This window comes from Silene latifolia, chromosome 11 (assembly GCF_048544455.1).
Source record: "Silene latifolia isolate original U9 population chromosome 11, ASM4854445v1, whole genome shotgun sequence".
Lineage (NCBI taxonomy): Eukaryota > Viridiplantae > Streptophyta > Magnoliopsida > Caryophyllales > Caryophyllaceae > Silene > Silene latifolia.
The window spans coordinates 162,033,374-162,105,462 of record NC_133536.1 but is presented as its reverse complement, the minus strand read 5'-3'; the positions used below and the strand labels follow the sequence as shown (position 1 = coordinate 162,105,462).

The 72,089-nt window shown below is 39.1% G+C and overlaps 6 protein-coding genes and 1 long non-coding RNA gene across 7 annotated transcripts; 1 reads left to right on the top strand and 6 right to left on the bottom strand.

The window, feature by feature from the left end:
• Nucleotides 1–179: 179 nt before the first annotated feature.
• Nucleotides 180–629, bottom strand: LOC141614259 (uncharacterized). Its single transcript, XM_074433021.1, has one exon. It carries the CDS (start codon nucleotides 627–629, stop codon nucleotides 180–182), a length of 450 nt encoding a protein of 149 aa, XP_074289122.1.
• A 15-nt stretch (nucleotides 630–644) lies between these two features.
• On the bottom strand, nucleotides 645–1,543 carry LOC141614258 (uncharacterized). Its single transcript, XM_074433020.1, has 3 exons — nucleotides 1,352–1,543; nucleotides 951–1,268; nucleotides 645–803 (listed from the first exon to the last, which is right to left on the bottom strand). The coding sequence occupies exons 1-3, from the start codon at nucleotides 1,541–1,543 to the stop codon at nucleotides 645–647; spliced, it is 669 nt and encodes a 222-aa protein (XP_074289121.1).
• Nucleotides 1,544–2,542: 999 nt separating this feature from the next.
• Nucleotides 2,543–3,694, bottom strand: LOC141614257 (uncharacterized). The gene has a single exon (XM_074433019.1). The coding sequence runs from the start codon at nucleotides 3,692–3,694 to the stop codon at nucleotides 2,543–2,545; it is 1,152 nt and encodes a 383-aa protein (XP_074289120.1).
• Nucleotides 3,695–44,107: 40,413 nt separating this feature from the next.
• Nucleotides 44,108–44,944, bottom strand: LOC141614256 (protein FAR1-RELATED SEQUENCE 5-like). The gene has a single exon (XM_074433018.1). The coding sequence runs from the start codon at nucleotides 44,942–44,944 to the stop codon at nucleotides 44,108–44,110; it is 837 nt and encodes a 278-aa protein (XP_074289119.1).
• A 170-nt stretch (nucleotides 44,945–45,114) lies between these two features.
• On the bottom strand, nucleotides 45,115–46,197 carry LOC141614255 (protein FAR1-RELATED SEQUENCE 5-like). The gene has a single exon (XM_074433017.1). The coding sequence runs from the start codon at nucleotides 46,195–46,197 to the stop codon at nucleotides 45,115–45,117; it is 1,083 nt and encodes a 360-aa protein (XP_074289118.1).
• Nucleotides 46,198–46,374: 177 nt separating this feature from the next.
• LOC141615171 (uncharacterized) lies at nucleotides 46,375–48,733 on the bottom strand. Its single transcript, XR_012529684.1, has 4 exons — nucleotides 48,521–48,733; nucleotides 48,262–48,326; nucleotides 48,099–48,170; nucleotides 46,375–46,486 (listed from the first exon to the last, which is right to left on the bottom strand). It is a non-coding gene; the product is annotated as an uncharacterized LOC141615171 (long non-coding RNA).
• Nucleotides 48,734–54,175: 5,442 nt separating this feature from the next.
• Nucleotides 54,176–54,817, top strand: LOC141614254 (uncharacterized). Its single transcript, XM_074433016.1, has 2 exons — nucleotides 54,176–54,382; nucleotides 54,446–54,817. Exons 1-2 carry the CDS (start codon nucleotides 54,176–54,178, stop codon nucleotides 54,815–54,817), a joined length of 579 nt encoding a protein of 192 aa, XP_074289117.1.
• Nucleotides 54,818–72,089: the final 17,272 nt, after the last annotated feature.

Here is a 72,089-nt window from a genome sequence, read left to right as displayed (position 1 = left end):
GGGATCCATTGTCGCATATGATTTCAGATGGTATTCCAAACCTGCTTATGATGTTGCGCTTGATGAAAGAGATCACCTGCCGCTCTTTTACCTTTGTCATTGCCTCTGCTTCAATCCACTTTGAGAAGTAATCAGTCATCACTAGCATATACACTCTGTTTCCTGGAGCACTGGGCAGCTTACCGACTATGTCCATGCCCCATCATGAATGGCCATGGAGAGATAATCGGGTGCATTGGTTCCACTGGCTGGTGGAATGCTGGAGCCGCCTTTTGACATGACTCACAGCGTTTGGCATGATTGACGGCATCTGCGTGCATGGTGGGCCAGAAATACCCATGTCTCAAAATTTTGTTTGACAGACTTCGTCCTCCAGCATGGTTCCCGCACTCTTTGCCGTGTACATCCTGCAGTACTGTTTCTGCTTCCTCTTTGCTCAAGCACCAGAGGCATGGTCCTGTTAACGACTTTCTGAAGAGAACGTTATCAATCATGATATACCTGGAGGCTTTTATCCTGAAAATTTGTGCTTCCTTTCTGTCTTCAGGGAATGTCCCATCCCTTAGCCAATTTATGTATGGTACTCTCCAATCTGCATCCTGCTGTCCTACATTGGAAACCAGCGTCATGACTCCCTGCGTATACTACATGTGCACATCCACTTTCACCGGAATGTGATCTGGCTCCTTCTGGATTGCTGGGGTCAACACATGGGTGATAGGTATGTTTGATAGTTCTGTGGGCTGGAAGGTGGCTCCTAGTGTTGCTAGGGCGTCTGCTTCCACGTTCTGATCTCGTGGCACCTGAGTTATCTTGAATGTTCTAAACTTTGACTTTTGCTCTGTGGCTATCTTTAAGTAGGCTATCATTTTTTAATCACGCGCCACGTATTCGTTGTTTACATGATTTATCACAAGTAAGGAGTCACTATACACCCTCAAGTTCCTTACCTTGAGCCCTGACGCCATTTGCATTCCAAGTATAAGGGCTTCATACTCGGCCTCGTTGTTGGTTGCCTTGAATTCACACCTAATAGCTTGTACTATCATATCTCCTTTAGGTGACCGAAGGACCAAACTTACACTAGCCCCCCTTGCATTTGAGGCTCCATCAATGTACAAGGTCCATATCTCGCTATCCTGACTCCCCATTATTATCAGCATTCCTTCTTCTGCCTCCCCACGGGTAGCAGGGCAGAAGTCAGAGACGAAATCTGCTAGGCCTGGGATTTTATCGCTGTTCTGGGCTCGAATTGTAAGTCGTACCCACTAAGATGTACTGACCATTTAGTCATTATGCCCGAAAGTTCAGGCTTCCTCATAATAGTCTTTAGCGGGTAGTTGGTTATTACATGGATGGTGTGAGATTCAAAGTACGGTCGCAGTTTATAGGAAGCAGTAACCAAAGCCAATGCTAATTTTTCAAAGGAAGTGTACCTGGTCTCTGCAGGGAGCAGAGACTTGCTAATGTAATATACGGGGTGTTTCACTCCTTCTTGTTCTTTAACCAAGACTGCACTTACAGCTGCTTCCGTGACTGACATGTACAGGAATAGTGGCTCCCCTTGCTCTGGTTTCGCGAGCAACGGTGGCGTGCTTAGGTAGCTTTTGAGTTCTGCGAATGCTTTTTCATGTTCCTCAGTCTATTCGAATTTCTGACTCTTCCTAAATATATCATAGAACAACTTGCACCTATCCGAGGACCTTGATATGAATCTATTTAGGGCCGTCACCTTCCCTGCCAGCCTTTGCACATCCTTTGGCTTCTGGGGTGATTCTAGCTAGAGTATTGCTTTTATCTGTTCCTTGCTTGCTTCAATTCCCCTCTGGGTCACCATATACCCTAAGAATTTTCCTGAGGATACCCCAAACGAACACTTGGACGGGTTAAGTTTCATTTTAAACTCCCTTAACGTCTGGAAGGTGTCTGCCAAGTGCTCCATGTGCATTTCTGCTTTTTTGGACTTCACCACCATGTCGTCTATGTATACTTCCATGGTCTTTCCTATTTGCTACTTGAACATTTTATTTACCAACCGTTGGTAAGTGGATCCGGCGTTCTTTAGGCCACAGGGCATACCTTGTAACAATATATGCCTCTTTCCGACATGAATGCCGTTTTCTCTTGATCTTACGGGTGCATCTTGATCTGATTGTAACCGCTCCAAGCGTCGAGGAAAGTGAGTACCTCGTGTCCCGCAGTAGCGTCCATCATTGCATCGATATGTGGCAGTGGAAAGGGGTCCTTGGGACAAGCTTTGTTTAAATCTGTGAAGTCTACACGTACCCTTCATTTGCCATTCTTCTTGGACACAACTACCACATTAGAAAGCCACTCAGGGTAGCTAACTTCTCTAATTTTATTTGTTGCCAAGAGACTGTCTACTTCTTTGTTAATGACCTCATTTCGTTCTGCCGCAAATTTTCCTCTTCTGCTGTACCGGGGTACAGCTTGGGTTCACGCTTAACCTATGCGAAATAACGGATGGGTCTATACCTACCATATCCTTGTATTCTGTCGAGGAGCCCCGGTTCTATAATTGTTATGAGGGGAGCTTGGTTGTAGCCTTGAGGGCTTGAGCGTAGCAGTTTCTGGATTCCTCTCGATCTCCTTTTACTGTGACCGTACCCCATGGCGTTGGGAACTTGAGACACTGATGATACGTTGAGGGTACCGCCTTCATCTGATGCAACCATGGTCTTCCTAGTATCACGTTGTAGGTGGTTGGACCCTCAATGACTAGGTATCTTACTAGTTTGTTCACCCCTTCAATATATGTTGGGATGGTTATCTCACCCACTGAATGCGCAGTCTCACCACTGAATCCCACTTGGGGCACAGATTTCTTTATCAGGTTCTCTTTATCAAAACCCATGGTTTTGAGGGTTTCGAGCATGACGAGGTTCACAGAACTCCCTGTATCCACTAATACTTTTCGTACGGTGCAATTGCCAATGGATAACGTTATAGTTAGGGCATCGTCGTGTTGCTCTGCACCGCTTTCTGTGTCAGTCTCATCAAAAGTTACTGGGGGTAAATTGCTCTGGCTTACTCTATATGAAGTTTCTGTATGATCCCCTTTACTTCCGGTGGCGTTCCTCTTAGCGGAGGAATATGTCAAACCTGATAGCTCGGATCCGCCTGTTATCACGTTAATAATTTTCGTGCATATGGGTGGAGCAGAAGGAAGCACTTGATTTGATGCTTCTCTCCTATCCTGCTTGCCCCCACGTGATAACAGGTGGTCCAAGTTCCCCTTGTGTACCTGGAACTTCACCTCATTTCGCAACCTGTAGCAATCCTCTGTCCTGTGACTTATGTCCTGATGCCATTCACACCTCTTGATGCTGTCTCTGTCGTCGTTGGATCGATCCTGAGCAGGGGGCGGCTTTGGCCACCTCACCTGATCACCTAGGATTCTGAGTGCTTTCAGTAACCCCTCCATTCCCGTGTTGAATCCGTATTCTAATAGCTTAGGAGGATGCCGAGAGTCGTCAATTTGCTGAGTTTCTGCTATTCTGCTGATATTGGGCCTGCTGTATGGCTTGGCTCGTTCGTCTTTCTTTTCTGTTATGAATTTCCTGCTGGGTTTGTCGAAGCTTGCTATTCCCTTTCTAGCATGTATGTCTTCTTCCAACCTTAACGCTGCTGTAGCTCTCTGCTGGACTTCGTCGAATCTCTCACAAGGATACATTGTTAACTCTTTGTAGAGGTTTGATTCCTTATCTAGGCCCTGCCTGAAGGCGTTGATGGCAGTGGACGTATCGCAGCCTCGTATTGAGACTTTTTTCTGCATTGAACCTGGTGACATAATCTTTGATTGATTCACCTATTTCCTGAACGATCCTATATAGATCACTTGACTGTTTGGGTGTTCTCCGGCTACTGGAGAACTGTTTGTTGAATGCGTTGACCAGATCGGCGAATGAAGATATGGTCCCGTTAGGCAAGCCGACGAAGCATTGTAACGCCGCTCCGGTTAGGGTCGAACCAAATCCTTTACACATACATGCCTCCTTTGAGGCTCCCGTGGCTGTGGTAACCATCATTTTCTGCTTGAATTGACTAATGTGATCACAGGGGTCTGTGGTTCCATCGAAGAGGGTCATTGCTGGGACGCTAAATCCTTTTGGTAAGGCCACTGTAGCTATATCGTTAGTAAATGATGAGTCAGCGTAGCTTTCTGGTGCAGCCATCTCCATAGGCAGCGACATTCCTGGGACCCTCCGGAGGAGGCTTCGTAGTTCCTGGTACTGTTGTTCTATGTATGTCTCTCTCCCGGTGGGTCGCAGATGCTCCTGTGACAGATGTTCTGCTCCTCGTACAAAGTTTTGCTATTCCAAGACTGCTGGTTGGCGCATCTGCGATGCTGCTGCAGCTGGGCCACTTTCCCACGTATACTCAGCTTGATTTGTAACCGGGGCCCTAATCATTGGGACTGCAGCTGCTGCTCCGCTCTGCTGGTGTCTTTCTGCATCTGACGTGGGTGTCGACTCCTGGTGGATTGGTTCCTCATCTGGTGTTAATGCCCCCAGCCCTGTTGGGACCAGGCCCCCTCTTGGCAGTGGTGTTGCGTCCATGTCCAGCCTAAGTGCTACTTCGCGCGGCAACACCCGCGTCTGCCTCCGATCCCCACTTTCTCCTGGTAACCTCTTGGACCTGTCTTCCGGCATCCAAGGGGCCGATTTAGCGGCATGGCTTCTTAACTCGTTGATCTTTGCTCGGAGGAGATTGTTGTCCTCTTCCATATGGGACCTCATGCTTCTATTCTCGTTCTGCATAGTCCTGATTGTCCTTGTTAATGTGTCCAATCTGCTTATCATGATGCTTGTGGGACTTGGGGGAGCCTGAGCCTGTTGCCTAGATTGTGCTCCTCTCTCAGGCTGTGAGACTCCCTGCCGTCCCTGGACGACTCCTGGATCTCTGGTCTGGACTCTATCCGAAGATGGGCTTGCTGCTACCTGGGAACTTTAACTTTGCTTGACTGCTGGAATCTGGGCAGTACTTGTGACTTGAACCGGGGTTGTGCGTGCTGTTGTTGCCGGGGGAGATGTTACCTGCGTTGTTGCCGAGGGATATGTTACCTGTGTTGTTGCCGAGGGGGGCGGCACTCGCGTTGCCGAGGCACCGCTGGTGCTACCTGGGTTGTTTTCTTGGTGTCCGGACATGTTGTGTTTGCTGTGTAGACTGACTAACGAAGACGACCACTAGGCCCCACGGTGGACGCCAAACTGTTTTGGTAAATTTCTACCAATTTAGGGTTAAAGTGGTCTTAGCGTTAGGTCCGTATTATGATTTGATTGTTCGTTGTGAGTTAACATGTATGTGCGATGTAAATAATGAACACAAACGATTTTGGTGACGCGGAAAACCCAATTTGGGAAACAACCGCAGGGGGAGATGGAATCCCAACAATATTTTTACTATAATTCGAGAGGAAATACAGTTTGTACGTTTGCTAGGGATGCTAGGGTGTATTTCTTGTCTTGTTCGATGATCCTTCTTCTCTGCGCTGAGGCTCTTTATATAGGGGAGCTCGGTTAGCTAGGGTTTCTTGCTTTGCGTCCAAGTTATTTCTAATTTGATACCGAATAGGACTTTCGTTCCCTCAATATGGTAAGTGTTAGGACTCTCATATGCTTCTTCTATGCGGATCAAAGCCCACGTCTTGCGCTGCTTGCTGATGCTGTCACCCTGGCTCCCTGATATCCTGGTCCCACAATGCTTCCAGACCTACTATCCCAAGTCAGCCCATATCCATATTTTGGGCCTAACAAGCATGAAGAATGTGATCATGTTACTTGTTTAATACAATCTTGAGCATGAAGTATGGTAGTGGTACATGTGCATATGAGCATGATGATGTTAATGCTTGATTGTTGGTAGTAGCATATGGTTACGGGCAGGTGTCTATATACATGAACGTCGTGTCTAATTTTCATGTGGGTATGATAATAGTTCACTTGTGTACTGGTTTCTTGAAGTATTGAGTTGTTGTTGTTGCCTTATGCATGTTCAAATTGTTTTGGTTTAGGAAATTTGATTTGTATAAAGAACGATTACGGAAGGGTTGTCTTAAAACTGACATAAGTCGAGTTCTAGAATTGATATTGCTGTAATTCCAAGTTGAGGTGATAGCTTGTCTTCTTACGATTCTAACGATAGGTCACACGCCCAAAACGACCAAGTAACGAGTGAGATATGATTGTTTTACGAAAACTAGACGATGCTGAGAACTGTGTTGGTACTCGACCGAGTAAAGTAATACTCGACCGAGTAAGGGCTACTCGGCCGAGTATTCCCAATACTCGACCGAGTAATCCTCTGTGATAATTGTGTTCGCTTCTGGAGTCGAAAACTGGGCCGAGTAATATAGTTACTCGACCGAGTATCCTGTACTCGACCTAGTATGCTATGTACTCGACCGAGTACCTCTGTGGGCGGCCATTTTGAGTTGGTGGCTATGATTTTACCTTAATTTTAATCGGTGGCTATGTTCTCACATTTGTTGTGAGTCGTGGGCTATGTACACATGTATTATATTTTGGGTCTTAAAGCATTCTTTTATATATGTGACGGTCTTGATACGTAAGTTACCAAATGCTATGATAGGGAGAACGCCGGCTTATGAGGGATAGGTGTTGGATATAAAGGACATGAGTTATATATGGTTGTGAGAGATAGTGGAACAATAAAAGAGTAGATTGATGGGCTAATTGAGGTAAAAAGCATGTTTTGTGAGATATGATGAGTAACAAGCATCTTATAACTCGGAAAAACCATAAACCGATTTGCATGCAAACAACCTAAGGCTCTGATACAACTTGTTAGGTTTCATTAATCTCATAAGTTTACATATTCATATATGAATTAATTTATTTGGTCATAAAATAAATACAAGATCTTATGCATGCAAACTAAAAACAAGATTAGAGAAGAAATCGTCAATCTTACTTTGGGATTTCGGATTTTTGGGCACCAACAAAATCTCCTTCTTGTTAGTTCTTGAGCTTTCCAACAATGGATGAACAAGAGAAATAATCAGGATGAGAGAGAAAGTTTTAGAGAGAGAAATCCTCTAAAAATCAGCTTACTTTTTACGCAAGCAATGGCTCGAAAGAAGAAGCTAACAAAACATCCGGAAAATTCACCTACTAATTCGATTAAAAATACCAATAAATCTACACCAAAATCACAAAAACATGATGATATTCATTTACAACGATCTAATAAAGGTAAATCGCAACTGAATTTTTCATCGCAGGAATTTGAGTCTGATTTGGAGCTTATTGTTGAAGAGGAGGAGGAACACGAGGAACCATCTGAGAAGGAGCAGCAGTTATCATCTACTCAGAGGACACCATTGATTCAGATTACCAAGGATGATGTTGCTGGTGAGATAAATTTTTGGTCGTCTTCTGTAGTTTGTTATATTTTAGGGGCGAATCCACCGAGCTCTGTTCTCTTAGGGTTTGTCAAGCGAATATGGCAAGCGAATGGTGTTGATAAGGTTGCTTTCCTTCCTAATGGGTTGTTCTTAGTACGATTTAAGACTAAAGCTCAACAACAAACTGTCCTTAGTAATGGTCACCTTCTTTTTGATAATAAACCTGTTATTATCAAAGAATGGACACCGGATATGGAACTTGTGAAACATGAAGTCACTAGGGTCCCTATTTGGATGAAAATTTTTGGTCTAGATGTCAAATACTGGGGTGGTGAAAGTCTCAGGAAATTAAGTAGTGGAGTTGGGAAATTCATTAAATGTGATGACCCTACCCTTCATAAACAGTTCCTTGGCTTTGCACGCATCATGGTTGAAGTTGATGTCGATCAACAGTTTCCTTCTGTAGTGGATTTCTTAGATGAGAATGGAAAGAAACAGTCGGTTAAAATTGAATATGATTGGTTGCCTGTGTCCTGTACTGCCTGTAAAGGGGTAGGGCATACAGCTGACAAGTGCAGGAAAGGAATGGTAAAACCACCTGCTACAAAGAAAGTTTGGAAACCTAGGAAGACTGAGCCTAAACAGAAGGAGGCTGCTAAGCAACCACCTGTGAGGAAGCTGGTGCAGGTCCCTGCACAGCAACCTGTGGTGCAACCTCAGACTGTGATGCAGACTCCCAGGAATCTGGTGGTTACTCCAGTTCTGGTGCAAAACACTCCTATTGTTGAGAATTCTTTCCCTAGGAGGATAATAACAAAACTGATGAGGCAGGATAATGGAGACCGAAGGAAGTTTACTCCAGGAGGGCTTTCCTTCATGGACTCATTATCTCATTCTTTGCGTAAAAACTGGAAGGGGATTCTTTGGATAGTAAGTTGTTTGAAAAAGGGGGTCCCAGATCTTTGCTATAGCTGATCATGGGTAGCTGTGGTACATGGAACATTAGGGGGATGAATAATCCGAGCAAGCAAAATGAAATAAAAAGATTCTTAGCTATGAATAAAGTTGGCTTGTTTGGTATTTTAGAAACTAAAATTAAAAGTAGGAATTGGAATAAGGTTACTAATAATTTTGGATCTAATTGGGCCATCTGTACTAATTCTCATCTTCATTCTGGAGGTAGAATTTGGATCATATGGGACCCTGCTCTGTTTGAGGTGAACATTTTGGATGTTACTATCCAGTGTATTCACACTAAAGTGGTTGACAAAGCTAGGAGGAAGAGTTTCTACTTCACTGTGGTTTATGGTTTGAACTCTTTGGGGGAAAGAGAGCCTCTGTGGCAAAGTATTAAATCCTATCACCTGCAACTTACTTCTCCTTGGCTCTTGTGTGGTGATTTCAATGCCATCATGGAGAGAAATGAGAGGATAGGGGGTGCTGAGATCACAAATGCTGAACTTAGACCTATGGCTGATGCTATAAGGGATTGTCAGTTGACTGATATGAAGGCTAGAGGGGCTTTTTACACTTGGAATAACAAGCAAGGGTCTGATTCCTTGATTTACAGCAGAATTGATAGAGTTTTCATCAATGAGGAGTGGCTTGAACAATACCCTGATAGTTATGCTCATTTTCTCCCTGAGGGACTGTTTGACCATTGTCCTGGTCTGGTTCACTTTGAGGAAGAGAGGCAAAGGAGGGGAAATTCTTTCAAGTACTATAATATGTGGTCTATGGCCAATGATTACAAGGAGGTGGTCCTTGCTGGGTGGAATAGGGAAGTGCAAGGCACTCCCATGTTCAAAATTGTTAGTAAACTAAAAGGTTTGAAGAAAGGCTTGTTGGCTCTTAATAGGGATAATTTTGAGGATATTGAAAATCTTACAAAGTTGACTGAATTATCCCTGAAGCACTTTCAATCACTCCTTGTTTCTGACCCCTATAACAAGGAGTGGATTGAGAATGAGAGAGCTTGTGCTCAGGAACTTACTGATATGGTTAAAGCTAGAGATCAGTTCTTAAAACAAAAAGCTAAATGTGATTGGATGAAGTATGGGGATGAGAACACTGCCTTTTTCCATGCTGCCATCAAGAAGAGAAGGGCAAGGAATAGGGTTTTCCAGATTAAGGATATGAGGGGAAGCCTTTGTTCTGAGCCAAAGATGATTCAACAGGCTTTTGAGGAGTACTATATGCACCTGTTGGGGTCCTCTACTCCTGTCAAACCTCTTAATAGAAAGCTTGTTCAGCAGGGTGCCTGTCTCACATCTGAGCATTGTGCTATTTTGAATGCTGAAATTACTGGAGATGAAGTTAGGGATGCTATGTTTGCCATTCCTGGTAACAAAGCTCCTGGGCCTGATGGATACAGTAGTCAATTTTTCAAGGATAATTGGCACATTGTAGGTGGTGATGTGATTACTGCTGTCAAGAATGCTTATGAAACTGGAAAACTTTTAAAGCAAGTTAATAATACTATCATCACTTTGATCCCAAAGATGGAAATGCCTGAAACTGTGCTGCACTTTAGACCAATAGCATGCTGTAACACTATTTATAAGTGTCTTTCTAAAGTGATCTGTGCTAGAATGAGTCGTATTCTTCCTGATATTATCAGTCCTTCTCAGGGGGCTTTTATCAAAGGGAGAGACATTGTTGGCAACATCTTGATCTGCCAGGACCTTGTTAGATTGTACAATAGGAAGAGCTGTTCTCCTAGGGTGTTATTGAAACTTGACCTTCAAAAAGCATATGACTCCATTGAGTGGTCGTTTGTTTCTGCAATGCTTGAGGCTACTGGCTTTCCTAAGAAGTTCATTGAGTTGCTGATGAATTGTGTTACCTCCCCCTCCTATTCTCTTTCTCTCAATGGAGAAATCTTTGGATTCTTTAAAGGACAAAAGGGGCTAAGACAGGGGGACCCTCTCTCCCCCCTCTTATTCACTCTGTGTCTGGAATATCTCAGTAGAGTGCTTATGACAGTACAGAAGCATCAAAAGTTCAGGCATCATCCTTTGTGTAAGAGGATCAATCTCAATCATCTTTGCTTTGCTGATGACCTTATCATGTTTTGCAAGGGTGATAGAGGTTCTATTGAGCTCTTGCTCCAAGCCTTCAAGTACTTCTCCAAGGCTTCTGGGTTGGTGATGAATAGTGGTAAATCCAATTTCTACACTAATGGAGTTCCTGTTAGTCTCATCCAGGAACTTGAGCAGATCACTGGAATGAAAAGAAATGCAGTTCCTTTCAGATATCTAGGTGTTACTGTCTCCCCTAAACGCCTGTCTGTCATGGATCAGAATCTGTTTGGTTGATAATGTGGTTGAAAAAATTAGAGCCCTGGGGTCCAGGAAATTGTCCTATCTTTGGTAGATTTGTGTTGATTCAATCTGTTCTCGAGTACATTACATTGTTATTGGGCTCGCATTTTTATCTTGCCTAAGACTGTCATTGATGCTATTGAGAAGATTTGCAGACAATATCTTTGGTATGGAAAGGATCCTAAGGAACATCCCTGCACTTTGGTTTCTTGGGAGAAGATATGCGAGACCTAAGAAGCGGGGGTCTTGGTTTGGGGACCTTCACACTTGGAACATTGCTACCATAGGAATGTATGTCTGGTGGGTGCAACAAAAAACTGATCACCTCTGGGTTCGGTGGGTGCATGCAGTGTATATTAAGTCTGCTCAATGGATGGACTATGAACCTCATAGTGGAGCTAGCTGGGCTTGGAGGAAAATTTGCCAAGCCAAGAACAAGCTCAAGTCTCTTCTCTTAACAGGTGAGCCTTACACAATTCAGCAGGGGTATGATTTCCTGAAACCTATCACTGATAAGGTTACCTGGTATCCTTGGACTCTAAATAATTGGATATGTCCCAAGCACTCTTTTCTCTGCTGGTTAGTAGCTCAGAATAGGCTACTTACACAGGATAGACTGGTAAAGATGGGTATTCTGGTTAATAATTGCTGTGAAGTATGTGGAGTTATGGCTGAGGATCACAATCACTTGTTTTTTGAGTGTGTTTTCAGTAAGCATTGCCTGCTACTGATTCAATTATGGTGCAAGATACTGTTACCTGCACATGACTGTATTCATTGGTGGATCACATGGAGGAACCATTCTGCTGCTAAGAAGAAAGTTGTTGGGGTCATCCTAGCAAGTCTCATGTATCATCTATGGCAACATCGTAATGCTTGTAGGATTGATCAAGTTGTTCTTAAGCCTATGGTATTAGTTCAGAGGATGAAGCAAGATGTTAGAGCTCGGCTGAAAATGATTGAGTTAAAGTGTAAAAATAGGACTGTTATTGAATGGGTGAATGAGTTATGAGGTCCTTTGCTTCATAGCTTATCTCCCTAGTTTTAGGTCTTATTAAATAGTGATGTAAAGGGACTTTTTTGATGATTAATGAAATCTACTTACATTTCCCCAAAAAAAAAAAAAAAAAAAAAAAAAAAAAAAAAAAAAAAAAAAAAAAAAAAAAAAAAAAAAAAAACAATGGATGAACAAGGTTCAAATTAGAACCTCTCCCAAAAGCATATACCCAAGGAATACCCTTAATAACCAATATTATTATGAACTAGTAATAATATTAGTCTTACATCAAATTTGACACAAAAATAATTTGTATTTGCTCTTGAATATTTCGGTCCAAGAGGGAGTATTTTGTGAGGTTTTATTTCTCTAAAATTCTTCACAGAGGTAGAAAATATCTTTTCTTACACTAGAAAATTATATGATAAAGAGTGAATAATTATAGAGGAAAACCCCTTGGCTTTTCTCATACAAAACCGGTTGGTGTTGGGGGGGGGGGGGAGTAGGAGCCAATGCATGAGCTTGTTTCCTTCCCAAGAAATAATAGGTTTGCATAGCTATAAGTTAGATTATAATCATTGTGTTTTCTCTTATTAAAATAATCAACACAATTTATAAACCCCAATCCCCTCCATATTTCGGTACATATAATATAAATGGAAGGTCCATTTTATTTTGTCATTTGTCAATTGTGACATATGTGACATGTTACTTGACATGTGAAATTGTAATGTATTTTTTAACATATTAAAAATCAACATACTCATAAAATATGTCATATACAAAATCGACTAGTAATTCGTAATTACTTGTACCAAAACGGTTTATCAAATTATAAATTACAACGTCTTGTATTTATAATAAATTATTCATTCAATTTCAATTTCAATTGTTTCGTAAACAATAATTTTATCTAAGTAATAAAACAATTCGATTACTTAGACCGTATCTAATTTAATCGAATTATAATAAGACACGTTAATCTTACTCACAAATCATCAGTCAATTTTAAGCAATTTAATTAACTCGTATCGGCATACGATTAATTAAATAATCAATTAAGAGTATTTCCCTATAGGTATGACCTAAGGGGATCAACTGATCACCACCGTCACACGACAGTAATGTCAAACTCTAGTCAGCCAATCATTACCGATATGTGTGGACCAGTTGACTGTAAAATATTACATCCCACATGTATTCTTAAAATGAGATTTAAACATGTGTTATGATCGACAGTTGTGATCGCATTATTGTCGGAGGACACATATTCCAACAAAAAGGACATTAATGTGGAACCTATTAGATTAAATGCTTACTTGGTTTAGTTGGAATAGATCTCCGGAAGGTAATAGGTTTTGTCATTGTGAAGGTAAGGAACTAAACGCTGAGGGACTAAATCCTTTTGTAGTGAAAATATCGATTTGTAAGAGATGTCAATTCTATATTTATTCTACAGTATCATCCAAGTAAATTTAGCAAGTACTCGAGTTATAGTATTTTGAAGTAACTGTACTATTTTCTTTGTATTATAGAGACCGAGCTTTGACTCGGAATTTTACAACTTTATTTAGTGTATATGTTAAGATTTTGAAATAGTTTGGCTTACAACCCGCAGTGGGGGAGCCGGGCATACAAAAATGCCTATGGAGGATTATAGTTTGGCTCACAACCCGCAGTGGCGAGCCGGACATACTAAAATGCCTATAGAGGATTATAGTTTGGCTCACAACCCGCAGTGGCGAGTCGGGCAAATAAATGCCAAACAAATGCCTGGAGTAGTCGTATGAGGTAAAGTGAATCTTACCTCAGTCATTAAAGACTCTTGTTAGGCGCGGACCTGACATAGAGGTGCACATTAAGTTTTATGGCCAGTCGATTCTTGTTAACCTCTTAGTCTTCAAGGAAGTAAAATTTCTTACTTACTAGCACTTGAATTGTCTTTTGACCAAACAATTTAGTAGAAACAAAATTAGTTCATTTGTTTTATCATTGGAAATACTAAACTAAGGAATGCTCGTTTTCCTTTCTTCTTGTTCTAATATTTAAATTGCTATGAGGTAGTATTTATTACTGAGCTCGTGTTTGACCCATTTGGGCTACTTGTCATGGTGACGGTTTATTTTCAGATGACTTCCGCTACCGCTCAAAAAAATTTCAAGTCTTTCAAGTCGAGCTTTTTATTAAAGACTTCGTAAAAGTTTTATTTCATATTGTAGCACTTTGTATAAAAAAAAACATTTTGTAAAGAGACTTTGTATATTGATTTTAATATCCCGTATTTTGGTGAATTTTTAATGTAAATCTAATTTTTAATTTAGTCGAAATTTGGGGGTGTTACATTTTCAAACTTGCAAATACGACAACGAATATTACTAACACAATAGTAATTATTCCGAGTCATACAAACAACATTTGCAATCATCCAGCACAAATACGGTTTAAAATAACCTTTTTAACAACCTTTTAAATTGGTTTTAAACAACCTTTTTACAACCAGGAGACGCCTCTTGGTTCGGCTCATGGCTCGCGCCCCAAGGCCTCATGTTTTCATGTTTTATAAACCTGGGTAGAGCCCCTTCCCTCACCAATAGGCTCCCGCCCTAACGGGGCTGCCTCGCACTGTTTTGCCTCGTTTTTAGCATTTGTCTAGGACGATCCCGATTACGGTTAATCCGAATACATGACGGATCAGATTGACAAGCTCACGTTTTAACACTTTGTCATTTGAAACACACTTTCTCAAATAAATGGATCGTGTTAAGCATCATAACCCGAATTTGGTAAATGGATGTTTAACTTCCGTTTTCACATGCAAATCAATCTGAATCCAACTCGACATCAATTACTTGATATTTGGATTAACAAACCCACTTAGGAAATTCTCACATGTTAGGTTAAAACTTTTGAATGTGCATTCATTCATTTACACCGTTTTATCAACTTTTGCACTTAAACAACTACGATCGATCAGTAGAGGCCGCTAACGCGGGCGGGATTGGGTGTCCGATTAAAGGGCTTCCCAATATGTACCCTCAACCCTTACTCAGAACCTTTGGATAGTGGATGGCCTTATCCAGGGTGTACGACAGTCATTTTAGGCATAGACTGCTAAAAGGGGGACGAGTCCTTATCTTTAGTATCGATGTCAAACATTGCTTTGTGCTTCATTTGACTGAGGTATAAAGTGGATTTCGAACGGGTTCCAGGCATCCCATAATTGCTTGGTGGCGACTCCAAACATCTCTACATCGTTTCGAGACCATAAATAGACTAACCGACCGATCTAATGCGATCCGGTCGAAAGCATTATTACGCAACCAAGCGTGGCTTTCAAAAGACCGATGCACGTTCACAATTTGGCTTGGCGTGCAGGTGGCCCGTGACTACGGACTGGTAGGTGGCCTAAATCCACAGACCGGCATGTGGCCCATGTCCACAGATTGGCTACTCCGCTGGGGAAAACTAGGACACTTGTTTCTTTGTGATCCTTAGAGGTGAAACTCGAACGAGATCGTGGTTAAAGTGCATTAATTGATTTTACGGTTATAAGTCGGGTTCCTTGTCCGTGCCCACAACCTAACTTTTATCGACCAATTGGCTTGTCCCGTCGGCATGAGTTATCTCATCCTCGCGTTTCGAATCCCGATTGAGTCAAGCATACCATTGACATTACACATTTCTGTTTTGTCAAAGAACTTTCATCACCTTCGAGCATGAGGCTAGGGCACCCTCCTTACACATTTTGTTTGGATTGGTATCCCTCTCGAAAAACGGGGTTTGATCGCTTGGTGTGTAACCCACCCTTTTAAGCCAAAACCCGTGTCGGCATTATGCATAATATAATGAAACTGTGAGTGCTTATGTGCTAAATGATCATAAGGCCTTTTATGTCTTTTCAAACTTTCAAAAACACCCTTTGGCGCCGTTGTAATGGCCGTTTCAAAACCTCGGTCTTTTGTTGACCATTGCACACCTTTTTAAACCGTCGTAATGACGATTTTCAAACCCGGTTTTTACAACCGTTTCAAAAACACATTTCGCGCCGTTATAATGGCCGTTTCAAACCTCGTTATTTCGCCGACCGTTGCATACCTTTTTATATCATCGTAATGATGATTTCAATCCCGGTTTTTATAACCATTTCGAATGCACCTTTTTATGCCGTTATAATGACCATTTCAAAACCCGGTTTTTATATCCATTTCAATTACACCTTTTCATGCCGTTGTAATGACAATTTCGAACCTTGGTTTTCACAAACCATTTCAAAATACCCTTTTACATCGTCAAAATAGCCGTTTCAAACCTCGGTCTGTCACCGACCATTACATTCTCAAAGCGCCCCTTTACGCCATCGTAATGACGAATTCTACCCTCGAATTTCAAAATTCGAAATCAGTTTTCAAACAAAAACGTTTTTCAAACCGTCAAAATGACGATTTCAACCCGTACAACTTTTCAAATTTCAAATCTCGTTTTTTAAATCAAATTTGGCTTTTCATGGCTTCTTAATGACGATTTCAATTCTCACAGTTTTCGATTTGCATACCGTCCTTCAAAGGTTAAAACGGTTTTCTAACCCGTCATAATGACGAATTCAATCCTCACAGTTTCAAATTTCAAATCTTTGAAAACAATTTTAACCGTTTTCAAATTTCAATTCAAAACCAAATCTTTGAAGACAATTTTAACCGTTTTCAAATTTCAATTGAAAACAATTTTAACCGTTTTCAAATTTCAATTCAAAACCAAATCGTTGAAAATAATTTTAACCGTTTTCAAATTTCAATTCAAAATCAAATCTTTGAAAACAAATTTAACCGTTTTCAGATTTCAATTCAAAATCAAATCTTTGAAAACAAATTTAACGTTTTCAGATTTCAAATCCAATTTCAATCCATTTGAAAAAAAATTTAACCGTTTTCATATATCAAATCAAAATTCAATCTTTGAAAACAAATTTAACCGTTTTCATGGCCATTGTGATGAGGATTCCAAAATTCTTCAATTCTGGATTTTCAAATCCGTGCTTCGGAATTTCAAACATCGTCTTCGGAAACAACACATTGTTTTCAGAGCCGCCACAATTTCAACTCAAACCGTCTTTTGACAACAAACCTAAGACATCCCTTTCAACTGGTCGACCTTTTGAAGATCCCTATTCTTCGGAAGCCGTCCATAAAACGACAAATGAATCCTTTTGAAAATTTCTATTTTCGAAAATTTCACTCCACCATTCTGATTCAGCCTCGAGTCGATTAGAGTCCAGTCGATTTCAAGTCAAGTCGTCTAGATAACGTCAAGTCTCCACCGAAGTTAGTACCTACCTTCTGGTCTAGGTCATGTCGCCTAATTGTCGAGACATCTTCAATGGCGTTAGCAGAGTCAAAACCTCTTCGGTATTAAACCCGTTTTTCCCCACATTACGGGTCAAAGGTCAAGCATGTATACGCATCTCGTCCAACGCCGTCATGCCAGCAACACACATCCAAACAGAGTCAGAAATCGTCTGTCTGGGCATCACTATGCCAAAGTCGACACTCGAGTCTAAATTCAAAGTTGTGCACCAAGAGTTCAAACACAAGAGGTCATTCACGATCTTTATTGAACTCATAACCTAGTCACACCGTCGTGTCTCCACAACAAAACTGCCTTTAATGCATATGTGTCGCACTTGCCTTTGTTTGTGCAATCCCCTGCCAAGACAAGTTATAACGCCTATCGTTATGTCAATAGGAATCCCTTGGGTGCCATCAATCGCCAACCGGAAATTCAAGAAGTTGATCAACCTTCATCCGCCATGACTTCTGCCGAAACCATCAACATGGTCCTTCGACTCCTAGCTACCGTGGAAAATTTGAGCACTCCTCTCTCCCAAGTTGAGGACAAAATGATAACTGGGAATTTGCCCTCTTCTAATATTGAGGAAAGGGTTAAGCTCTTTGAAAGCCGACTACATGTCAACGACAAAACCAACCCTAGTTGGAAGGCTACCAAAACCACTAAAGCCAATTCCCTAGGTGCTCCACCAACCAAAACCGGACGACCTCATAGGTCCTTCCCTGATTTGGGTATGCCTTATGCCACAGCCTTGGAAAGGCTAATCTCCAAAGGAAAGCTCAAACCGATTGGTCCAACTCCAGACCCTCTACCAAACAAGCGAGGACGTAGATGGGACGGAAAACTATTTTGTCAATATCACCAAGGTCGCGGACATGACACTGAAATGTGTCTCCCCCTAAAAGGTGCCATCCTTGATATTATTGAAAAGGGCGAGTTACCATTACCTACCCCAAGCAAACGACAAAAACAACCCTCCAAAAAACCTTATTGGACATAGTCAGGAACCTTCCTTAGACTGCTCTCATCTTATCTCTCCCGGCGATGAGAAAATTCATGCAATTGACGAAGATGGCATACAAAGCACTATAATGATGCTCTCCATCTCCATCAACAACATATTCTCGAAGCTGCAAGTGGCTATCGATGATTTGAACACCCGGGTAGCTAATTTGGAGAAGAGGTTGGGTAATACCGAAAATGAACCTGACCACCAAGGAAACCAACCCTTATTTCACCAACCAACAGCTGTTAAAAATGAGGAGTCATCTGATGGTTCCCACATCCACGAACCTGCTAACAAAGAAATCACCTCACCAAAAGCCCATTCAAAATATCAAGCAACATCCCAAAAACTTCCCATTGAAAAGGACCAAATCCTAGTTCCGCTCAGGGTTGACAAAATAAAACTCACGAAAACATCCCAAAAAACACCAATGTTGGAACCTTGGGAAAACATCAAAGGGTTTTCACAGATCTGGGAATAACATATTGCACCGCTCTGGAGATACTTGCTTCAGAAGGAGTGTTGAAACCCATTGGTCCGACTCCGGACAAACCTGAACACCAAAGAAACCGTTTCTGGAACGGTAATGCTTATTGCCAATACCATCAAGGCAAGGGCCATGACACCGAAGCCTGCTTCAAACTTAAGAACGTCATTCAAGATATGATTGAAGCTGGCAAAATCATAGTTGCACCTCTTATTAGTCAAGACAACCCTCCTGAATGTCTCAAGTCAAACAGCAAGGTTGAACCTTCTCAAAGGACATTCACCAACCTCAACACAACCTATGTCGCAGCTCTTCAAAAGCTCATGACTGAAGGGAAACTACAACCAATCGGGCCCACTCCGGACCCGTCTTAACAGAGGAAACCCCGTTCTGGGACAGCAATGCCTATTGCCAATATCATCAAGGAAAAGGTCATGATACCGAGACGTGCCTCAAACAGAAACATGTTATTCAAAATATGATCGACAATCATGAACTAATAGCTTCATCCCTATGCCAACCAAGTGATGAAAACAACCCTAATGGACATCTCATTCTACAAGGAGATGAGAGCCTCATTGACTTTTGTCCTCATATCATCCCAAACAACGAGAGTGAAGTGCTCAAGTGGGTCAATGCTCAAGATCAGACATTCAAGCCGCTGGATGCTGCGAAGGAGACCTTCGAGGAGGAAAGTGATGACTAGGAGTCCGTATCTACGATTGAGTCTGAGTCCGAGTCCGAGTCTTAGGGTTTCTCATATCTATCCTAGAGTCTGTCCTTTTATTCCTAAATGACAACTAAGGGCTGTCCCCATGAGTCACATGTATTCATCGAGTCTGTGCTAACCTCTTATTTATCAAAATAAAAGCACGATTTTCAACTATCATATATTCTCTCCTTTACCATTTCCCGTTGACAACGAGAATTGATTTAAAACATACAATATGTTCCAATTCAATGTGAGTACACTCGAGTGACGCTCCGTACCGAGTAAGCAGAGGACTCAAAACTCCGTGTCCATTTTCTTTACCTTTTCCATATCTGGCAATAGAAACCTTTCATTAGCACCCAATCTAGAACGAGCTCTTATCAAAGAGATTCTACGACGAACCTAGATAACAAACCCAAAACATCTCCTTGTTCATGATCAATGACGGAAGGCAAGCTCATTCCCTACAAAACATATCCCATCACCAAGTATTAACCTTTCACCAACGAGTACATCCCCGTCTGCGCCTCTACCTTCCCCGAATGAAGGACGGCAAAAAACCAATATATCCAGAGAAAAACCAAAGCGAAAGGCCAAAATCAAAGGCCCAAGCCAATAGCCATTCACCCAAAGCCGAAGACAAAGGCCAAAATCAAAGGCCCAAGCCAATAGCCATTCACCCAAAGCCAAAGCGAAAGGCCAAATTCAAAGGCCCGAGCCAATAGCCATTCACCCGAAGCCAAAGCGAAAGGCCAAAATCAAAGGCCCAAGGCAATAGCCATTCACCCAAAGTCAAAGCGAAAGGCTAAAATCAAAGGCCTTAGCCAACATCCTTTCACCCAAAGCCAAAGCACAAAGGCCAACGCAAAAACCAAAGCCAAAAGCAATTCACTCAAGGCCAAAGCCAAAGCACAAATCAAAGCAAAAACCATAGCCAAAAGCTACTCAGGTGAAGGCCAAGACCCAAGCCAAAATCAAAACAAAACAAGATTGAAACCCTTTTCTCAAAAAGGCCAAAATCCAAAGAAAGCATCCAACACACAAAATCTCTAACCAGTAAGTCCAAAACACCAAGTCCAGGACCAACAAGTCGAAAGCGCAGGACCAACAAGTACAACAGACCAAATCCTGGACCGACAAGTCCAAAACACCAAACAAGTCAGTCTAAAACACCAAGTTCAGGACCAACAAGTCCAAAGCCCATGACCAACGTTTCTTCCCTCCAAACTCAGGGACCAACAAGTACAAAACACAAAAATACCAAAACTTGATGTCAAAGAGCTAAAATGATAGCTCAAGACTCGTCAACCTTTCTTCACCCTTAAGTCCTTCCAGAGACTGTTATAGGGAGAACTATCAAGGATCCTGGGGATTCCCCTTAAGATCATAACCAAAACTGCTTCACCCTTAAGTCCTTCCAGAGACTATTACAAGGAGACCTATTTAGGATCCTGGGGATTTCCCTCAAGATCACGACCAACATTGCTTCAACCCTAAGTCCTTCTAGAGACTGCTACAGGGAGACCTATCTAGGCTTCTAAGGATTCCCTTCAAGCTCGTAATATCACACCTTAACCTTTAAGGTCCAGACATGGGATTCTTATCCAAAATTATTTACCAACCATTTTGTTCTCATGCCACATCAAGCCGGAGACCCCATTCCGCACCACATTACAAGTCGTAACCCATCGGCCTAAACACCAAAAAATACAAGCTCCAGATCTTTATCTGCCAAACAAACCTCTTATTACCAGGCTCCACATTCCTTAACGTCGAAACCATTTTCACCCTGACCCAGATACGGAGTCTTCAAAAACCTTGCTTTCTTAGAGTCCACTTTGTAGTGTGCTCACATAACAAGAAACATTTTCACAAACTATGCCTCTTCGATTCATGATCAAGAAGGATTTCTATCCAATCAACCTTCGAGTCACAAAACGGAATTTACCGTCGTGACCATCAACTCCAGATTTTTATCTGTCAAACAAACCCATTATTACCAAGCTCCACATTCCATACTGTCGAAGCCATTTTCACCCTGACCCAGATACGGAGTCCTCGAATGCTTTGCTACCGAGAACAGGACATACCCAATCTACCCTTAGGGTCCACTTTTTAGTGTGCTCACATGATAAGGAACATTTTCACAAATTACACCTCTTCGATTCATCATCAAGGAGGAATTATCTCAAATCAATTTCTCGAGTCACCAAACGGAGTTTACCGTCGTGACCCTCACACTTTAAGGTCCTAACAACTCGCTTAGGCACACATTCAGACGAGTCACCAAACGGAATTTACCGTCGTGACCTTCACACTTTAAGGTCTTAACTTCTCGTTTAGGCACACACATTCAGAACTAGGATCTGGTTTGATTTCACTTCACGTGAATATGTAGGCAGTCCTTCAAGGACACAACCATACACCTCAACTTCAATTATCAACACACACGCAGAACTACGATCTGGTTTGATTTCGCAAATACGCGAATATGTAGGCAGTCTCATTACAAGGGCACAACCACACCCCCACACACATTCAATTTTCAAACCTTCAATTTTCAACCCATTGCACACACACGCAGAACTACGATCTGATTTGATTTCGCAAACACGCGAATACGTAGGCAGTCCTATTACAAGGGCACAACCGCATACTCCTTTCACAACATTTCCAATTTTCAATCCTCAATAACCAGCTCAGAACTACGATCTAGTTTGATTTCGCAAACACGCGAATACGTAGGCAGTCCCCCAACAAGGACAGAACCGCACACCCATTTCAATCTCAATCATCAGCATCAATCCTCAAAAGCAGCCCACCCAGCTGCGAAAATCAATGCTATACATCTTTACTGGGGGCTTCTTCCTTAAGACGTCGCCCATCCATCCTTTTGTCAAAATTCTCACCTTATCACTCTGGGGGATTCTCTTTCGAGACACCACCCATCCTTTATCCCCATACATCTTTTGAGTCTCAACTACAGTTGAAAATAAACCGCCCATAGTCTAGTGCTCGGTTCGGACGATGACAATATCTTGGTTCCGCTCTCCGAATCATCATACCTCGAGAAGGGATCTCAAACAAGAAAACGGTGGCAAAGATGTCTGGAGAAGATAATCAATTCGCGTTCCCCAGCTGAGCGGACCTTCTACCCCAAGAATCTGATGCGCGTTGTCACCCTCTTTTGGCTAAGGAGTTACAGTTACATTGGCAAAGTCTGTCAAAGTAACCCCTGTGTCGTTTCGCTACTGAGTTTGTGTCGCATCCACGACCGCCTATTTGCCAGTCTGTCAGAACGCGTCCATGTGCGTCAATGTTGTAACGGTGACATGTCTCCAATCTATCAAATCACTAATCTATGAGAAACAAATTCCAACTCCTAACAGCTTTTAAGCTTCACAACTTCCGAAACTCTTATCTCCCCTTACGCGAGATATTACCTGCTAATTTTTCACATGCTTATATGCTTACATGTTTTTATATGCTTGCATTCAACGTGCATGTCTATGCGACTGCGGATTTGTATGGTCACTAACCATGCAGATAATCTTGAGAAGATAAACTCACTCCAACTGGGTACTGGGTTCTTCCCTACAAACGGCGACCCATCAAGTCCAATAGCTTTAACCCCGCCGATTACATGGCACACGCTACCTCCCAACGAGTGGCAACTCATATCCCCGGCGAGTCCCGAGAAGTTTCTAACTCCCGAGCGAGTGCCGATTTTCAAATAGAAGTCACACAGATGATCTATCCCCACGGAGTTCACTTAGGACCTCCAACAAGCTGGAATTCGTTGCTCCCTAGCCGAACCTATCAACGTTAACCTGGGTGGAAGTCATTACCAGATAATATGTCGAAATAAGCCCGATGTTTCAGGCTATTTCCCACAGTCAATGATTCGGCCTTCAACATGGCTGGCGAGACTCAAAACGTACTGCTGGCGAGCCTTTGCACATGCACAAGAAGCAACTCAAGGACATATCCCGAAGATGCCTTAGGTATGACTCCTTCCTATGGCTGGCGAGCCTCAAAACGCACCACCTTCAACACCGGCTGGCGAGCCTTTGCGCGCAACAATTCAAGGACATATCCCAAAGATGCCTCAGGTATGATTCCTTGTTATGGCTGGCGAGCCTTTATACGTAGTCTAATGGACTTTAAAAAACCCGAATCGAAAGTCGACAGACTCTAAAATGTTCCCGACGGCAGGTCCTTGACTCGAATCCCTGAGTCGCCTCGACGTCGCCCTTTTCGACGGTAAGTCCTTGGCTCAAACCCTTTTGAGTCGCCTCGACGTCGCAATGGTCTTCAGCTTGTAATCTTCGATTAACCTGGAGGCCATACTTTGACTTTCGCCCTATCCAAGCATTAGTCAAACTGGGGGCTCTGTAGATACCCAGTATCTGCACGTTCCAAAAACCACCCGATGATGATCGGATTGTAACGTGCTTTTGATATGCGTACGTGGATTGGCTATATATGAGACGGTTTAATGCACTACTCGGATATGAAAAATGATTTCAAAGGTTTTCTAACTTCATTGCATTAAAATAACACTATTTTGAGTTAAAACCATCTTCGGACCCAAAACCGACTCAGAAACCCGCAACTCGAGTCAACCTGAGTCAAACAGAGTCAAACCAAATCTTGAATGTCGAAACTAATGCCATGAATGTCTTTATCATGTCATTTCCATTAAAATGACCCTAATTGAATCAAAACCGACACCGGGCCAAAAACCGACTCCAAATTCAAATCCCGACTCACACGGGTCAAACCCGAGTTAAGCACACAAAACACCTACCCCAAGTAACACCTAAAATCATCTTATTAGATGCCCATATTATTACACGACATCTTATTTGATCACCACAAATCAAACTAACCAAACAATGGATAGAGCAAAGGCCACATCCAAATTGAAAGGGACAATACACCCATTTGTATCACAAGGTAGCTCGCGCCTAAAGCAAGTGTCTGCTTAGCCTCTACGCAAACTCAACCGACCTACCTCCCCCCCATTTCTCTATAAATACCCACCATCACATAATACAATCCTCATGCGAGAGTCTGCCCCCTCCTTCTCCCTTAAACTTCTAGACCCGACTTCCTAAGTCACAAAATCGACACGTGTTTACGACCTACCAATCGTAAACACAAGCCTCACACATTTTGTTTGGTACCGTCGTCGTGCATTAGACCGACTTATTCAACCAACTCAATTCATCAATCAACATGTTTTAATTAACATTTTTTCAAAACAAAATCCTTTTTTAAGGCACTATTTTAAACTTCTTTGATCGCGAGTAGTCACAACTAGAAAACCGCCTCTAAAGTCTTCTACGTCGCAAACATCAATACATGTAAGTTTGAGGGTGTAAATATCTCATTCATTTCATATCTTTACTGTTTTTATGAGTTTATATGCATGAACAATGCATAACACGATTCAAATATAGGTTAGACGAGCCAAAACCGAGTTTTGGCCCGAGACAGAAGCCCTTTGCTATGCAAAGAGGCTCGCGCCTCTTGTGGGTCAGACTCATCCGTGTTTGTTCTTGTCTTTTCCTCTTTATTTCATTTCTTATTTGTGATCGGTTTTTACCATTTAAAATGTTTCAAATCATATTTATGACAAATTTTTTAGCCATAAATTATAATCACCCTTGGTTCCATATACCATGACGGTTTAATCCGTGACTCGGTGACATTAATTGGTTAATTACTCAGTTTTATGATAAACATATTTTGACCATTACAAAAATCATCCTTGGTTCTTTATACCATGACGGTTTATTCCGTGACTCGATGATATTATTGGTTAATTACATCTTAATGGGTATTTTAACACCCTTTTATTTTATTTACCATTTTTCTCATTTGTTTACATTTGTAAACATATTAGTCATAATTCATAATCATCCTTGGTTCTTTATACCATGTCTGTTTAATCCGAGTACGATGACAAACTTGACTAATTACAAGTAAATGAACTTAACATAATTAGTTCAAATCAAACATTTTACATTTTTATTTGTAAACTATGCTTTTCAAACTTGCAAATCTGACAATGAATATTATTAACACAATAGTAATTATTCCGAGTCATACAAACAACATTTGCAATCATTCATCACAATGAGGATTTTAAATAACCTTTTTAACAACCTTTTAAAATGGTTTTAAACAACCTTTTTAAAACCAGAAGACGCCTCTTGGTTCGGCTCATGGCTCGTGCCCCAAGACCACCTGTTTTCATGTTTTATAAACCTGGGCAGAGCCCTTTCCCTCGCCAATAGGCTCGCACCCCTAATGGGGCTGCCTGGCACTGTTCTGCCTCGTTTTTAGCATTTGTCTAGGACGATCCCGATTACGGTTAATCCGAATACATGACGGATCAGATTGACAAGCTCACGTTTTTACACGTTGTCATTTGAAACACACTTTCTCAAATAAATGGATCGTGTTAAGCATCATAAACCGAATCTGGTAAATGGATGTTTAATTTTCATTTTCACATGCAAATCAATCCAAATCCAACTTAACATCAATTACTTGATATTTGGATTAACAAACCGACTTAGGAAATTCTCACATGTTAGGTTAAAACTTTTGAATGTGCATTCATGCATTTACACCGTTTTATCAACTTTTGCACTTAAACAACCACGATCGATCAGTAGAGGCTGTTAACGCGGGCGGGATTGGGTGTCCGATTAAAGGGCTTCCCAATACGTACCCTCACCCCTTACTCGGAACCTTTGGATAGTGGATGCCCTTATCCAGGGCGTACGAGATAATTTTAGGCATAGAATGATAAAAGGCGGACGAGTCCTTATCTTTAGTACCTATGTCAAACATTATTTTGTGCTTCGTTTGACCGAGGTATAAAGTGGATTTCGAACGGGTTCCAGGCATCCCATAATTGCTTGGTGGCGACTCCGAACATCTCTACATCGTTTAGAGACCTTTACCGAGATGAAACCGACCGATCTAAAGCGATCCGGTCGAAAGTATTTTTACGCCGCCGAGCGTGGCTTTCAAAAGACCGTTGCACGTCCACAATTTGGCTTGGCGTGAAGGTGGCCCGTGACTACGGACCGGTAGGTGGCCTAAATCCACAGACCGGCATGTGGCCCATGTCCACAGTAACCTAGTCACTCTCACGAGTTTAGAATATATAATACAAATAAGACGTGTTTTGGGAAAATTCGGAAAAATGTTCAGTAATAAAGATCCTCGATCGAGCCTACTTATACTCGATCAAGTATACATCACTCGATCGAGCCTACACATAATCGATCGATGATTCAGCATTTCTCAGCTTATCTTTGTTTAATCTTCACTTCTCATCTTCAATTCCTCTAGTTTCCCGTGCCATGACTCGTGTATTCTGCCATGCCATATCCGCAGTGCTCAACTTAACTTGTTTTTATCTTAATACTACGATTTTCTATGTCTATGGGTACTCTATCGAGTGGGGCTTACTCTGTTGAGTAAGTATCTTTTTATACGGAGCAGTAGGATACCTGATGGGTACTCGATCGAGTAAGGGGCACTCGATCGAGTAAGTCACTTACTCGATTGAGTAAGTCGGTATTACGGGTTATTTTGCCGGGTTTTGATAGTAACGCAAGAAGGATATAAAAACATCTTTCGTCTATTTCTTTTCATTTTACCCTATTCTATGTTTCATAAGAAATAAAAACAAGTTACGTTACTCTCCTCTTCGCATTGCTATCAAATCCTAAGGGCTAGAGTAGTCGGATCGTTGAGTTTTTTACGTTGTTGAGACCATCGTATTATGGGTAAGATTCTTGTACAGTTTTTATGTTGTTTCATTGAGTTTAGGTAAAACCCTAATTGGGTAATTTGGGGGTTTTGGGGAGTATTGTTGATGTTAGATAGTGATTGTATGATTGTGTGTTTATAGGAGGTGATTTCGTTGAAGAGCGTTATGATTAGCTGATTGGGACGATCTTGGTGATTGCTTCACGCCCGTGATTCGCCCTCTATCGAACCCGCCACAGAGGGGATGTGCACATTAAGGAACATGGGTTATCGCTTGGATAAGATGAGCGGGGCTTAGGTGGGAACGGCTGCGGTCCCCCACTGGTGGTGAGGACTACTGGTTGCGGCCGTAATCTGGCAGGACTAGACCTTCAGGCTAGTCAGGTGGTTGGTCATGTGACGGAGTTGGGTGATTGTGTGTATTGTTGATGTTGTTTTATCTTATATTGTGTAATAAGTAACTGACCCGTTTAAATGTTTTGAAAACCGTGGTGATCTATTCGGGGGTGGTGAGCAGTTGTTTAGCAGGTATATCTTGGATACACGGGGGATCTAGCTGGGGATGGAGTCATCACATATTAGAGTCTTTAGTCTTCCGCTGTGTCTGACAAGGCAGTTCCATTTAGTTGGTTTACAGTTTTGAGAACAATTGTATTTTACTTTACAGTTGGTTTTGTTATGTAATCACTTTAACTTATCTATTAAAGTACTTTCTTTTATGGTCTATTTGATATTCATTGCCTCGGGTAACCGAGATTGTAGCATTCCCATGCTTTAGGTGGTCTTGGTAAGGCACTTGAAGTATGGGGGTGTTACAGTAAATGCGTCATTCCTTCATTTTAACACAAAGTAGCGGCAATATCGACACTCTAATGTAAAAGGCATATAAATGATATATTTGGCACATAAACCATATTAAAACCAACCCAAAAAGAGTCATACAAGTGTATATAAAAGTAATACATCACCTGACATCGGGATTAATATGAGAATTGATGAAAAGTAGAAGTATAAGCTGAGATTGAGCTGAAAACCTAGAAATCCAAAAAAAAAACGTAACGAATTTATGGAAAATAAAAATTAATATGAGTATTACAATAAAGCAAGATGAAAATTGAAAGTATATAAAGAAAAGTAGAAGAAACGTAGTAAGATGACTACTAAAGCGAAACATAGGAACGAAAAAAGGAAAAAGTATGTGATTTAAAGCAGAAATTACAAATTAAAGAGAACATAAAAGTTGAAATTAACAACAATAACGTATCTGACAACATGAATATGATTGAAGTAGTATGATAATTGATAAGAAATAGAAGAATATGTTGAGATTGAGCAGTAAAAGTAGAATCCACGCATAAATTCTAGGGTTTTCGCGCTCAACAATGGAAGATCAAGTTACAGTAGAGAGATGTTAGAGGGAGAGGGAGATTTATGAGAGAATGACGATTTTCGCTGAGAAAAAGGGGGTAATATCGTCGCGCGGTGAAATGACTAATTTGCCCTTAATGATCCACGCTCAATAATGGACGTTGGATCTCTTAGATCTAACGGATGGTAATAATCCTCAATCCTGAATTATATGACTTGTACTTAGATGATCGCATATATATATATATATATATATATATATATATATATATATATATATATATATATATATATATATATAGAATTAGGATCACATGAGTCCACCCTATCTTTTTGAGTCCGTGAGTCCATGATATAATATCACACGTTATATTAAATAATATCACGACTTACAAGAGTATCACACGTTATACTAAACAATATCACAAATTTGGAAAAAAAAAACTTTTTGAAAAAAAAAAATTTGAAAAAAAAAATCGTCATATTGTTTTGTAATACAATATCACACGTTATGCTAAACAATATCACACATTATACTAAACAATATCACAGCTTTCACGAAAAAAAATTGTTAAAAAAAATTTCGAAAAAAAATTGAAAAAAAAAACTTGTGATATTGTTTTGTAATACAATATCACAAGTTATGCTAAACAATATCACACGTTATATTAAACAATATCACAGCTAACACGAAAACAAAAATTCCGGAAAAAAAAAATTCGAAAAAAAAAATTTCGAAAAATTTTTTTTAAAAAAAAAAAATTTTCGAAAATAAAAAATTTTCGAAAAAAAAATTTCGAAAAAAAAAAATTTGAAAAAAAAAAAATTTCGTGATATTGTTTTGTATAGTGCGTGATATTCTTTAATGGACTCATGGACTCAAATATTTAGATGGACTCACCGGATCCTACGTCTATATATATATATATATATATATATATATATATATATATAGGGTCAGGATCCGGTGAGAACCACTAACATAATGAGAACCGTGAGAACTCTTATTAAATCATCATCAAATCTTGTTCCGAAATTTTTGATGGATCATTTACCCTTACTTTAGTTTATTCCAACACATTTTTAATATAGTTAAACAAAAAATTTTGATTTTATTAACAAAATATAAACTTAATGTACAAAAATACAATTAAGTATACTAAAATGGCTATAAATGCACGGAAACAAATACTAGGTGCATGAAAATTGTTACATGCATGAAATTTATTAGGTGCATGAAAATATCAGGCTCTAGGTGCATGAAAACGAGTTCTAGGTGCGTAAAAATTGTTAAATACATGAAAAATGAGTAGTAGGTGCATCAAAATTAATAAAATGTTTCTTGTCTTGATTCCGGTCAATAATTTAAACTTTTTTGACCAAAAAATATGTTATTTAGGCATAAAATTCTATGTCGAATCCAAATATATCGTTATTTTTTAGAAAAAAAAAAACCGTAAGGTGGAGTTCTCACGGTTCTCACTATGTAGGTGGTTCTCACAGGATCCCAAATCTATATATATATATATATATATATATATATATATATATATATATATATATATATATATATATATATAGTAATAAGATCAAGTGAGTCCACCTCTTACATTTGAGTCCATGAGTCTCATCGTGAGCCTTTGGATCTTGAAAATGAAGGGATAGGATGAAACACAAAAAAGAGGGTTAATCCTCTAATTTTGCTCTCTTCCTCTAATTTTCTTATTAACTCCATTATTTCTCATCACTAATCATTAACCTCTCATTATCACATCTTCTCATTCTCTCTCTATATCTCACTTCTCCATATTCTCTAAAAAAAAACCAAGAAAAAAAAATCCAAAAAACCAAACAAATAAAAAACCCAAAAAATCCAAATAAATCAATTACTCATCTATTCTTCATTCACCTACCACCACCCACCGGACACCACCACAGTCGCCAACCCCGCCCCCGCCACCGCCGCGGCCGCCGCCACGACGTCATTTTTTTTTTTTTTTTTTTTTTTTTTTTTTTTAAAAACTTGTGTTTGGGTGTTCTTTTTATTTCTTTTGTTGTTTTTTCTCCTTATATCGTCTTGCTATATAATATTGTTTTAAATTTCTGAGTTTTTTTTTTTTATTTTAATCTTAGATCTACTAAAATAGATCAATTTTCATTGACCCGTTTTTTTTGTTCATTTCCGTTTTGTTATTTTTTTTTTCAATTTTCATGTTTTGGTCTTTTTTTTCATTTCCGTTTTGTAGTTAATGTTTTGTTTTTTTTACCCATCTCCGTTTTTTTTTGTTCATTTCCGGTTTTTTTTTTTTTTTTCAATTTTCATGTTTTGGTCTTTTTTTTTCGGTTATTGACATTCTTACAAATTATAATTTGATTTCGTATTTAAAATTTTCTTTTGGTATTGTGTGATTTAGGACACTTTTTTCCATTAAAATTACATTTTTTTCCGTTAAAATTACACTTTTTGGGTTAAAATTACACTTTTTTTCGTTAAAATTACACTTTTTACCGTTAAAATTACACTTTTTTCCGTTAAAATTACACTTTTTTTGGGTTAAAATCACAGTTTTTTCATTGTTAAAAATACACTTTTTTCCAATAAAATTACACTTTTTTGTGTTAAAATTTCACTTTTTTTTCCGGTTAAAATTATAGTACTAAATGTATTAGTTATGAAATCTCATTTTTTTACTTTTTTCTTGTTGATATCACTTTGTTAATATCCGTCTTGTTATATATTTTTGCCAAATTTCGTATTTAATATTTTATTTTGGTATTATGTGATTTATGATCTATTAAAATTACTTTATCGGTTAAAATTACACTTTTTTCCGTTAAAATTACACTTTTTTCCGTTAAAATCACACTTTTTTTGGTTAAAATCACAGTTTTTTCCTTGTTAAAATTACACTTTTTTCCGTTAAAATTACACTTTTTCCTGTTAAAATTACACTTTTTTTCGGTTTAAAATTACACTTTTCCGTTAAAATTACACTTTTTTCTGTTAAAATTACACTTTTTTCCTTTAAAATTACACTTGTTATCATTAAAGTTACATTTATCTCTACTAAAGTTATCTTCTCAATGACTAAAGTTACGCTTTTGGACTAAAGTTAGAACAATTTGGGTGAAGTTCTGAGAAATTTGGACTAAAATTACACAATTTGGACTAAAATTACACAATTTGGACTAAAGATACACCAATTTGGACTATAGTTATACATTTGGATTAAAATTACACTTTTATAGACTAAAATTACACTTTCGTGGACTAAAATTACACTTTTGTAAACTAAATTTATACATTTGTGTAATAAAGTTACACATTTGTATACTAAAATTACACTTTTTTGGACTAAAATTACACTTTTGTGGACTAAAATTACACTCATAAAATGATAAAAGATACACACACTATCAATTTACTAAGTTACACTTTAGTGGACAATGATTGGAACTGCACAATCTAAATGACTCAAAATAAATGCATTGTGTAACTTTAGTTCTAATTGTGTAATTTTACTCTAAATTTAGTCGGAAATAGTGTATTATTAGTTCAAAATTATTCGTAAATAGTGTATTTTCAGTCCAAAAATGTATTTTTAGTCCAAAATTGTATAATTTTAGTCCAAATTTAGTTGTAAATATTGTATTCAATTTAGTCGTAAAGTCCATTAGTTCGTCCAAATAGTCCAAATTAAATAGTCCAAATAGTCCAAATTAGTTAGTCCATATTGTCCAAATTGTCCAAATTAGTTAGTCCAAATTGTCCAAATAGTCCAAATTAGTCTGTCTAACTTTAGTCCAAGAGTGTAACTTTAGTCATTAATAGAGATAAGTGTAATTTTAACAGGAAAAAGTGTAATTTTAACCGAAGAAAGTGTAATTTTAAAGTAGAAAGGTGTAATTTTAAAGGAAAAAAATGTAATTCCAACAAGAAAAAGTGTAATTGTAACAGAATTGAGTGTAATTTTAACATAAAAAGTGTAATTGTAACAAAAAAAGTGTAATTGTAAGAAGAAAAAGTGTAATTGTGACAGGAAAAAGTGTAATTGTAACAAGAAAAACTATAATTCCAACAAGAAAAAGTGTAATTTTAACAGGAAAAAGTGTAATTGTAACATAATTGAGTGTAATTTTAACATAAAAAGTGTTATTTTAACAAAAAAAAGTGTAATTGTAAGAAGAAAAAGTGTAATTGTGACAAGAAAAAGTGTAATTCCAACAAGAAAAAGTGTAATTCCAACAAGAACAAGTGTAATTTTAATAGGAAAAAAGTGTAATTATAACAGCAATAAGTGTAATTTTAACCAAAAAAAGTGTAATTGTAACAGAAATAAGTGTAATTGTAACAACAATAAGTGTAATTTTAACCAAAAAAAGTGTAATTGTAACAGAATTGAGTGTAATTTTAACATAAAAAGTGTAATTGTAACAAAAAAAAGTGTAATTGTAACAAGAAAAAGTGTAATTCCAACAAGAAAAAGTGTAATTTTAACAGGAAAAAGTGTAATTGTAACAAGAAAAAGTGTAATTGTAATAAAAAAAGTGTAATTTTAACAGGAAAAAGTGTAATTATAACAGAAATAAGGGTAATTTTAACCAAAAAAAGTGTAATTTTAACAAAAAAAAAGTGTAATTTTAACCAAAAAAAGTGTAATTGTAACAAAAAAAAGTGAAATTTTAACTAATATTAACAAGGCGAGATTTGTAAAAAACCAAGATAAACACCAACAATATTAGATCTAAAATAAAAAATGATGTAAAACGAAAATAAAAAATAAAAAACGATGTAAAACACCAACAATATTTAAACACCAACAATATTAGATCTAAAATAAAAAACGATGTAAAACACCAACAAATTAAATAGAACCGTTTACAAAATGGAATCTATACCTTAAAAAAAGGAATCCGACACAAGTAAACACGGAATTCAATTTAAAACCGAATCTGAAATTAAAAAAAAAAACCAAAAAAAAAAAAACCAAGAATACTAGATCTAAAATAAAAAAAATCGAAACAAGAACAAAACAAAAATCAAATGAATGGTAGATAATTAAAAACCGAAATCAAAAACCGAAATCAAAACCAAATCTAAGAAAACGAAAACAAAATCTCAGAAAAACGAGATCCAAAAAAAAAAAAAAAAACGAAACAAATATATACAAAAACAAAGCTTGTGATGTCGACCAAAAACAAACAAAAAACAAAACAAAAGAAAAAAAAAACCGAAAAAAAAAAATTGAAAACAGCAGAGAAGGAAGGTGTTTGGTGGTATTTTGGAAGTTGTTAATGGAAGGATATGTGATTGTGATATTATCAAGAGTAGTGATATTTGCAAAGATATCATAAGTTGTGCATATTCCATTGATTTATTAATAAGTGTTACTGTTAGTGTTTGCAAGGTTGTGGTGTTTGTATATTGGTGGAATGAATATAGGGAATGTTTTGGGTGTGGTGATTAATTTTGTGAAGAAATGATCGTGAACCAGTGGTTTTTTTTTTTTTTGGTTTTTATTTTGGTTTTTTTTTAGGTTTGTTGATGAGAGGAAGAGAGGATGAGAGATGTGGTTTTGATTTTGGAATGAATGAAAGAGAGATGAGTGAGTGGATGATAAGAATAAGATTAGAATGAGGAGGAGATTAGGAATGATTAGGGAGGAAGATTAGCTAGATGCATTTCTAGCCCTCCATTGAGATGCAATCTCCTCCCTCCATCCCCTTCATCCTAAGGCCCTTAGAAGGACTAAGGGACTCAATTGATGTAAGGGACTTAGGAGAACTTCACACTATATATATATATATATATATATATATATATATATATATATATATATATATATATATATATATATATATATAGAATCAGGTTCTCGTGCGAACTATCTTACGATACGAACCGTGCGAACCAATATTAAAACACTCATTTAATTACCTCCCAATTCTTACAACAGTACCACCAACACCCCCGACACATTTATTCACTCAATACCACCTGAGTTTCCTCCCTTTCTACCGCCACCGCCACCGCCACCGCCACCGCCATTGCCACCGACCATCGGACCTTCCAGACGACCGTCGCATGTCGTGCTCTGACCAAGAGTATCATTTCATCTCCAACTTTCGTCTACTTACTCTTCGTCTCTTCCGCAATTCATCAACTTCCATAGTTACGGCTCCATTATAATTAAAGGTAAGCTTCAATTCACACTTTTATTTCTTATTTAGTTACCAATTTGTATTCGAAACACTACGGTTTACTAAACAATTCCAATTCTGAAAGTTAGGGTTTCGTACATTTTGATTTGAACTCGTTTTCCTGATTTTGATTTGATGATAGCTTAGTTTGTGCGTCCCGTGGTAGCTTTATTTGTCCTTTTCATGCTAGATACATTTATCTATGCTTATACATACTCAAATTTCGTTGCATTTGTGGATCCTCTAATTTCGTTACATACACAAATTTCGTTGCATTTATGTATGCTTGTACTCATGATTTTGATTTCTGCTAGCTTAGTTTCTGTCTTACAAGTTCTGCTAGAGTTTCCTCTAAATTGGTTTTCCTGGTTCAACAGAAATGAAGAAAAAGGCGATAGGTGATCCTACTCCAAGTCCAAGCAAGACGGAGGGCTCTCCTGCTAGGAAAAGAAAAAGAGATCATGCTTTCATTATGGTTTTACCGAAGGCCGTTTCTTAGCATTCCCATTTTTCGCTAGTCGGTCTTTACCATAACATGAAATCATTGTTGTGACATGTTCCTTTATATATGAACACTTCGAAAGCAATTACACCGAGCGGTTCGAAAGCCCGTGCAAGTACAAGTAAGTCTACTCTAGTTCCAATATCATCCAAACGATCTCCGCTTCTGATCGCTATTGCCATTGGGGAGGGAGACAGAAATGATGTTCCGATGTATTTTTGAGGACGAGAATGTCACCAAAATTGCTTTTACAATTTATCAAGCAACATATGAGTGATAAACAAAAGTCGGATATCCAAATCAATGGGTTTTGGTGGCCTATTACCGCTTAACACTAACATGGTACCCGGGTATTTATCTTATTGGTTGGTTTCCAACTTCAACACGTGTTCAACATCTCTTATGGATGAAAAACTTGTGATTACCGAAGAAGATATTCACCTAGCTACTGGTATTCCCATGGGTCCTACTGAAGTAGAAATAGCTACCTTAAATGACCCGAATGAGGAGTTTTTGAAACTAAAACGTGCTTGGTTGAAGCAGTTTAGTGATAGACACGCAAAAGTAACGACATCAGAATTATTTGATTTGATGATTACCCAAAAAGAAGGTGGAGATGACTTTAAAAGGAACTTCATAGTTTTTATAGTCTCAACATTTTTAATGGGTGTTAAAGGTATTCATGCAAGCCTTCGAATTTTGAAGTGTCTTAAGGATCTTTCTTGTGTTCAATCTTTGAATCGGTGTGGGTTTACACTCAAGCACCTAATTAACGAGTGTAGATTCTTGGAACCGCACCAATTGTGACACATCTAATTTTGGAGGTCCAGTCATGGTTCTGGTTTTTATCTATCTGGATAGAGTTAAATTCAAGTATGACACGACTCCACGAGTCTTCCCGACATTGTCTTCATGGTCCAAAAATGCTATTTCAAAACGGATGAAAGATGAGCAACAGGCAGGGTTTGGGAGGGGAGTTGTTCAACCTCGTATTGTCAAGCCTAATGTTGATGGAGAGAGCAATCCCAACCTATCACACACCACGATTAGGCCTTCTGTCCAAGAGCCCATGGACCCCCTGCTGGACCTTCGATCAAGCACCGAGACGATAGATAAGTTGAAGAAGGAAGCTATATTGTTAAGAAGTTAGCGGAAGCGCAAACGGGTTTTTGTTGCTTATAATACATTCTTGGATGTCCTCTCGAAGCTAAAATAGAGCGGCCCGATTGTGATCTTGTGCGTCAGATGGCGTCCATGGCAGAAGCATTGGGTCAAGGCTATCAATCGTCTCAGCCAAGCAAAGATGAAGCCAATCATGGAGCTAAACCGAAGCCGTAAATGGAAAGGGGATTGAAAATGACAGTGATGAATGCAAAATGGCTGGAGGGATTGAAGATCTAGCTTCTGATCCACTTAGTGAATTTGCTAAACGCAAATTCTCCTCCGAAGACGAGTTATTGGCAGCGCTTGTGAAACTTGAAATTGCTTTGGGTAAACGCCCCGTTAATGAAACCAAGGAGCTTGTAAGTGAGGTAACAAAGGAGACTCTAAGTGAGGTACCAAAAGAGACTGTAAGTGAGGTAAGAAAGGAGCCTTTAAGTGTACCTGCCACCTCAAAGATGTCTCCTGTCATTTTAGTGGACTCGGAGTCTCAGGAACTTGAGCCACTGAACTTTGAGAAGCAAGCATCTGCATCCCGACGGTTTACACCACCTCCAAGGTTTACACTCCCTTCTTTTCCGTCACCTCCTATTATTACGCCACCTTCTTTTAAACTACTCGGTTTAGTCGCAACAAGGTGACTCTCCACAATCACCTCCATGTGAAAGATCACCACAAGTGCCCCCTCTTGGATCATCTCTTTGTGTATCACCTGTCTCTTCGTTATCACCAGAGCGAGAGCCAGTTATTCCTTCGTTTCCTGCATCTCCACCAGCTGAAATTCTGCCACATAAGAGGAGTAGAGTGCCCTTTGAGGTGTTTAGATCACCTTTTTCTACAGAGGAATGTTAGTGTCGTGGGGGACTTGAATCGATCGAAAAAGAAGTATTGGAGTATGTTTTTGGGGAGTCGTTTGATGACGGTATGCGGCTTGTAACTAGTCGGGTTAGATACTTTATTTTGATCTTGTACATACACTTCTACTAAATTTTCTATTTACCCTTGCAGTGAAATTCTTTTCGAAAACGCCATCCATTCACTTACTCGGGCAGATTTGAAGACTATACTCTCCGGTGAGAGATGCGAGACGGTTACATGTATGTGGTGTCACATGTTGAATCGAGTGAAAAATCAAAATCACGTGAATCATTGTCAAGGTTTTATATGCCTCTCGATCGTGTACCGTAAGTGTCATTTCAGTCTTTTACTTCTTATTCTTATTTCTTATGTTATTAAAATTATTCGTCTTGCATATAATTAGAGACTTCTCTAAATATTTTCAGACTAGAAGAGATTTTGATGATTTTGCAGGAGCGGCTCTTGTGAGTCTTTATTAATGACTATGTTAATTATTGACATGTGATATTTGTTGTAGCTAAATGTTATGACTTTTTTCCTATCTTGATTTTTGTTCCATACAACTACACGACAATTTGTGTTTTGTTTTAATTTCCCCAAACAAAAGTTAGAAGTCTTACACCATATGAAGAAGCATTCCCTGGACTATGCGGATCATATTGAATATTCAGTATGTGTTTCAATGTTATCAAATGCGTATGCAGTAATTACTAATGTTAAGTGGCAATCAACACTGTTTTTCTAAATCTTGTTTTTCTAAATCTTGTTTGGCAGAGGAAGTACGTGACTAAGTACTTGAGAAAGAAAATGCCTACTATCGAGAATGTATATGGGCATACACTTGAGGAAGTTCCTAAATCAGTTATTGGTGTTCTTGATGAAGCGATAGTGGGATTTACCGCTCCGCTTATTAGAGACCTACAAAGGTGATAAAAAGATAATTCCAGTGATCTACATACTTTGTAAGTTCATTGCTAAAAGTGTTATATTAACTTTACCAGTAGATAAAGTGTTTACTACCAAATCCCAAGCTTGAATGCCAAATTATTGGATGTTCTGTTGTATTTTGTAGAAGCAAAGACTCAAAATTTTCGGTGCAAGGGTTTGCTACCAAATAGTAACTTTCACTGAAAATCGCTTCAAAGACAAAATTCTATTTGATGCCCATGCTCTCATTGTTCACGTCTCGAGGTAATAATACATATTACCTATATCCGTATAACCTATACTAATTTTATACTTGACGGTTGTAACAGGTTTTTTTAATCTATGCTCATTTTATTCATTTGCATTTTCAAGAAGAAAAAATTGAATAGAACACAGCCTCCATTTCCATACACGACGATGAGCTTCTCAATCTAGTTTTCAACAACCGAGTAGTATACCGTAAGCTCTCAATTTACTATCATATTTTTATTTTTTTACTACGGATTTTATTAACATCAATAATTTTATACATACACTGACATTGAACTTGAACTGTCGGATACTTGTTTGAGATTCTAGTTAACACAGAGTGGATTAATGTCACTCGAAAAGAATTAAGAACTTTCGGTGCGGACAAATGGTTAATAGACACTGTAAGGACTCCTCATATTTATTCATAGTTTACTTTTGTTCAAGTCTTAAGGGACCTAGGTTCATTTATCTCGACATTTTGTGTAACCTAGACATTTTCAAACTATATATATTTGTAGGTTATTGATGCAGTTGGAGTGATGTGGACATTGAATAAGCCAAATATTCTTTACTTGCCCGTAATGATCAAGGTGATAAATCGGCGTGTCTTACAATGGTGGGTGTTAAAGTTGATAGTAGTTAGTAGTATCTAACATAGCTTTTTCTGCAAAAAATGGCAGGGTGTTAAGGTTGATTCAGAAACAAAGAATTGCATTCACGCCCTATCTTAAGATGCACTATATGCCTGCTAATGGAAGCACTATTGATAAGGTAATCGGGTTTGGACAATGGTTATGAATTGTATATATTCAGTGTCACATGTTATGTGACATCCATTAATTTATGTTGCAGTTGTTTTGGACAATTGGTAATAAAGATGGTGATCATTGGTATGCTTTACTCTCTGATATAAAGAAAAGGAAAAATTATATATTAGATTCACTTAAGCCAAGCGCAACTACAGAGCTTCGAGAGCGAAATGAATATGTGGAAGAGATTGTAAGTTTTTTCTTACTTAGCAGCTTTTTAAATTATTAGATTAACTTGCAGCGCTCTTGAGACCATTATCATGTCAGGTCTACAATGTTGCAAATGTTCTCGCCAACCAACCTGGGTATGGACACCTTAGTCATATGGTCTTGTTTACAACTACCAATTTCTTTGTCCCTCGTCAAGAAGACAATTTGTTAGTTTCCGACTACATTATTTTTTTTTTCCATAGCAAAATTTATTCACATCACTATAAGATCTAATTTTATGTTTTTGCGCAGGCATGACTGTGGAATGTTTGTTATTAAGTTCATAGAAGTTGTAACAACTGATGAGACTTTATTGAAAAACAAAAACCACTACAAGGTTTGAATTAAATTAATTCAATGTTACATCTTTTGTAACATTCTATATGAAATTGAAGCTAATCTATTTTTTTTTCCCTAGGATATGGCTGCTTATCGACGGTATATTATGCTTGAACTTTTAAAATGGGACAAGAATACAGTAACGGTAACATTTTGATGAGTGTACATATTTAATAGTCCTCATTTTAATTGACCTAGCCTCATAACACTATGGCACCCATTTAGACACTTTTCTTATGATTTGATTTTTATGCAGGTCTTCAAGTTAGGTTGAATTTCAATGTTGCGGTTGATGAATGTTAAAATAACAAATTCATGTCTTCATATGTGATGGCCGGAAGAAATTTGTCAAAGCTTTGTTATAGTTTCTTTAATTTTTGATGTCTTTAATGTTGCCAAGTTTTCCTCCTCATTTATGACTCGTTCATATGTTTGATGTCAACGTTTTAAAACTATGACTTGGTTGAAATATGACTTGGTTTTGGCCTTCTAGATGTGTCATATATGACTTCATTCCCAAACTAGTATTATGATTCCTTTGTATGTCCAATTAGAATGGCGCGCTTTCGGCCTGTACGCTTTGTAAAAACTTGTCAAAGTTACGGTGACGGAATTCCTTGTTTGGTTGCGGTCTCATTTTTTTCTTTCTTCATGAACTTTGAGCTTCTCCGAAAAAAAACATAGATGAAATTTTATTTTAACCGTAGCGAGCGGCCTAAACAAAACCCTAAACCCTTTCTCGTTCCACTTTAAGGAGAATTTTATGCACTAGATACGTCTTTAGCTACTAGGTACGTTCCGAAATAGTCTTAGGTTCATTTTAAATATATTGTAGGTACGTCTTGTCTAAATAACCCATTTCCGATAACAAGGGAAAGGGTTTAGGGTTAACGCGGGTCCGCCTAATCCAACCCTAAACCCTTTCCCGTTCCGTTTTGGGGTACCCGCCTCTCGTTTAAACCCTTTTACGTACTAGGTACGTTTCGAAATAGTCTTGGGTTCGTTTTACATATATTGTGGGTACGTTTCGTCTAAATAACCCATTCCCGATAACAAGGGAAAGGGTTTAGGGTTGGATTAGGCGGACCCGCGTTAGCGGTCCGCCTAATCCAACCCTAAACCCTTTCTCGTCCCGTTTTAGGGTACCCGCCTCTCGTTTAAACCCTTTTACGTACTAGGTACGTTTTGAAATAGTCTTGGGTTCGTTTTACATATATTGTGGGTACGTTTCGTCTAAATAACCCATTCCCGATAACAAGGGAAAGGGTTTAGGGTTGAATTAGGCGGACCCGCGTTAGCGGTCCGCCTAATCCAACCCTAAACCCTTTCCCGTCCCGCTTTAGGATACCCGGTCCCCTCGGAAAGGGGTTCACCCTTCCCTTTTAGGGTTCGATTACGGTTCTCGTTTCGATAACAAGGGAAAGGGTTTAGGGTTGGATTAGGCGGACCCGCGTTAGCGGTCCGCCTAATCCAACCCTAAACCCTTTCCCGTCCCGTTTTAGGGTACCCTTTGTCGTTTAAACCCTTTTACGTACTAGGTACGTTTGAAATAGTCTTGGGTTCATTTTACATATATTGTGGGTGCGTTTCGTCTAAATAACCCATTCCCGAAAACAAGGGAAAGGGTTTAGGGTTGGATTAGGCGGACCCGCGTTAGCGGTCCGCCTAATCCAACCCTAAACCCTTTCCCGTCCCGTTTTAGGATACCCGGTCCCCTCGGAAAGGGTTCACCCTTCCCCTTTTTGGGTTGATTACGGTTCCGTTTTGATAACAAGGGAAAGGGTTTAGGGTTGGATTAGGCGGACCCGCGTTAGCGGTCCGCCTAATCCAACCCTAAACCCTTTCCCGTCCCGTTTTAGGATACCCGGTCCCCTCGGAAAGGGGTTCACCCTTCCCCTTTTAGGGTTCGATTCACGGTTCCGTTTCGATAACAAGGGGAAAGGGTTTAGGGTTGGATTAGGCGGACCCGTGTTAGCGGTCCGCCTAATCCAACCCTAAACCCTTTCCCGTTCCGTTTTAGGATACCCGCCTCTCGTTTAAACCCTTTTACGTACTAGGTACGTTTCGAAATAGTATTGGGTTCGTTTTACATATATTGTGGGTACGTTTCGTCTAAATAACCCATTCCCGATAACAAGGGAAAGGGTTTAGGGTTGGATTAGGCGGACCCGCATTAGCGGTCCGCCTAATCCAACCCTAAACCCTTTCCCGTCCCATTTTAGGATACCCGCCTCTCGTTTAAACCCTTTTACGTACTAGGTACGTTTCGAAATAGTCTTGGGTTCGTTTTACATATATTGTGGGTACGTTTTGTCTAAATAACCCATTCTCGATAAAAAGGGAAAGGGTTTAGGGTTGGATTAGGGGGACCCGCGTTAGCGGTCCGCCTAATCCAACCCTAAACCCTTTCCCGTCCCGTTTTAGGGTACCCGCCTCTCGTTTAAACCCGTTTACGTACTAGGTACGTTTTGAAATAGTCTTGGGTTCGTTTTACATATATTGTGGGTACGTTTCGTCTAAATAACCCATTCCCGATAACAAGGGAAAGGGTTTAGGGTTGGATTAGGCGGACCCGCGTTAGCGGTCCGCCTAATCCAACCCTAAACCCTTTCCCGTTCCGTTTTAGGATACCCGGTCCCCTCGGAAAGGGGTTCACCCTTCCCCTTTTAGGGTTCGATTCACGGTTCCGTTTCGATAACAAGGGAAAGGGTTTAGGGTTGGATTAGGCGGACCCGCGTTAGCGGTCCGCCTAATCCAACCCTTAACCCTTTCCCGTCCCGTTTTAGGATACCCGGTCCCCTCGGAAAGGGGTTCACCCTTCCTTTTAGGGTTGATTACGGTTCCGTTTCGATAACAAGGAAAGGGTTTAGGGTTGGATTAGGCGGACCCGCGTTAGCGGTCCGCCTAATCCAACCGTAAACCCTTTCCCGTCCCGTTTTAGGGTACCCGCCTCTCGTTTAAACCCTTTTACGTACTAGGTACGTTTCGAAATAGTCTTGGGTTCGTTTTACATATATTGTGGGTACGTTTTGTCTAAATAACCCATTCCCGATAACAAGGGAAAGGGTTTAGGGTTGGATTAGGCGGACCCGCGTTAGCGGTCCGCCTAATCCAACCCTAAACCCTTTCCCGTCCCGTTTTAGGATACCCGGTCCCCTCGGAAAGGGGTTCACCCTTTTACGTACTAGGTACGTTTCGAAATAGTCTTGGGTTCGTTTTACATATATTGTGGGTACGTTTTGTCTAAATAACCCATTCTCGATAACAAGGGAAAGGGTTTAGGGTTGGATTAGGTGGACCCGCGTTAGCGGTCCGCCTAATCCAACCCAAAACCCTTTCCCGTCCCGTTTTAGGGTACCAGCCTCTCGTTTAAACCCGTTTACGTACTAGGTACGTTTCGAAATAGTCTTGGGTTCGTTTTACATATATTGTGGGTACGTTTCGTCTAAATAACCCATTCCCGATAATTTATCCACCGAAAATGATATTTTACAAGACATGATAATGGTCTCTGTTTATTCACATAAGAACGTAGAAGGTAAACGAAAGTACAAGCAAAGCATGGAGATGATTATCTCTGTTTATGTTGATGATAAACCCCTCAACTGTTTATTGGGAATTTGGGATATGAATGCAACGAATTTTAGTGTGGGTGATTTAACACCAATGAGCCGAACCAAGCCACAAACACACACTACAGATCGAATCGGTATATATCCCAAAAGATAAAAGGACTGAACTTATTTCCTCCCTGAAGAAGCTTGCACAATTTTGACTCATAAGTGCAAATTCCTGTAACATACAAGTATACAACACAAAATTATCTGAACAGTCAATTACGATCAATAGTACATGGAAGGATTGTTACGATCAATAAAATCTGTCATCTCTTTAAATTAACAACTCAAAAACTGGCATCTTAGGCAATGGAACAATTTATCCACCGAAAATGAGAATAATGATTCAAATTGAAACGTAACTAATAGACGTGACAACACACGCCAATGACTAACATTTACAAAATACAATATCCATTCAAATTAAAGCTTCCTCCTACATTTGGACAGTAACAAAATATAATATCAAGGTCCCTAAACAAGACAAACTAACTCAGAAGCTGGCATCGTAGGCAATGGAACAATTTATCCACCGAAAATGAGAATACTAATTCAAATTCAAACATAACTAATAGAGGTCAAAACATACGCCAACAGCTAACATCAACAAAATACAATATCCATTGTAGTCGTGGTCATTACACCCTTCGCTACAATTGTGCGCATCCCAATCCACAACTGTTTCATTGACAATACCTACATCATCAAATCATGTAAAATATCATTAATACTTTGTATATATGCCCTCTTCCACTAATATGTAAATTTTAAAAAAAACAAGCAAATAAAGTGCCTGATTATGATTATGAGATTACTTGTTAGGAAGTTGACTCGGGCAATTTCTACTATCATGGCGTGCCATTTCTCCACAAGCACGACATTTTCTAAGAGGCTTAGCGTGCTCCTCCATTGCCTTTTCTTTTTCAGAAGTCATCCTTCTACCAGATCCCTTATTTTTTGCTTGATTTGGAGGAAGAATATGAGCTTTAGTAGGGATTTTAGACCCAAGAAGCGTCTCGATTTGAGTTTTCTTGCTTTTTGACTTCCCACCACTACTTGAAATCAACAACTTCTCATTGAAACTCTGAAGCAATTCGAGTAACTCTTTCTCCTTTTCCTCATCATCCTCCACAAGTGACACTGCAGTGAACACCCCTGACCATAATTCACTGATAGTGTTTTGTCTTGTGTCAATTGACGCACAATTAGCTTCTAAAGACGTCCCTAAAACATTAAAGATAGGACGAAATGTTGCATAATTGCTCCACCTCGGCAATAGATATTCAGAAGGTATTTCATCAAATCCCTTATTATGCAACACCCATACACAATGTCTACAAAGTATCCCAAATCTCTGAAACCTCTTGCATGAACACACTAAAGTTTTCCCATCGACATCGACTTCATAGACTTTCTTGCTCTCACGATCCATAACAAATAAACGCTCCACGTCTCTTTCTTTCGTGCTTTTGTTGGCCTCATTACAAGAGTAGCATGCACCTTTCAACTCTTCTTGAAAATCATAAAACACAGGTGGTGTGTAAAATTCAGCACATTTCTTTTCTATAGAAAGGGGAGTTGATAATATAGGAGAGGAGTTTTTAGAATCAGCAGTTAATTTAGAATGCTTCGAGCGTTGAGCATCCATTCTTGATCGAAAAACGCATCCAAAAGCGAACAAGTGATAGGTTGGGGTTGGTGAAGTTGCCGAAGAAACTATTCTCGATTTCGACCTTGAAGTTGTCCTTAGAAGCCCACCCATATAAGTGTCCCGAAAATATGCAGGAATCCATAATTTGCGGTCCTCAAACATGGATTTCACCACTCATTTCCGGACAAATCATGTTTTTCCATAATTGAACACCAACTCGACTCAAATTCAGTTGGCTCAATATCTTCATTCCAAACAATAGAACTTATTTCTTTTAGAAAGTCTGTGTCTTTGTAAATGGTTGAACCAACTTTGTCAGGCAATTTTTTCATGATATGCCACATACAGAATCTGTGTGTTGTGTTGCCTGAAAACACATTTTTAACCCCCGCTTTAATACCCAGACATTGGTCAGTAATCAGAGTAGTAGGATAACACCCACCCATTGCCTTCATAAAATTGTCAAAAAGCCAGGTAAAAGACTCTTCATTCTCCCGCATTATCAAACCAGCCGCAAAAGTAACACATTTTTTATGGTTGTCAACCCCCGTAAAAGGACAAAACACCATACGGTATTCATTAAAATTGAATGTGGTGTCAAAAGACACAGAATCACCAAAGAGTGCATAGTTCTTAATTGCAATTGGATCAGCCCAGAAAACCTTAGTGAGTCTTTTGTCGTCATCAACATCAAAATCAAAGTAAAATGAGGGACACCTAGCTCTTTTTTGCATGAAGCCCTCTATCAGCATTTCCGCATCATATTCTTTGATGTATTTCTTTACATCCCTTGAAAAATTCATAAAATCTTCTAAGGAAGCCCCTACGTTTTTATATCCCCTAACGTACTCTTTAAACATTCGAAATGTCTTCACAGGCCCCTGGTTAACACGTGAGTTATCCATTATCATTTTCTTATGCACAAGGTTGAGCTTCCTAAATGACTTTAAGTGAATCATTGTGGCTGGAGTTACCATTGCATGTGAGTGCACCTCGATAAATTCATACACCTCATACTCACCAGCAGGAAGTCTCTTAAACTTAATCTTGGCAGTACACCCAACTCTTGTTATTGCCCTCCTCCTTTTTTGCCCACCATGCTGCCTATTACCTTCTTTGTTACACACATGACTCTTATGTGTAGTAACTCCTTGAATGATTTTACTTGAATCCAATCTCGGAATAAAGCCACAAGCTTTGGCATATGCTTTGTAGAAATCCAACCCTTGCTCCAAATTCTCAAATTTCATTCCAACAAATGGTTTAAGCTCTTACGAACAATGAGGCACTCCGTGAATCTCACTAGTAGCAACAACTTAGGGCTATCTCGGAAGACTCAAATTAACAATGATTACTTATAAACCGTCGTCTTGCTTCACACTAACAAAATGCAATAAATAAAACTAAATGATTTACCTGGCACATCATTCACTAATGGCACATCATTCACTAATAATTGATCTGGACAATTAGTAAGCAATAATATATCTTCTTCTGGATTTGTTGAAATATCCATGTCATTAGTATCACCAACTATAGCTGCAGAAACAACGAATGGCATTTCACTAATAATTGATCTGGACAATCAGGGGTATTCAATCATACTAAACTGAAATCGGATACCAAACGAAATCGAATGGATACTAATGAAATGGAAAACAGTAGGATACACATGCCATTTAAGAACTAAGAATTCAAAATCCCAAAAAAAAAATTGCAGCAACTCAAAGAACAAGAGAAATCAAATTACTACGATTAATATTGATTAGAAAACAATATTCCAGAAATTTTTACATCAATTTCAACTTCCAAAACACACTTCTAACATAAGCAGATACTTCTAAACTAAAGCCAAAAAGAGCCAATATCTCCAAAACCCTTTTACATACTACTTACTTCTCGAAATAGTCTTGGGTTCGTTTTACATATATTGTGGGTACGTTTCGTCTAAATTACCCAGATACGTTAAGTAACGACTGTAAATTAACAACTCAAAAGCTGGCATCTTAGGCAATGGAACAATTTGTCCACCGAAAATGAGAATAATGGAACCAGTTGAAGAACAATTAATTGAACAAGTAACGATCAGTAAATTAAATGATACAAAGAGTCCCCAAGATAGTCTAAAATAGAGTGGAAAACCTAGTTATGAAACATATATGAGTCGTTGAAAGTGATACATTTATCATGAACAACGCAACTCAATCTCTAAAGTCATAATACACAAAAGAGCAGACCAGTTTCCTTTATGGAATTTAACTATCGGCTCCATCCTAGATTTAATTGTAACTGCTAATAGTCACTCCAAAAACATTGCATTTCACTGAAGGAATTAACGAAAAAGTTGCCAGTTTGCGTGGCATGAAAATGTAAAGATAGAGAAAGACAAGGACTAATAATGGTTATAATAATTACTAAGAAAGCTAAAAAAAAGTTGTCGCTTTGTTACAAAGCGGTATCGCCCCGCAAAAGTACAGCATTATCTATGCATATACCTCGATTAAAAAAGAGACAAAAGGACGGATAGTCGGATTCTATGAATTAGCATATGAAGGAATATCCAAGTCAGGAGGCAATAAATTGATCGAATAATATGAAATGTTCGCAATGTACAGAGATGAGAGTATATGTGCCCAAGACACTTAGGGAGAAAATTCGTCTGACGACAGCAAACAAAGTGTCATACAAAAAGAGCAAAAAGAGTGAAAGAATTCGTAACTTTATGAACCAAATCAAATAACAAACTAATCTACTACGCCGTTGAAAGACAGATAAATGAGACTTCGACACAAAGCTTGCAATTACATCAGAGAATTCCATCAAACAGGAAAATGTATCCAACAAACGCATCATTTAGCTTCATAAGAAATTCCAATATTGTCAACATCATCTCACTCAATGAAGCTAGGATCAACATTTTTCTCAGTAATGCTACCCATCAGCCAAAGTAACCGATTTAAAACAGGTCTCAAAATCATACACTAGTTCTTTGGTATCACGTGCGATAACAAACTTATCATGAACCCAGTTCTTACACACAACCAAACAAAAAAAGAAGATCTCTTTTTCAGATTTTATGAACCAAATTTGCAGACATCTCTTTTTAATATAAAATGCAGAATCAATGCAAAAAGAGTGATAGAATTCGTACCATCTACCATTTGGGAATCATCTTCATCATTTACGGTTTCAGTTATTGAGGCATGTTCTTGAGTACAAACATCTGCAATTAAAATCACAATAGTATCTTAGTAAGTGCATCTAAAAATCTGCAATTAAAATGTTAATCGCACAACAAAATGAAGAATTTGTACCTGAAGTTGAAGAACAATTGGTTGAGACTGTTACCATCTTTAAAGAATTTAACCCAATTGAAACCCTAAAAAAACGATTTGAATTTTTCGGTTATTACAAACCCTAATTTATCAAACAATTTGAAATTTCTTCATAAAATTAACCTCATAAACTACTCTACAATCCATATATGTGCATTGATCTAAAATACCAAATCAATTAAATGTAAAATTTTCGATTAAATTATTTTATGAAAAAATAACAGTAATTGAAGCTAACCTTGTTTGATGAATTAATGATGAGCTGAATGTTGTAAATCTAGAAGCTTGTTTCGTAGAGGATAGTGATGGTAGAAACTAGTTTACCAAGAACAGAATCACGAGAGGTTGAAGAAGAGAACCATGGAAGCTGTTTCTTGTTTTGTCGAAGAAGATAGAAGCGCGTAAGAAGAAGATAACAGTGTATAATGGGTTGGTTCGTACGGTTCGTACCGTAAGTTAGTTCGCACGGGATCCCGCCCTATATTTATATATATATATATATATATATATATATATATATATATATATATATATATATATATATATAGAGTCGGGATCCGGTGAGAACTCCTAAATATTTGAGGATTGAGGATTAGTGAATACAATATCACAAGTTCTTCAATACAATATCATGAAAAATCTGACCTTTCCAAAAAAAAAAATTTAAAAAAAAAATTATAATTTTCTTTTTCTCGTACAAGTATTTTTTTGTGATATTTTATCGAATAACTTTGTGATATTGTATTGAGCAACCTCTCGATATTGTAACGAAATCCTCAATCCTCAAAAAGATAGTGTATCCTCGGATGATCTCATTCCCATATATATATATATATATATATATATATATATATATATATATATATATATATATATATATATATATATATATATATATATATATATATATATATATATATATATATATATATATATATATATATATATATATATGATGGATCATTTACCCTTACTTTAGTTTATTCCAACACATTTTTAATATAGCTAAACAAAAAATTTTGATTTTATTAACAAAATATAAACTTAATGTACAAAAATACAATTAGGTATACTAAAATGGATATAAATGCACGGAAACAAATACTAGGTGCATGAAAATTGTTACATGCATGAAAATAATTACTAGATAGGTGCATGAAAATATCAGGCTCTAGGTGCACGAAAACGAGTTCTAGGTGCGTAAAAATTGTTAAATACATGAAAAATGAGTAGTAGGTGCATGGAAATTAATAAAATGTTTCTTGTCTTGATTTCGGTCAATAATTTAAACTTTTTTGACCAAAAAATATGTTATTTAGGCATAAAATTCTATGTCGAATCCAAATACATCGTTTTTTTTAGAAAAAAAAAACCGTAAGGTGGAGTTCTCAGGGTTCTCACTATGTAGGTGGTTCTCACCGGATCCCAAATATATATATATATATATATATATATATATATATATATATATAGAGAGAGAGAGAGAGAGAGAGAGAGATCGGGATCCGGTGAGAACTCCTAAATATTTGAGGATTGAGGATTAGTGAATACAATATCACAAGTTTTTCAATACAATATCACGAAAAATCTGACCTGTCCAAAAAAAAAAATTAAAAAAAAAAATTATAATTTTTTTTTCTGTACAAGTGTTTTTTTTTTTTTTGTGATAGTTTATCGAATAACCTGTGATATTGTATTGAACAACCTCTGATATTGTAACGAAATCCTCAATCCTCAAAAAGATAGTGTATCATCACATGATCCCATTGATATATATATATATATATATATATATATATATATATATATATATATATATATATATATATATATATATATATAGAGAGAGAGAGAGAGAGAGAGAGAGAGAGAGGGAGAGAGAGACAAGGTAAAATGAGTCCACCTTAAAAAATAAGTCCCTAAGTCCTAATCTAAGTCATTAGATTTTATAAGATTGATGGTTAGGATTAAAAGGAAAAACACACTCAACCACTAGTAATTAATGTCTTCTATTTCATAATTTCAATTCTCAATTCACTTATTTAATTACTTCCTCTTTTTCACCACCTGTTTTATCTAATTAATTTGATGTCATTTCATTGCAAATATAAAAATATTGATTTTAATAAACAAAATTTCATTCCCGCATAAATTAAAAGCAGCATCATAAAAAGCTCCGTAAAATTTCATACGGAACAGTTACAACTAAAAGATTAGGATGAGAGAGAAAGAAGTGAGAGAAAATTCTCCCGTTTCTAAAAACAAGCTTGAACCGCAAGCAATGGCACGTTTCAAGGTTGTTGCAAAGAATCCTACGTTTAATTCATCACAAAAATCACAAAAATCCCAAAAAAAATGTAGCTAGTACTTCTCGATCAAATAATAATAATGGAATTCATCTAAATACTGAATCCCCTAAGCATAATTCTAAACTTAGTTTTTCTACTCTGGAGTATAAAGCTGATCTCGATAGTATTGTTGAAGATGAGGAAGAACAGGTAGAATTGGTGGAGGAAACTACAGCTTCGAAACCGATTATCCAACTGGATAAAGCGGATGTTGAAGGTGAGATCGAATACTGGTTGTTGAGTTTATGGATTCAAATACCTAAGAGGGGGAGGGGGTGAATTAGGTACTATTTTAAAAATTTTAACCAAACTTAATTGATTTAAGTTAGTCAAATGAAATGATATCTCAAGTATCTAACAAACATCCCTTTTAAATGAAAGTTAAAAGGCGTATTGTCGAACTGACTAGAGCAACAGTAAGACAGACTGTTACTGATGGCTTTGCAAATGTTATATCTAAAATGATGAATGAGTTTAACTTAAGATTTCAACTTAAATCTCTATTGTTTAAAGATAAGTTGATGAACAATGTTAAGAGCAAATGTATACATCAATTAAATGAAATGATTAAGTGTGTATCACGGAACCTCGAAGAAAGTGATTATTGAAATATGAATACTTGCTGAAGCCTGAAGATAACAATGGTTCTGGCTGTTTCTATTCATCTTAGAATATGAAGTACAAGCTACATAACGAATGTGACAGTATATAGAACTGTTACTCAAGAGTAAAGCCAATAACAAAACTTAACAAAACAAGTAAATAAGTTGCAGCGGAATAAAAAGCGAAGAGATAAACAACACAACGATTTTGAATTGGTTCGGCCGACACTCTAAAGGCCTACGTCCAATCTTCTTTTATTGATAAGTGATGTAATCTACTCCGACTACTTTGAAACACTAACTACAAAAGGACCAACAACCTACTCCGGTTGCGACACAAGTTCTAAGACTACTCCGTCTATGAACTACCAACAACCTACTCCAGTTGCCACACGAGTTAGAGGACTACTCCGTCCAAGAACTCAAGAACTCACAACCTACTCCGGTTGCCACAAGAGTTAAAGGAATACTCCATCCTAGAACTCAACACTCTAACTTAGAACGTTTACAAGGATCAAGTTTCCACGGACTGATTCTTTAACAAGAATTGATATGGACAACTTACAAGATCAAACGGTTCATAAGTGAGAGAGTTTAATACTTAAAACAACAGTCACTGTGATTGTAACACTTGAATACTTTGAAAGCTTTACAAAATATCAAAAGGATTTGAAAACTTGAAAACAATTGTGCAAACTCTACAATCTAACTAGAATGTTTTCAAACCAAGTTTCCTTAGACTGATTCTTAAAAAGAATTGAGAAGGACAACTTATTGGTACAAACGATTTCTAGATAAGAGGGTAAAGCACTGTGATGTAACAGTGATTTCGACTGACACAATTGAAGACTTAGAAGATTTTTTGCAAAGAAAATTTCGAGTTCTTAAAAACTGATTTTGCAAAAATACTTTTGATTTCTCTGAAAAGTCTTGCTTTCAAAGTGAGGAGAAGGGTTCCTTTTATAGAGAGGGTAAACAAGGAGGTAAGCTAGGGTTTGTGAGTCAAAGGTCTTCACATGTGATGAAGACCAACACTTCCCCAAACTTGCACAAAAGAAGGTACTTTTATTGAGAGGCAAAAGAAGAAAATAAGGTTTGTAATTATCCAAAAGAAGCCTTTGATTTTTCAGAAAACAAAGAGTGGAAAACAAGTCACAAGATGACAAGCTTTCACAAAAATGGCAAAAAGCAAACTTTGTTTTATAAAAGACCAAGAAGACAAATTGACACAAAGAGAAAACAATTTGAATTGATAATTAGCTAAACCTTTTCGTTTTTTCTAGAAACCCAAATCTTTAGAGAAGAAATCTGAAAGTTTTTAATTAAATCCAAGCCACTTAAAAAGGATAAAAAGGATTTTCGAAAGGAAATTAAATTTCAAGTGCTACGGACCATGGTGACAGTCCAGGCTATTGTTACTTGTAAGGGTAACAGTAGTCTTGACTGTTGTTATTGCTTTTAAATACTCTACTCCCTAACTTGTACATTAGATGACACAATTGACTCTAAATCTTGGGTAGCAAATTATCAACCATTCTTGACTTTGACATTGATTAATTCTTGCTTGAGGAGGGTGCATTATTCCTGAAATGGTACACTTAGAAATACGATTAAATTGGGCATGTCATCATCAACAAATATGTCCTAACACTGATCATCCTCTGTTTTCTGTTACATACTGGGTGCAAACCCTCCAAGCAAGATAATTAATGGCCTTGTGAAGAGAGTATGGCAGGGATATGGTGTTGATAAGCTTTCGTTCTTACCGAATGGCATATTTCTAGTTATATTTAAGACAAAGGAACAACAACAACTGGTTTTGAATAATGGTCATTTGATTTTTGACAATAAACCGGTTATAATTAAGGAATGGAAACCTGATTCTGAATTAATTAAACACGATGTTCAAAAGGTTCCTATATGGATTAAGATGTATGGTTTAGATGTTAAGTTTTGGGGTGCAGGTTGCCTGGGGAAAATAAGTGGTGAGATTGGTAGATACATCAAAAGCGATGATGCCACCTCCCACAAAATGTTTCTGGGCTTTGCACGTACCATGGTGGAAGTTGATATTGGTCAGAATTTCCCAAAGGAGATTCAATTTCTGGATAAAATTGGAAAATTGCAGATTGTTAGGGTTGAATATGACTGGTTGCCTTTGTCTTCTTCTGCTTGTAAAGGCATGGGTCATGTTGCAGACTAGTGCAGGAAGGGTAAACCTCGTGTGGAGCCAAAAAAAGGTGTGGAAACCAAAGGTTCAGGCCCCTGTGCCTGTGCAAACTAAGTTGGTGCCAGGGAAGGTGAGGAATCATCAGTTTAAACCTATTGCCACCTCTAAGATTGTGAATGAGGTTGTCACGCCTGTGGTGAGATCTAAACCAGCTGAAGTGGATGTTTCATTGCCCAGAAGAATCCTGTCTCGAATGATGAGGAATGATAGTGATGGGCCTCGTGTGGTTACTCCAGGAGGCTTTTCTTTTATGGATGCCCTCGGTCATTCCATCCAAAGGCAGAAAGCTAATTTTGTTTTGAATAGAAGTACTGGAAAAGGTGAAACCAGTAGCAGTAGGATTGAAAATGGGTAGCTGCAGTTTCTGGAATGTAAGGGGTATGAATAATCCTAACAAACAAAATGAAATAAAATGGTTCTTGAATCATAATAAGTTGGGATTATTTGGTTTATTAGAAACAAAGATTAATAGTAGTAATTGGAATAAAGTTAAGAATAATCTTTGTGATAGCTGGTGTGTTTGCACTAACATTAGCTGTCACAAGGGAGGAAGAATTTGGCTCATTTGGGGATCCTAATTTGTTTGATGTTGACATCAAAAGTGTGGTTGCTCAGCTGATTCATACTAAAGTGATAGACAAAGTCAGAAATAAACTTTGTTTTTCACCATTGTGTATGGGTTTAATAAAGTAGCTGAAAGAGAGAGTTTATGGATGGAGCTTAGAAGTATTCATCTAAGGGTTAATGCACCATGGCTTGTATGTGGTGATTTCAATGCTATTTGCAGTGTGGCTGAAAGAATTGGAGGTACTAATGTGTCTAGAGCTGACATCCTTCCTATGCAAAACTTTCTCCATGATAGTAATATGCATGATATGAAAGCAACTGGCTCTTTTTTTACTTGGACAAACAAGCATGAGGTTGGTGACAAGGTCTATAGCAGGATTGATAGGGCCTTTATAAATGATGAGTGGCTTGATTAGTATCATGGGGGGTATGCTAATTTCTTACCTGAAGGGCTATTTGATCGTTGCCCTTGTGTGATTCATTTTGAGGAGAAGCTTATTCACAGGAATATCCCATGTAAGTACTTCAACATGTGGTCTATGGCTCCTGACTTTGATCAGATTGTGAAGAGTGGTTGGTCTGGTACTGTCAAGGGAACTTCTATGTTCCAAGTAGTGACTAAGTTGAAAATGCTGAAGAAAGATCTAAAAAAGCTCAATAGAGATCAATTCAGTGATGTGGAGAACCTTACTCATGTCACTGAATTGTCTCTAAAATATTTTCAGACTCTTCTAAGTACTGATCCTTTAAATGAGGACCGTATTATTGCTGAGAAGGAATGTTCTTAGGAACTGAGGTTTCTGAGAGAAGCTAGAGCCAAGTTTCTTAACTAGAAAGCTAAAGAGAAATGGATAAAGGATGAGCATGAGAACTCTGCCTATTTCCATACAAGTATTAAGAGGAGAAGGGCGAGGAATAGGGTGTACCCGATTAGGGATATGCATAATAATCTATGTACTTCCTATGAGGAGAATAAAAAAGCTTTTGAGCTGTACTATCAGCATATTTTGGGGTCATCCAAACCTGTGCAGAGGTTGAATGAAGGCATAGTTAGAGCTGGAAAATGTCTGGAGCCATAGCATATTACTTCCCTGTTGACTCCTTTAACTGATTCTGAAATTAAGGCTGCTATGTTTGATATACCAGGGGACAAGGCTCCTGGACCTGATGGGTTTAGTAGTCAATTCTACAAGGATACATGGCATATCACTGGGCAGTCAGTCATTAGTACTGTGAAAAATGTGTACCAAACTGGAAATTTACTTAAGCAGAGTAATAATACCATAATTACTCTGGTGCCCAAGGTAGATATTCCTGATAATGTGATGCAGTACCAACCTATTGCTTGTTGCAATACCTTATACAAGTGTATTTCCAAGGTTATATGTAATAGAGTGAGTACAATTTTACCTGATATTGTGAGTCCTTTGACAGGGCAGTCGTATACCTATCAAAAATAACCAACTGGCTCTAACTAATATAGCTAGGGAAGTCGGGTCGATCTCCACAGGGAGATGGGAAGATGTCAGCTTTGTCTAAGTTCGTCTCGGTAACCAAATTGGGGGGTTTTAATTGACTGATTCTAAACTAATGATAAGGATATGGAAGAGAAAGTAAGAGAATAAAGATTAACCAAGTAGAGAAAACAGCTAAGACAGACGGTTCACAATAATCATTCAGTCAAGTAATCTAGGTCTCAGGTCAATGCAGATACGGTCTGAGGAGCAATGAATATCTCCTTTCGGTTTCAATTCGCCCTAAAGCACAAATAGCTTAGCTTTCGCCCTAACTATAATGCCCTATTGTTTGCTACTTGTCTCGCCTTTTCCAACCTTTCGGCCCAGGTCAAGGGTCACTAAGATATAAATGCCTAATTGCGTCGACTCAATTAGTCAGATACAGATAAATGCAGCAATTAACAACAAAGATTATACCAGCATTAACCCAATAAATCGATTACTATCCCTTCATAATTATGGATCCCCTATAGTCTTAGCAGAGGGAAATTAGCTACGTATCATCATCGAATTAACAATAACAACATATAGATAATTGAAACTAAACATGATAACAAAACTAATGAAGACTGAATTAAAGTAATTATGATAACAATAAAGGGAAGGAGGAATTAAAGCAATAATTAAGATTAAGGAATTAAAGAAGAATAATAGTACCAATACAAATCCGAATCCGAGTAGCAAAAGTGTAGAGGAAGAGCAAAATCCAAGAACAGTAGAAAGTGATAGTGTAAAGTGAATCAGAGAGGGAAGAGAGAGGAGTTACGTTGTTCACTCCTTCAGTCTTATACCAAAAAATCCACTCTAAACCTAATATATGGACTAATTACAAAAGCCCATATGAAATTAGGCGGAAAATAAACTAAAGCAGGACAAACCACTCGATCGAGTGGAAATAAACCACTCGATCGAGCATCCTTGCAAAGTCTTCTCTTGTGTATACTTGAACTGCTCGATCGAGCAACTTGGAGTATATAAAGCATTTGATCGAGTAATAAATCACTCGATCGAGCTATCTTGGCACGTAAGACCTTAAAGCACCTTCCGAAACCAGCTCACGCGTCTCCAAAATGTTAGATTCCAAGCTCCTGCTCCTTATTCTCCATAAATGCATGCAATTGGGACAAAATAGGCTCGATTTAGCTCCTCTTTGGTTTATTCCTGCAAATTACATAAAACGAACCAAAGTAGAATATTCGGGGGTTATTGTAGCCGGATGCTACATAAATAATACATAAATGCGTGTAAAAATGAGGTAAAAACCTTATATAAAATACACGCATCAAATCTCCCCAAACCAAACCTTTGCTTGTCCCCAAGCAAAATATGAATGCAACTAAGAATGAACAGTGGGACGGGACCAACGCATCAGCTACAAATCACCCACCAAAACCAATTTAATGCAACAAAATGACAAGGTGGCAAATGAGAAGTGCAAACGAGTTAAATCAATGTTTCAAACTTACTGAACCGTCAACCTTACAAGATTCAAAGGATATCGGACTCTCACGGGTCTCTCGTCACTCAAAATTAGGCACAAGGTGAGTATATATGTGAAAGACAGAAAGAAATAAAGACACTCACCTAACTCGACCTATAAGAACATGCATGCAGTTAACATGAATAAAGTCTCTACAACCATACATACGCATTCCAACCATACTAATGACCAAGACACATGCCGAGGACTTACATTTGGGTAAGTGAGGTAATGGGTAAGAAGGGGCTAAAATGAATTTGGATATGTGGGGTTAATAGCCAGGCTAACAACAACTAAATCTAAATTTGAACTGTATCCCAACTTCGTACTCAATATAACAAGATGAAACGGTGCAAAAACCATGCACTCTACTCACGAAACACCAAAACAAACTCGTCAACTCCCCATAGATATAAATAAAACATGGGAGTGAAAATCATTATACAATTTCTCATTTTTGTTCCACACATGATTTTCCTTTATTTTTCTTCTTTTTCTTTTCTCTTTTTTTTTCGTTCTCTTTTTTTTTTTTCATTTTTTTTTCATTTTTCATCCATAATTTTTTTCTTTCATTCCCTTCTATTCTTCTACCAACTGCTGAAAATCAGATAAAAATAACCAAACTGCAGTAAAACATTCCAAACAGCTACTCGTCACTAGCTCGGCTAGGGTAGGAAAAATTATAGACAGTAGCTAAAAGGACAAAAAGGCAATTTGGCTATGTGGGGCTCATGGGTAGAATGAAATAAAGGGAACTGCCTCTCCTAACATGTGTCACCATCCACAGACCAAATGCATATAGGTATTAAGAAGACTGGATTCATGCTTATGCAAATTGATGTTACATGCCTTAAAGAGAGTACTACTCACATCCAAAATGAAACCGGTCATGAATGTCACCAGTTTATAAAACTCTAACCTCAGAATGTAATGTAGCTTGCCGATATAATGAATCAAGTCTATTCGTTCAGATAAGAGAGAAATAAAAACTCGTAGATCATGCACATAATCATGCCAACTAAATGTCAAGAATATGCAAGGCTCAAGTAAGGATTCAATGTAGCGTCAATGTTTAAACGTTCCGACTCAAATTAAACATGAAATTTTTTGAATTTTATGGTTTTTATGTGATTTTTTTTTAATTAAGTAAAACAACAATGCATGCGAAAATAATTAAACGTGCAAGCAAAAATGCAAGAAAAACATGCAGACAGACACAGATATGGATGCATACCTCCCCAAACCAAACCGTACAATGCCCTCATTGTACCAAAAATAGGGAAAGAAATGCAAACTAAAGAGAAAAGGAGAAGTGGAGTCGGAAAACTTACAAAACGTCGTAAAGAGGGACCTCCCCAAACCGACCATGAACATGGGAGGTCAAAGAAAGTCAAGCAGTAGCTCCATAGACGTCAAATAGCAGCAGGAAGACGAAACCACTCGATCGAGTAGCTTAGAATTGCTCGATCGAGTAAACTGGTAGCTGGAAGGACTCGATCGAGTAGAAAACTACTCGATCGAGTAAACGTGATTTTGGCTCTGGTCGATCGAGTATATATATCACTCGATCGAGTGAATACTACCCAAAAAGTGCTCGATCGAGTAGAAAAACTACTCGTTCGAGTGACTAGACCTGCAAAATACGCGTTAAAAGAAAGGAAAGCATAAAAAGTTCATAAAACAGCGTCTAAAGTTCAACATAAAGCTAAAGACAAATAAAATGTTCAACAAAAGTACAATAAAACAGTCAGGGCTGCCTCCCGGAGAGCGCTGGTTGACACGGCTGTCGCGTACCTGTCAAAAATAAACAACTGGCCAACTAACTAATATAGCTAGGGAAGTCGGGTCGAATCCACAGAGAGGTAGGAAATTGACTGCTAAAACTAGGCTCGTCTAAGTAACCAAATTTGGGGGTTATAAAATTGTGATTTCTAAGCTAACAGAGTAAAGAAAAGAGAAATAAAAGGAGGAGTTAACAGATAAAAGAGGATAGCTAAGACAAGCGGTTCACCATAATTATCTGGTCGAGTAATCTAGGTCCCAGGTCAATACAACACGGTCCAAGGGGTAGCGAACGTCACCTTTCGGTCCTTAATTCACCCTAAAACGTAAACAGCTTAACTCTCGCCCTCGCTGCAATATTCTATTGTTCGCTACTAGTCTCCCTCTTCCAACCTTTCGGTCCAGGTCAAGGTCCACCAAGGATAAAGGTCTAATTGCGTCGACTCAATTAGGCGATTACAGTTATTTGTAGCATTTAAACAACAAAGACGATGCCGGTATCAACCTAGTGGATCGATTACTCTCCCTTCAAATCATGGGTCCCCTATAGTCTTAGCATAGGAAATTAGCTACTCATAATTGTCAGATTAACAATAACAATAACCAAGCAATTAAAACTAAACATGATGAATAATCTAATTGATTGAACGATTATAAGGTAAAGAGAGAAAAGGAATTAAAAACAATAAATACGATAAAGAAATAATTAAATTGATAATACCGATTCCGAGTAGCAAGGTAGAGAGTAGAATTCCAAAAGAACAGTGACCAAAATGACAGATGAAAAATGTACGTCGAAAAAGAGATGGGAGTCACGTAGTGTACTCCTCAGTCTTATACTGTAAAACCATCTTAAACCTAATCTATGGACTGATTACAAAAGCCCATAGAAGATTAGGCGGAAAATAAACCAAAAACACAAGCAATCCCCTCGATCGAGTAAGATGATTACTCGATCGACGTCCAAGTCACTCGATCGAGCTAGGACATCCCCTCGATCGAGCACTGCCTGCTGAACCTCCTCGATCGACTCCATGAACTGGTCGATCGACCAATAGTGAGTGTAATAAGCATTCGATCGAGCACTAAAGGACTCGATCGAGCTACATAAGCGCGTCAGGACTTGAGCTTCTCCCTTTGCTCAGCTCATGCGTACTCCAAGTGTGAAATTCCTAAGCTCCGGCTCCATATTTCCCATGAATGCATACAATTGGGACAATTAAGGCTCGATTTAGCTCCTCCTTGGTCAATTCCTACAAATTACAATAAACGGGCCAAAGTAGAATATTCGGGGGTATTTGTAGCCAGATGCTACATAAAAAGCACAGAAATGCGTGTAAAAATGAGGTGAAAACCTTATATAAAAGACACGCATCAAATCTCCCCAAACCAAACCTTTGCTTGTCCCCAAGCAAATATGAATGCAACTAAGGGTGAACAATAGAACGGGACCAACGCATCAGCTACAATAATCCACCAGAACCAATTTAATGCAACAAAATAACAAAGTGGCAACTGAAAAGTGCAAACGAGTTAAATTAATGTTTCAAGCTTACTGAACCGTCGACCTTGCAAGATTCAAAGATGTCGGACTCTCACGGGTCGCTCGTCACTCAAAATCAGGTACAAGGTGAGGATGTATGTGAAAGATAGGAAAAAGCAAGACACTCACCTAACTCGACTTATAAGAACATGCATGCAGTTAACATGAATAAAGTCTCTACAACCGTACATACGCATTCCAACCATACTAGTGACCAAGACACGTGCCGAGGACTTACATTTGGGTTAGTGAGGTAATGGGTAAGAAGGGGCCAAAATGAATTTGGATATGTGGGGTTAAAAGCTGGGCTAGTAACAACGGATCCAAATATAGACTGCATCCCACTTCGTACTCATAACAAAGAAGATAAAACGGTGCAAAATTATGCACTAAACTCACAAAACCAAAAGTCGTCAACTCCCCATAGGATATAAATAAGGCATGGGAGTGTGAAACAATGTGTAATTCTCATTTTTTTCTTCTTTCATTCTCTTTTTTCATTTGAATTTTTTCTGTCTCTTTTTTTTTCGCTTTCTTTCCTTTTTTTTGTTGTTTTTTTTTTTTTTTTTTTTTTTTTTTTTTTTTTTTCAATTCAACACATTTTCTTTTCTTTCCCTTCAATTCTTCCACCATCTTCTCGAAATCGATGAAATAACCATATTGCAATAACACATTCCAAAAACTACTCGTTACTAGCTCAGCTAGGGTAGGAAATATTATAGAAAGTAGTTGTTAGGACAAAAAGGCAATTTGGCTATGTGAGGTTCATGGGTAGAATGAAACAAGGGGAACTGCCTCTCCTAACACGTGTCACCATCCACAGACCGAATGCATACAGGTATTAAGAAGACTAGACTCATGCTTATGCAAATTGATGTTACATGTCTTAAAGAGAGTACTACTCACATCCTAAATGAAACCGGTCATGAATGTCACCAGTTTAATAAGCTCTAACCTCAGAATGTAATGTAGCTTGCCGACATAAAGAATCAAGTCTATTTGTTCAGGTAAGAGAGAAACAAAAACTCGTAGATTATGAAAATAGTCACGCCAACTGAATGTCAAGGATATGCAGGGCTCAAGTAAGGGTTCAAAGTAGCGTCAGTGTTCAAACATTCCGACTCAATTTAAACATGAAAATTTTGAAATTTTTTTTTGAATTTTATGATTGTTTGGCATTAATTAAAACAACAATGCATGCGGAAATAAATAAACGTGCAAGCGAAAATGCAAGAAACATGCAGACACAGATATGGATGCATACCTCCCCAAACCAAACCGTACAATGCCCTCATTGTACCAAAAATAGGGAAAGAAATGCAAACTGAAAGGAACAGGAGAAGTGGAGTTGGGAACTTACAAAACGTCATATAGCGGGACCTCCCCAAACGGACCATGAACATGGGAGGTCAAAGAAAGTCAACAGTGGCCTTGTAGACGTAACAACAATGGGCCGGAAGTCATAGCTACTCGATCGAGTACCTTTACTGGTCGATCGAGTGTTTTGCAGCAGGAATGGACTCGATCGAGTACATAATCACTCGATCGAGTAAGCACGGATATGGATATGGTCGATCGAGGACATCACCCCTCGATCGAGTAGCAAGCCGATCGAGAAAATGCTCGATCGAACACAAAAACCCTTCGATCGAGCACTTTAACTCGCAAAGGACGCAAAAACGCAAGGAAGGCACAAAAATTGTTCATAAAGCAGCGTCTAACGTTTAACGTAAAGCGAAAGAAAAACAAATAGTTCAACAAAAAGTACAAAAAAGACATCCGGCTGCCTCCGGGAGAGAGCTGGTTTAAGAGGTCCCGCACGACCTTTCGGTATCAAGTAATCGGCGCGTCGAGCTCGTCAAGCGCAAGACTTCAACACGGTTATCCGCTTCACTTACCTCATAGTAATGCTTCACATATTGGCCATTCACCTTGAATCTATGACCCTCGGAATCTTCAAGCCCCACGGATCCAAATTTGGTAACACCCGTCACCGTGTATGGACCAGTCCACCCGGACTTGACTTGCCAGAAACTTGATCTCAATCGGCATTAAACAAAGAACACCTTTCGCCCCACATGAAACTCCCGAGGTAGGATTCTCTTGTCATGCCATCTCTTCGTCTTTTCCTTGTAAATGCGCGAGTTATCATAGGCATTAAGCCTAAACTCTTCTAACTCATCTAGCTGCAAAAAGACGATTCGACCACACGACTTAGGATCATAATTAAGCTCACGAATTGCCCACCAGGCCTTACATTCCAGCTCAACAGGTAAGTGACACGATTTCCCATAAACTAACCTATAAGGTGATGCACCAATTGGTGTCTTAAAGGCAGTTCTATAAGCCCATAATGTGTCATCTAGCTTAAGACTCCAGTCTTTCCGTGATTTAGAAACTACTTTAGACAAGATCTCCTTCAGCTCGCGATTAGAGACCTCTACCTGACCACTAGTTTGGGGATGATACCCCAAACCACGCCGGTGTTGGACACCAACTCTAGACAGTATGGAAGTGAGTTTCTTTTCCTTAAAATGCATCCCCCCATCACTAATGACGACCCTAGGGACACCAAAGCGGGGGAATATGATCTTTTTGAACATTTTTATCACGGTCTTACCATCACAATGAGGTGAAGCAATTGCCTCAACCCATTTTGACACATAGTCTACAGACTACTAAAATGTACTGTTACCTTTTTATCGGACGGAACGGTCCTTGGAAATCAATGCCCCGGACATCGAAAACCTCAACCTCTAGGATGCCGTTTTGTGGCATCTCATGTCTCTTCGAAATATTCCCGGATCGTTGGCATGCATCACAAGCTGAAACAAAAGACTTAGCGTCGCAGAAACAAAGAAGGCCAAGTAAAAACAGACTGAAGTACCTTAGCCACGGTGCGCGATGGACCGTGGTGACCACCATATGAAGAGGAGTGACAGCCTTCCAGGACTATTTTGGTCTCCCACTGCGGAATACACCGTCTGTAGAGACCGTCTGCACATTCCTTAAACAAGTAAGGGTCATCCCATAAGTACTGCTTAGCGTTATACAGAAAACGCTTCTTCTGCTGAGAAGAAAGGTCGGGCGGCAGCTTGCCACTGACAACGAAGTTAGCTATATCTGCATACGAGGGTTCCTGGTCAACAATAGACGATATGTGAGCAATTAAAGAATCGTCAGGAAAAGAATCATCAATAGGGAGAGAATCTTCCCCTTCTTGTCGCATCAGTCGCGACAAATGATCGCCTACAACGTTCTCGGCTCCTTTCTTATCCTTGATTCGCAAATCAAACTCCCGAAGGAGGAGTATCCACCTCGAGCCGTGGTTTTGCCTCCTTCTTAGCAAGGAGATGCCTCAAAGCTGCATGGTCAGAAAAAAACAAAGAACTTCCGACCCAACTAAATAAGTACGGAACTTCTCTAAGGCATAAACTACAGCTAAAAGCTCCTTCTCAGTGGTAGTGTACTTCACTTGAGCCTCATCCAGAGTTCGGCTCGCATAGTAAATAGCATTCAAGGCTTTGTCTTTCCTCTGGCCTAGCACCGCTCCTAGTGCATAGTCACTCGCGTCGCACATGATCTCGAACGGCAAGTCCCAGTTGGGAGGCTGTATGATCGGCGCGGAGACTAAGGCCCGCTTTAACTTTGTTAAAAGCAGAAAGACAAGCATCGATAAACACAAAAGGGGCATCCTTAAGCAACAGCTGTGTAAGTGGTTTAGCAATTTTGGAGAAATCCTTGATAAACCGGCGATAAAAGCCAGCGTGACCAAGGAAGCTCCTCACCCCTTGACATTAACAGGAGGTGGTAATTCTTTGAATCACTTCCACCTTTGCTTTGTCAACTTCTATTCCCCTATCGAAACCAAGTGCCCTAAGACAACTCCCTCGTTGACCATAAAGTGGCACTTCTCCCGATTCAAAGACAAGATTAACCTCAATACAAATACCGCAACACTTTCTCAAGGTTAGACAGACAGTTAGAAAAATCACTTCCATATACACTAAAGTCATCCATAAAAACTTCCATGATAGACTCAATATACTCTGAAAATATCCCCATCATACACCTTTGGAAGGTGGCGGGGGCATTGCACAAACCAAAAGGCATTCTGCGATACGCAAAAACACCCTTAGGACAGGTAAATGTAGTCTTGGCCTCGATCGTCGGGTGGATAGGGATCCGAAAGAACCCCGAATACCCGTCTAAATAGCGAGAAAAATTTGTGGGAAGCTAACCTTTCTACCATTTGATCAATAAAAGGAAGGGGAAAGTGATCTTTCTTGGTGGCGGCATTCAGCTGTCTGTAATCTATGCACATCCGCCAACCCGTCACTACTCGGGTAGGTATTAATTCATTCTTCTCATTCTTAACTACAGTTGTCCCTCCTTTCTTCGGGACTACCTGTACTGGGCTCACCCATCTAGAATTACCTACAGAATAAATAATACCTGCATCCAGCAGCTTCATTACCTCAGTCATCACAACATCCGCATCTTCCGGGTTCACCCGACGCCGACCCTGTCTGGCAAGGTTGGGATCATTCCTCCACTCTATCCTGTGCATACAAATATCGGGACTAATCCCCGTGATATCATCCAGTGAATAGCCCATTGCTTTCCTGTTTTTCTTAAGTACAGCTAACAAAGAGGTTAGCTGATCATCACTAAGCTTAGCACTAACAATGACTGGATACTGCTCTGTATCGTCTAGAAAAGCATATTTAAGGTGAGAAGGGAGAGGCTTACGTTCCGGTACCTTTACCTCAATGGAGCAAAGAGTGCTGATCATTTGTTCCACCTGCTCTCCCTCATGCTCGTCTAAATCATCAACAAGCAGCTCCAATGCAGCGTCATCGTCCTCTGGGCTATCTGCACACTCATCAAAAAGCATGAGAGCTTCCAGTGGGTCCTTCATAAAAGAACCCGACCAGAAGTCGTAAATAGACTCATCAATGATATCGACCGAATAACAAGTGTCCTCTATCATTGGGTGGGCTAAAGTAGTGGGCAAACTGAATGTGATAGCGTCATCTCCTACTGCAAGAGTCAGACGCCCCTGTCTGACATCAATCACGGCCCCCACATTGTTTGTACAAAGGAACGGTCTTCCTAAAATAATGGGTCCGGGTGTCCTCGGCCTATATCCAAAACAATGAAATCTCTTTGGGATGTATAGCTTGCCTATTTTCACGGGCACATCCTCCAAGACACCTAAAGGTCTCCTAACAGATCTATCACCATCTCAGTAGGGTAATGTTAGTCACTTTGAAGTGACTCGGTTTCAATTTCTTGCAGACAGGAAGGGGCATGACACTAACACTGGCACCTAAATCGCAAAGGGCCTTATCAATAATCATATTGCCTATGACACAAGAAATAGAAAAGCTGCCCGGGTCTTTCATTTTTGGAGGGGCCTTATTTAACAGTAGGTTACTAGACTCTTCCATAAATGAAATCGTCTCAAATTCGCTCAAATTCCTCTTACGCGTCACAATATCCTTCATAAACTTAGCGTAAGTGGGAACTTGAGTAACAAGTTGAGAAAAAGGGATTAGCATTCGAAGGTTCTTCACGATGTCCACGAACTTACCATCTTGTTGTTGCTCGATCCTGCGTCCTTCGACGACTTGGGAAGGGTACCCTGGTAGCGATAAGTGGTCCCGCAACCTTGCCTTTACCCTTATCAATGCGTGACGTCTCCACAAATAGGGAAGATGACACGGTGGGTATTAGATCTGAATTAGGAATTCCGCCACTTAATGCACTGGATCGAGTACCTTTACTGGTCGATCGACCAGTTTCTTCTTCAATATTACTCGATCGACCTATCTTGACACTCGATCGAGTGTCTTCTTCAGCATGGTCTCTCGATCGACCAACTTGGAATCCTGTACTTCTCGATCGACCGTCATTGTCACTCGATCGAGTGACTGGATGGCTAGAACCGCTCGATCGAGTGGTTGTGTTGCTCGATCGAGTGGTTACTGCACACGCAGCAAGCATCTCCTGTAGAAACTCGTCTAGATCGTCATCTGAGTCATCATCAGCTGCCAAAACTTCATTCTCTCCATGAATAATGTCATTTTGAGAATTCATGGCACTGACGGAATCGCAAATTGGAGGAGTCTTGGTTTGGTCTGCCGCGAGTGTTAACTGCGCGACTTGTTCTCTCAATTCCGATATAACAAAGATCGATTGCTCGACCTACTCAACATGATGGATTTCAATTCGGCAATTGCCTCTCTTGAAGAAGGAGAGACCGGTTGTGGAATGGGTTGGAAGGGCGAAATGCTCTTTATCTCGTCGTATAGCTGGGAGAAAGGAACTCCCTGCTTGAACTTCTTATATGCAAGGGCACACTCTACACCTGCCGTGCATTCGTAAAGGTCATGCCCTTCTTCACTGCATCTTCCACATGGCTCTATATGCTCTGTAATCGTAGGCATCTTGACGAATAGACTATTAACCTGCAAAACTAATCAAAGCTTCGCGAAAATGAGATCAGTCGCAAGGAATGAATTACTTGAGACGAGAGACAAACTTAATTAAAGCAACAAATATGCGCCACCTCCCAAGAACGGCGCCAAAATTTGACACGGTACTGTCGCGCACTGTCAAAAATAACCAATGGCCAACTAACTAATATAGCTAGGGAAGTCGGGTCGAATCCACAGAGAGGTAGGAAATTGTCTGCTAAAACTAGGCTCGTCTAAGTAACCAATTTTGGGGTTATAAAATTGTGATTTCTAAGCTAACAGAGTAAAGAAAAGAGAAATAAAAGGAGGAGTTAACAGATAAAAGAGGATAGCTAAGACAAGCGGTTCACCATAATTATCTGGTCGAGTAATCTAGGTCCCAGGTCAATACAACACGGTCCAAGGGGTAGCGAACGTCACCTTTCGGTCCTTAATTCACCCTAAAACGTAAACAGCTTAACTCTCGCCCTCGCTGCAATATTCTATTGTTCGCTACTAGTCTCCCTCTTCCAACCTTTCGGTCCAGGTCAAGGTCCACCAAGGATAAAGGTCTAATTGCGTCGACTCAATTAGGCGATTACAGTTATTTGTAGCATTTAAACAACAAAGACGATGCCGGTATCAACCTAGTGGATCGATTACTCTCCCTTCAAATCATGGGTCCCCTATAGTCTTAGCATAGGAAATTAGCTACTCATAATTGTCAGATTAACAATAACAATAACCAAGCAATTAAAACTAAACATGATGAATAATCTAATTGATTGAACGATTATAAGGTAAAGAGAGAAAAGGAATTAAAAACAATAAATACGATAAAGAAATAATTAAATTGATAATACCGATTCCGAGTAGCAAGGTAGAGAGTAGAATTCCAAAAGAACAGTGACCAAAATGACAGATGAAAAATGTACGTCGAAAAAGAGATGGGAGTCACGTAGTGTACTCCTCAGTCTTATACTGTAAAAACATCTTAAACCTAATCTATGGACTGATTACAAAAGCCCATAGAAGATTAGGCGGAAAATAAACCAAAAACACAAGCAATCCCCTCGATCGAGTAAGATGATTACTCGATCGACGTCCAAGTCACTCGATCGAGCTAGGACATCCCCTCGATCGAGCACTCGCCTCTCTTGAACCTCCTCGATCGACTCCATGAACTGGTCGATCGACCAATAGTGAGTGTAATAAGCATTCGATCGAGCACTAAAGGACTCGATCGAGCTACATAAGCGCGCGTCGGGACTTGAGCTTCTCCCTTTGCTCACTCATGCGTACTCTGTGTGAAATTCCTAAGCTCGGCTCCATATTTCCCATGAATGCATACAATTGGGATAATTAAGGCTCGATTTAGCTCCTCCTTGGTCAATTCCTACAAATTACAATAAACGGGCCAAAGTAGAATATTCGGGGGTATTTGTAGCCAGATGCTACATAAAAAGCACAGAAATGCGTGTAAAAATGAGGTGAAAACCTTATATAAAAGACACGCATCAAATCTCCCCAAACCAAACCTTTGCTTGTCCCCAAGCAAATATGAATGCAACTAAGGGTGAACAATAGAACGGGACCAACGCATCGCCTACAATAATCCACGAGAACCAATTTAATGCAACAAAATAACAAAGTGGCAAATCGAAAAGTGCAAACGAGTTAAATTAATGTTTCAAGCTTACTGAACCGTCGACCTTGCAAGATTCAAAGATGTCGGACTCTCACGGGTCGCTCGTCACTCAAAATCAGGTACAAGGTGAGGATGTATGTGAAAGGTAGGAAAAAGCAAGACACTCACCTAACTCGACTTATAAGAACATGCATGCAGTTAACATGAATAAAGTCTCTACAACCGTACATACGCATTCCAACCATACTAGTGACCAAGACACGTGCCGAGGACTTACATTTGGGTTAGTGAGGTAATGGGTAAGAAGGGGCCAAAATGAATTTGGATATGTGGGGTTAAAAGCTGGGCTAGTAACAACGGATCCAAATATAGACTGCATCCCACTTCGTACTCATAACAGCAAGATAAAACGGTGCAAAATTATGCACTAAACTCACAAAACCAAAAGTCGTCAACTCCCCATAGGATATAAATAAGGCATGGGAGTGTGAAACAATGTGTAATTCTCATTTTTTTCTTCTTTCATTCTCTTTTTTCATTTGAATTTTTTCTGTCTCTTTTTTTTTTCGCTTTCTTTCCTTTTTTTTTTTTGTTTGTTTTTTTTTGTTTGTTTTTTTTTTTTTCAATTCAACACATTTTCTTTTCTTTCCCTTCAATTCTTCCACCATCTTCTGAAATCAGATGAAATAACCATATTGCAATAACACATTCCAAAAACTACTCGTTACTAGCTCAGCTAGGGTAGGAAATATTATAGAAAGTAGTTGTTAGGACAAAAAGGCAATTTGGCTATGTGAGGTTCATGGGTAGAATGAAACAAGGGGAACTGCCTCTCCTAACACGTGTCACCATCCACAGACCGAATGCATATAGGTATTAAGAAGACTAGACTCATGCTTATGCAAATTGATGTTACATGTCTTAAAGAGAGTACTACTCACATCCTAAATGAAACCGGTCATGAATGTCACCAGTTTAATAAGCTCTAACCTCAGAATGTAATGTAGCTTGCCGACATAAAGAATCAAGTCTATTTGTTCAGGTAAGAGAGAAACAAAAACTCGTAGATTATGAAAATAGTCACGCCAACTGAATGTCAAGGATATGCAGGGCTCAAGTAAGGGTTCAAAGTAGCGTCAGTGTTCAAACGTTCCGACTCAATTTAAACATGAAAATTTTGAATTTTTTTTTTGAATTTTATGATTGTTTGGCATTAATTAAAACAACAATGCATGCGGAAATAAATAAACGTGCAAGCGAAAATGCAAGAAACATGCAGACACAGATATGGATGCATACCTCCCCAAACCAAACCGTACAATGCCCTCATTGTACCAAAAATAGGGAAAGAAATGCAAACTGAAAGGAACAGGAGAAGTGGAGTTGGGAACTTACAAAACGTCATATAGCGGGACCTCCCCAAACGGACCATGAACATGGGAGGTCAAAGAAAGTCAACAGTGGCCTTGTAGACGTAACAACAGCGGCTGGAAGTCATAGCTACTCGATCGAGTACCTTTACTGGTCGATCGAGAGTTTTGCAGCAGGAATGGACTCGATCGAGTACATAATCACTCGATCGAGTAAGCACGGATAGGGATATGGTCGATCGAGGACATCACCCCTCGATCGAGTAGCGGCCGATGGAAAATGCTCGATCGAACACAAAAACCCTTCGATCGAGCACTTTAACCTGCAAAGGACGCAAAAACGCAAGGAAGGCACAAAAATTGTTCATAAAGCAGCGTCTAATGTTTAGCGTAAAGCGAAAGAAAAACAAATAGTTCAACAAAAAGTACAAAAAGACTGTCCGGGCTGCCTCCCGGAGAGCGCTGGTTTAAGAGGTCCCGCACGACCTTTCTGGTATCAAGTAACTGGCGCGTCGAGCTCGTCGAAGCGCAAGACTTCAACACGGTTGTCTGCTTCACTTACCTCATAGTAATGCTTCACATATTGGCCATTCACCTTGAATCTATGACCCTCGGAATCTTCAAGCCCCACGGATCCAAATTTGGTAACACCCGTCACCGTGTATGGACCAGTCCACCTAGACTTCAGCTTGCCAGGAAACAGTCTCAATCGGGCATTAAACAGCAACACCTTCTGCCCCACATGAAACTCCCGAGGTAGGATTCTCTTGTCATGCCATCTCTTCGTCTTTTCCTTGTAAATGCGCGTTTGTCATAGGCATTAAGCCTAAACTCCTCTAATTCATCTAGCTGCAAAAGACGATTCTGACCACACAGCTTAGGATCATAATTAAGCTCACGAATTGCCCACCAGGCCTTACATTCCAGCTCAACAGGTAAGTGACACGATTTCCCATAAACTAACCTATAAGGTGATGCACCAATTGGTGTCTTAAAGGCAGTTCTATAAGCCCATAATGTGTCATCTAGCTTAAGACTCCAGTCTTTCCGTGATTTAGAAACTACTTTAGACAAGATCTCCTTCAGCTCGCGATTAGAGACCTCTACCTGACCACTAGTTTGGGGATGATACCCCAAACCACGCCGGTGTTGGACACCAACTCTAGACAGTATGGAAGTGAGTTTCTTTTCCTTAAAATGCATCCCCCCATCACTAATGACGACCCTAGGGACACCAAAGCGGGGGAATATGATCTTTTTGAACATTTTTATCACGGTCTTACCATCACAATGAGGTGAAGCAATTGCCTCAACCCATTTTGACACATAGTCTACAGCTACTAAAATGTACCTGTTACCTTTTTCGGACGGGAACGGTCCTTGGAAATCAATGCCCCAGACATCGAAAACCTCAACCTCTAGGATGCCGTTTTGTGGCATCTCATGTCTCTTCGAAATATTCCCTGATCGTTGGCATGCATCACAAGCTGAAACAAAAGACTTAGCGTCAGCAAACAAAGAAGGCCAGTAAAAACCAGACTGAAGTACCTTAGCCACGGTGCGCGATGGACCGTGGTGACCACCATATGAAGAGGAGTGACAGCCTTCCAGGACTATTTTGGTCTCCCACTGCGGAATACACCGTCTGTAGAGACCGTCTACACATTCCTTAAACAAGTAAGGGTCATCCTGAATATCGCTTAGCGTTATACGTAAAACGCTTCTTCGCCGAGAAGAAAGGTCGGGCGGTGACTTGCCACCGACGACAACGAAGTTAGCTATATCGCATACGAGGGTTCCTGGTCAACAATAGACGATATGTGAGCAATTAAAGAATCGTCAGGAAAAGAATCATCAATAGGGAGAGAATCTTCCCCTTCTTGTCGCATCAGTCGCGACAAATGATCGCCTACAACGTTCTCGGCTCCTTTCTTATCCTTGATCCGCAAATCAAACTCCCGAAGGAGGAGTATCCACCTCGCAGAGCCGTGGTTTTGCCTCCTTCTTAGCAAGGAGATGCCTCAAAGCTGCATGGTCGGTAAAAAAAAGAACTAACCGACCAAACTAAATAAGTACGGAACTTCTCTAAGGCATAAACTACAGCTAAAAGCTCCTTCTCAGTGGTAGTGTACTTCACTTGAGCCTCATCCAGAGTTCGGCTCGCATAGTAAATAGCATTCAAGGCTTTGTCTTTCCTCTGGCCTAGCACCGCTCCTAGTGCATAGTCACTCGCGTCGCACATGATCTCGAACGGCAAGT

Coding starts and splice junctions, on each gene's coding strand:
- LOC141614259 (XM_074433021.1), bottom strand. CDS start 629: ATGACGCTGGTTTCCAATGTAGGACAGCAGGATGCAGATTGGAGAGTA.
- LOC141614258 (XM_074433020.1), bottom strand. CDS start 1,543: ATGTCAGTCACGGAAGCAGCTGTAAGTGCAGTCTTGGTTAAAGAACAA. Junction 1,269..1,351: donor TTGAATCTCACACCATCCAT/GTAATAACCAAC, acceptor AGTACATCTTAG/TGGGTACGACTTACAATTCG. Junction 804..950: donor AAATGGCGTCAGGGCTCAAG/GTAAGGAACTTG, acceptor AAGATAACTCAG/GTGCCACGAGATCAGAACGT.
- LOC141614257 (XM_074433019.1), bottom strand. CDS start 3,694: ATGTATCCTTGTGAGAGATTCGACGAAGTCCAGCAGAGAGCTACAGCA.
- LOC141614256 (XM_074433018.1), bottom strand. CDS start 44,944: ATGGATGCTCAACGCTCGAAGCATTCTAAATTAACTGCTGATTCTAAA.
- LOC141614255 (XM_074433017.1), bottom strand. CDS start 46,197: ATGAAATTTGAGAATTTGGAGCAAGGGTTGGATTTCTACAAAGCATAT.
- LOC141614254 (XM_074433016.1), top strand. CDS start 54,176: ATGGAGCTTAGAAGTATTCATCTAAGGGTTAATGCACCATGGCTTGTA. Junction 54,383..54,445: donor CTTGGACAAACAAGCATGAG/GTTGGTGACAAG, acceptor TGGCTTGATTAG/TATCATGGGGGGTATGCTAA.